At 40.1% G+C, this 72,089-nt stretch overlaps 1 long non-coding RNA gene and 2 other non-coding genes across 3 annotated transcripts; 1 reads left to right on the top strand and 2 right to left on the bottom strand.

The window, feature by feature from the left end:
• The first annotated feature begins 17,703 nt into the window (after nt 1-17,703).
• On the top strand, nt 17,704-48,998 carry LOC147270130 (uncharacterized). The gene is made up of 3 exons (XR_015115668.1): nt 17,704-17,803; nt 48,091-48,153; nt 48,876-48,998. It is a non-coding gene; the product is annotated as an uncharacterized LOC147270130 (long non-coding RNA).
• Nucleotides 48,999-54,650: 5,652 nt separating this feature from the next.
• On the bottom strand, nt 54,651-54,723 carry trnar-acg (transfer RNA arginine (anticodon ACG)). The gene has a single exon. It is a non-coding gene; the product is annotated as a tRNA-Arg (tRNA).
• A 2,074-nt stretch (nt 54,724-56,797) lies between these two features.
• Nucleotides 56,798-56,871, bottom strand: trnan-guu (transfer RNA asparagine (anticodon GUU)). Its single transcript has one exon. It is a non-coding gene; the product is annotated as a tRNA-Asn (tRNA).
• Nucleotides 56,872-72,089: the final 15,218 nt, after the last annotated feature.

Below are 72,089 nucleotides of genomic sequence, written 5' to 3'. Positions count from 1 at the left end.
GTTGCTACAAACCTCAAAATAATGCCACGGTTATGTCAGAAGAATTGCTAAAGATCTCAAAATGATGCGACAGTGATTTAGTAAGAATTGCTAATGAATTCAAAATGATGCTAACAGTAATGGAGTGAACGTTTCGAATAAACTCAAAGTGATGCTGACAGTCATGTAGTAAGAGTTTCTACGAACCTCAAAATAATGCGACAGTGATGTCGGAAGAATTGCGAATGATCTCAAAATGATGCGACAGTGATGTCAGAAGAATTGCTAAAGATCTCAAAATGATGCGACAGTGATTAAGTAAGAATTGCTAATGAACTCAAGATGATGCTAACAGTAATGTAGTGATAGTTGCTAATAAACTCAGTGATGCTTACAGTAATGTAGCAAGAGTTTCGAACAACCTCAAAGTGATGCTGACAGTAATGTAGTAAGAGTTGTTACGAACCTCAAAAAAATGCGACAGTGATGTCAGAAGAATTGCTAATGATCTCAAAATGATGCTACAGTGATTAAGTAAGAATTGCTAATGAACTCAAAATGATGCTAACATTAATGGAGTGAAAGTTTCGAATAACCTCAAATTGATGCTGACAGTCATGTAGTAAGAGTTAATACGAACCTCAAAATATTGCGACAGTGATGTCGGAAGAATTGCTAATGATATCAAAATGATGCGACAGTGATGTCGTAAGAATTGCTAATGAACTCAAAATGATGCTAACATTAATGGAGTGAAAGTTTCGAATAACCTCAAAGCGATGCTGACAGTCATGTAGTAAGAGTTGCTACGAACCTAAAAAATAATGCGACAGTGATGTCAGAAGAATTGCTAATGATCTCAAAATGATGCGACAGTGATGTCAGAAGAATTGCTAAAGATCTCAAAATGATGCGACAGTGATTAAGTAAGAATTGCTAATGAACTCTAGATGATGCTAACAGTAATGTAGTGATAGTTGCGAATAAACTCAGTGATGCTTACAGTAATGTAGCAAGAGTTTCGAACAACCTCTAAGTGATGCTGACAATAATGTAGTAAGAGTTGCTACGAACCTCAAAAAAATGCGACAGTGATGTCAGAAGAATTGCTAATGATCTCAAAATGATGCTACAGTGATTAAGTAAGAATTGCTAATGAACTCAAAATGATGCTAACATTAATGGAGTGAAAGTTTCGAATAACCTCAAATTGATGCTGACAGTCATGTAGTAAGAGTTAATACGAACCTCAAAATATTGCGACAGTCATGTAGTAAGAATTGCTAATGAACTCAAGATGATGCTAACAGTAATGTAGTGATAGTTGCTAATAAACTCATTGATGCTTACAGTAATGTAGTAAGAGTTTCGAACAACCTCAAAGTGATGCTGACAGTCATGTAGTAAAAGTTGCTAATAAACTCAGTGATGCTTACAGTAATGTAGTAAGTGTTTCGAACAACTTCAAAGTGATGCTGACAGTCATGTAGTAAGAGTTGCTAATGAACTCAATTTAATGCTACTGTGATGTCGTAAGAATTGCTAATGAACTCAAAATGATGCTAACAGTTATGGAGTGAAAGTTTTGAATAACCTCAAAGTGATGCTGACAGTAGTGTAGTAAGAGTTGCTACGTACCTCAAAATAATGCGACAGTTATGTCAGAAGAATTGCTAAAGACCTCAAAATGATGCGACAGTGATTTAGTAAGAATTGCGAATGAACTCAAAATGATGCTAACAGTAATGGAGTGAACGTTTCCAATAAACTCAAAGTGATGCTGACAGTCATGTAGTAAGAGTTTCAACGAACCTCAAAATAATGCGACAGTGATGTCGGAAGAATTGCTAATGATCTGAAAATGATGCGACAGTGATGTAGTAAGAATTGCTAATGAACTCAAAATGATACTAAAAGTAATGGAGTGAAAGTTTCGAATAACCTCAAAGTGATGCTGACAGTCATGTGGTTTGAGTTGCGAGTAAATAAAAAATGATGCTGACAGTGATGTCGTAAGAATTGCTATTGAACTCAAAACGATGCTAACAGTAATGTATTGATAGTTGCGAATCAACTCAGTGATGCTTACAGTAATGTAGTAAGAGTTTCGAACAACCTCAAAGTGATGCTGACAGTCATGTAGTAAGAGTTGCTACAAACCTCAAAATAATGCGACAGTGATGTCAGAAGAATTGCTAATGATCTCAAAATGATGCGACAGTGATTTAGTAAGAATTGCTAATGAACTCCAAATAATGCTAACATTAATGGAGTGAAAGTTTCGAATAACCTCAAAGTGATGCTGACAGTCATGTGGTTTGAGTTGCGAATAAACTCAGTGATGCTTACAGTAATGTAGTAAGTGTTTCGAACAACTTCAAAGTGATGCTGACAGTCATGTAGTAAGAGTTGCTAATGAACTCAATTTAATGCTACTGTGATGTCGTAAGAATTGCTAATGAACTCAAAATGATGCGACAGTGATGTAGTAAGAACTGCTAATGAACTCAAAATGATGCTAACAGTAATGGAGTGAACGTTTCGAACAACCTCAATGTGATGCTGACAGTCATGTAGTAAGAGTTGCTACAAACCTCAAAATAATGCGACGGTTATGTCAGAAGAATTGCTAAAGATCTCAAAATGATGCGACAGTGATTTAGTAAGAATTGCTAATGAATTCAAAATGATGCTAACAGTAATGGAGTGAACGTTTCGAATAAACTCAAAGTGATGCTGACAGTCATGTAGTAAGAGTTTCTACGAACCTCAAAATAATGCGACAGTGATGTCGGAAGAATTGCGAATGATCTCAAAATGATGCGACAGTGATGTCAGAAGAATTGCTAAAGATCTCAAAATGATGCGACAGTGATTAAGTAAGAATTGCTAATGAACTCAAGATGATGCTAACAGTAATGTAGTGATAGTTGCTAATAAACTCAGTGATGCTTACAGTAATGTAGCAAGAGTTTCGAACAACCTCAAAGTGATGCTGACAGTAATGTAGTAAGAGTTGTTACGAACCTCAAAAAAATGCGACAGTGATGTCAGAAGAATTGCTAATGATCTCAAAATGATGCTACAGTGATTAAGTAAGAATTGCTAATGAACTCAAAATGATGCTAACATTAATGGAGTGAAAGTTTCGAATAACCTCAAATTGATGCTGACAGTCATGTAGTAAGAGTTAATACGAACCTCAAAATATTGCGAGTCATGTAGTAAGAATTGCTAATGAACTCAAGATGATGCTAACAGTAATGTAGTGATAGTTGCAAATAAACTCAGTGATGCTTACAGTAATGTAGTAAGTGTTTCGATCAACTTCAAAGTGATGCTGACAGTTATGTAGTAAGAGTTGCGAATGAACTCAATTTAATGCGACTGTGATGTCGTAAGAATTACGAATGAACTCAAAATGATGCTAACAGTTATGGAGTGAAAGTTTTGAATAACCTCAAAGTGATGCTGACAGTAGTGTTGTAAGAGTTGCTACGTAACTCAAAATAATGCGACAGTTATGTCAGAAGAATTGCTAAAGATCTCAAAATGATGCGACAGTGATTTAGTACGAATTGCAAATGAACTCAAAATGATGCTAACAGTAATGGAGTGAACGTTTCGAATAAACTCAAAGTGATGCTGACAGTCATGTAGGAAGAGTTTCTACGAACCTCAAAATAATGCGACAGTGATGTCGGAAGAATTGCTAATGATCTGAAAATGATGCGACAGTGATGTAGTAAGAATTGCTAATGAACTCAAAATGATGCTAACAGTAATGGAGTGAAAGTTTCGAATAACCTCAAAGTGATGCTGACAGTCATGTAGTTTGAGTTGCGAGTAAATAAAAAATGATGCTGACAGTGATGTCGGAAGAATTGCTATTAAACTCAAAATGATGCTAACAGTAATGTATTGATAGTTGCTAATCAACTCAGTGATGCTTACAGTAATGTAGTAAGAGTTTCGAACAACCTCAAAGTGATGCTGACAGTCATGTAGTAAGAGTTGCTACAAACCTCAAAATAATGCGACAGTGATGTCAGAAGAATTGCTAATGATCTCAAAATGATGCGACAGTGATTTAGTAAGAATTGCTAATGAACTCAAAATGATGCTAACATTAATGGAGTGAAAGTTTCGAATAACCTCAAAGTGATGCTGACAGTCATGTGGTTTGAGTTGCGAATAAACTCAGTGATGCTTACAGTAATGTAGTAAGTGTTTCGAACAACTTCAAAGTGATGCTGACAGTCATGTAGTAAGAGTTGCGAATGAACTCAATTTAATGCAACTGTGATGTCGTAAGAATTGCTAATGAACTCAAAATGATGCGACAGTGATGTAGTAAGAACTGCTAATGAACTCAAAATGATGCTAACAGTAATGGAGTGAACGTTTCGAACAACCTCAATGTGATGCTGACAGTCATGTAGTAAGAGTTCCTACAAACCTCAAAATAATGCGACGGTTATGTCAGAAGAATTGCTAAAGATCTCAAATTGATGCGACAGTGATTTAGTAAGAATTGCTAATGAATTCAAAATGATGCTAACAGTAATGGAGTGAACGTTTCGAATAAACTCAAAGTGATGCTGACAGTCATGTAGTAAGAGTTTCTACGAACCTCAAAATAATGCGACAGTGATGTCGGAAGAATTGCGAATGATCTCAAAATGATGCGACAGTGATGTCAGAAGAATTGCTAAAGATCTCAAAATGATACGACAGTGATTTAGTAAGAATTGCTAATGAACTCAAAATGATGCTAACATTAATGGAGTAAAAGTTTCGAATAACCTCAAAGTGATGTTGACAGTCATGTTGTAAGAGTTAATACGAACCTCAAAATATTGCGACACTGATGTCGGAAAAATGGCTAATGATCTCAAAATGATGCGACAGTGATGTCGTACGAATTGCTAATGAACTCAAGATGATGCTAACAGTAATGTAGTGATAGTTGCTAATAAACTCAGTGATGCTTACAGTAATGTAGTAAGAGTTTCGAATAACCTCAAAGTGATGCTGACAGTCATGTAGTAAAAGTTGCTAATAAACTCAGTGATGCTTAGAGTAATGTAGTAAGAGTTGGTAATGAACACAATTTAATGCTACTGTGATGTCGTAAGAATTGCTAATGAACTCAAAATGATGCTAACAGTAATGGAGTGAAAGTTTCGAATAACCTCAAAGTGATGCTGACAGTCATTTGGTAAGAGTTGCTACGAACCTCAAAATAATGTGACAGTTATGTCAGAAGAATTTCTAAAGATCTCAAAATGATGCGACAGTGATTTAATAAGAATTGCTAATGAACTCAAAATGATGCAAACAGTAATGGAGTGAACGTTTCGAATAAACTCAAACTGATTCTGACAGTCATGTAGTAAGAGTTTCTACGAACCTCAAAATAATGCGACAGTGATGTCGCAAGAATTGCTAATGATCTCAAAATGATGCGACAGTGATGTAGTCAGAATTGCTAATGAACTCAAAATGATGCTAACAGTAATGGAGTGAAAGTTTCGAATAACCTCAAAGTGATGCTGACAGTCATGTGGTAAGATTTGCTCAAACTCAATGATGCGAACAGTAACGTAGTGATAGTTGCTAATAAACTCAGTGATGCTTACAGTAATGTAGTAAGTGTTTCGAACAACCTCAAAGTGATGCTGACAGTCATGTAGTAAGAGTTGCTACTAACCTCAATTTAATGCAACAGTGATGTCGTTAGAATTGCTAATGAACTCAAAATGATGCTAACAGTAATGTCGTGATAGTTGCTCATAAACTCACAGTGATGCTGACAGTAATTTAGTAAGAGTTGTTATAAACCTTTAAATAATGCAACAGTAATGTAGTAAGAATTGCTACGAACCTGAAAATATTGCAACAGTGATGTCAGAAGAATTGCTAATGAACTCAAAATGATGCTAACAGTAATGTAGTGATAATTTTTAATCAACTCAGTGATGCTTACAGTAATGTAGTAAGTGTTTCGAACAACCTCAAAGTGATGCTGACAGTCATGTAGTAAGAGTTGCTACGAACCTCAAAATAATGCGACAGTGATGTCAGAAGAATTGCTAAAGATCTCAAAATGATACGACAGTGATTTAGTAAGAATTGCTCATAAACTCAAAATGATGCTAACAGTAATGTAGTGATAGTTGCTAAAAAACTCAAAGTGATGCTGACAGTAATGTAGTAAGAGTTGCTACGAACCTCAAAATAATGTGACAGTGATGTCAGAAGAATTGCTAATGATCTCAATATGATGCGACAGTGATGTAGTAAGAATTGCTAATGAACTCAAAATGATGCTAACAGTAATGGAGTGATAGTTGGTAAGTAACTCAGTGATGCTTACAGTAATGTAATAAGTGTTTCGAACAACCTCAAAGTGATGCTGACAGTAATGTAGTAAGAGTTGCTACGAATATCAAAATAATGCGACAGTGATGTCAGAAGAATTGCTAATGATCTCAAAACGATGCGACAGTGATGTCGGAAGAATTGCTAATGAACTCAAAATGATGCTAACTGTAATGTAGTGATAGTTGCTAATAAAGTCAGTGATGCTTACAGTAATGTAGTAAGTGTTTTGAATAACCTCAAAGTGATGGTGACAGTCATGCAGTAAGAGTTGCTACGAACCTCAAAATAATGCGACAGTTATGTTGGAAGAATTGCTAAAGATCTCAAAATGATGCGACAGTGATTAGGAAAGAATTGCTCATGAACTCAAAATGATGCTAACAGTAATGGAGTGAAAGTTGCTAATAACCTCAAAGTGATGCTGACAGTAATATAGTAAGAGTTCCTACGAACCTCAATATAATGCGACAGTGATGTCGGAAGAATTGCTAATGAACTTTAAATGATGCTAACAGTAATGTAGTGATAGTTGCTATTCAACTCAGTGATGCTTACAGTAATGTAGTAAGTGTTTCGAATAACCTCAAAGTGATGGTGACAGTCATGTAATAAGAGTTGGTACGAACCTCAAAATAATGCGACAGTGACGTCGGAAGAATTGCTCATACACTCAAAATGATGCCAACAGTAATGGAGTGAACGTTTCGAACAACCTCAAAGTGATGCTGACAGTCATTTAGTAAGAGTTGCTAATGAACTCAATTCAATGCTACAGTGATGTCGTGAGAATTGCTCATAAACTCAAAATGATGCTAACAGTAATGGAGTGAAAGTTGCTAATAAACTCAAAGTGATGCTGACAGTAATGTAGTAAGAGTTGCTACAAACCTTAAAATAATGCAACAGTAAAGTAGGAAGAGTTGCTTTGAACCTCAAAATAATGCGACAGTGATGTCATAAGAATGGCTAATGAACTCAAAATGATGCGAACAGTAATGTAGTGATAGTTGCTAATAAACTCAGTGATGCTTCCAGTAATGTAGTAAGAGTTTCGAACAATCTCAAAGTGATGCTTACCGTAATGTAGTAAGAGTTTCGAAGAACCTCAAAGTGATGCTGACAGTCATGTAGTAAGTGTTTTGAACAACTTCAAAGTGATCCTGACAGTCATGTAGTAAGTAAGAGTTGCTACAAACCTTAAAATAATGCAACAGTAAAGTAGGAAGAGTTGCTACTAACCTCAATTTAATGCTACAGTGATGTCTTAAGAATTGCTAATTAACTCAAAATGATGCTAACAGTAATGTAGTAAGAGTTGCTATGAACCTTTAAATAATGCACTGGTAATGTAGTAAGTGATGTAGTGAGAGTTGCTACGAACCGCAAAATGATGCTACAGTGATGTAATGAGGGTCTCTATTTACCTAAGAAATGATGCTACAGTGATGTGGTGAGAGTTGCTACTAACCTAAGAAATGATGCGACAGTGATGTAGTGAGAGTTGCTACTAACCTAAGAAATGATGCGACAGTGATGTAGTGAGAGTTGCGACTAATCTCAAAATGATGGTACAGTGATGTAGTGAGAGTTGCTACGATGCTCAAAATGATGCTTACAGTAATGTTGTGAGAGTTGCTTAAAACCTCAAAATAATGCTACAGTCATGTCGTGAGAGTTGCGACTATCCTCAAAATGATGTTAAGTGATGTAATGAGAGTTGCGACAAACCTAAGAAGTGATGCTACAGTGATGTGGTGAGAGTTGATACTAATTTCAAAATAATGCTAAAGTGGTGTAGTGAGAGTTGCTACGAACCGCAAAATGATGTTACAGTGATGAAATGAGAGTTGCTACTTACTTAAGAAATGATGCGACAGTGATGTGGTGAGAGTTGCTACGAACCTCAAAATGATGGTACAGTGATGTAATGACAGTTGCTAGGAGTCTCAAAATGATGCTCCAGTAATGTCGTGAGAGTTGTGACTATCCTCAAAATGATGCGACAGTGATGTAATGAGAGTTGCTACAAATGTCCAAATGATGCTTAAGTGATGTAATGAGAGTGGCTACAAACCTAAGAAATGATGCTACAGTGATGTAATGAGAGTTGCTACAAATGACCAAATGATGCTAGAGTGATGTAATGAGAGTTGCTACTTACCTAAGAAATGATGCTACAGTGATGTGGTGAGAGTTGCTACTAATCTCAAAATGATGCTACAGTTATGTCGTGAGAGTTGCGACTATCCTCAAAATGATGCGACAATGATGTAGTGAGAGTTGCTACAATCCTCAAAATGATTCTACAGTGATGTGATGACAGTTGCTACTAACCTAAGAAATTATGCTGACAGTGTTGTGGTGAGAGTTGATAGTAATTTCAAAATCATGCTAAAGCGATGTCATAAGAGTTGCTTCTAACCAAACAAATGATGCAACAGTGATGTGGTGAAAGTTGCTACGAACCTAAAACTGATACTTCCAGTAATGTCGTGAGAGTTGCTACAAACCTCAAAATGATGCTGCAGTGATGTCATGGGAGTTGCTACTAACCTAAGAAATGATGCTACAGTTATATAACAAGAGTTGCTACAAATGTCAAAATGATGCAACAGTGATGTAGTGAGAGTTGATAGTAATTTCAAAATCACGCTAAAGTGATGTCGTGAGAGTTGCTACGATCCTCAAAATGATGGTACAGTGATGTAATGACAGTTGCTAGGAATCTCAAAATGATGCTCCAGTAATGTCGTGAGAGTTGCGACTATCCTCAAAATGATGCGACAGTGATGTAATGAGAGTTGCTACAAATGTCCAAATGATGCTTAAGTGATGTAATGAGAGTGGCTACAAACCTAAAAAATGATGCTACAGTGATGTGGTGAGAGTTGCTACGATCCTCAAAATGATGCTACAGTGATGTTATGACAGTTGCTACTAACCTAAGAAATTATACTGACAGTGTTGTGGTGAGAGTTGATAGTAATTTCAAAATAAAGCGAAAGTGGTGTAATGACAGTTGATACTTCCCTAAGAAATGATGCTACAATGATGTAGTGAGGTTTGCTACGAACCGCAAAATGATGCTACAGTGATGCAATGAGAGTTGCTACAAATCTCAAAATGATGCTAGAGTGATGTCATGAGATTTGCTACAAACCTAAGAAATGATGCTACAGTAATGTCGTGAGAGTTGCGACTATCCTCAAAATGATGCGACAATGATGTATTGAGAGTTGCTACGATCCTCAAAATGATGCTACAGTGATGTAGTGAGGTTTGCTACGAACCGCAAAATGATGCTACAGTGATGTAATGAGAGTTGCTACGAATCTCAAAATGATGCTAGAGTGATGTAACGAGATTTGCTACAAACCTAAGAAATGATGCTACAGTAATGTCGTGAGAGTTGCGACTATCCTCAAAATGATGCGACAATGATGTGGTGAGAGTTGCTACGATCCTCAAAATGATGCTACAGTGATGTTATGACAGTTGCTACTAACCTAAGAAATTATACTGACAGTGTTGTGGTGAGAGTTGATAGTAATTTCAAAATCATGCTAAAGTGATGTCATGAGAGTTGCTTCTAACCGAAGAAATGATGCTACAGTGATATAGGCAGAGTTGGTACGATGCTCAAACTGATGCTTCCAGTCATGTAGTGAGAGTTGCTACAAACCTCAAAATGATGCTACAGTGATGTCATGGGAGATGCTACTAACCTAAGAAATGATGCTACAGTGATGTAGTGAGAGTTGCTACGAACCGCAAAATGATGCTACAGTGATGTAATGAGGGTTGCTATTTACCTAAGAAATGATGCTACAGTGATGTGGTGAGAGTTGCTACTAATCTCAAAATGATGCTACAGTTATGTCGTGAGAGTTGCGACTATCCTCAAAATGATGCGACAATGATGTAGTGAGAGTTGCTACAATCCTCAAAATGATTCTACAGTGATGTGATGACAGTTGCTACTAACCTAAGAAATTATGCTGACAGTGTTGTGGTGAGAGTTGATAGTAATTTCAAAATCATGCTAAAGCGATGTCATAAGAGTTGCTTCTAACCAAACAAATGATGCAACAGTGATGTGGTGAAAGTTGCTACGAACCTAAAACTGATACTTCCAGTAATGTCGTGAGAGTTGCTACAAACCTCAAAATGATGCTGCAGTGATGTCATGGGAGTTGCTACTAACCTAAGAAATGATGCTACAGTTATATAACAAGAGTTGCTACAAATGTCAAAATGATGCAACAGTGATGTAGTGAGAGTTGATAGTAATTTCAAAATCACGCTAAAGTGATGTCGTGAGAGTTGCTACGATCCTCAAAATGATGGTACAGTGATGTAATGACAGTTGCTAGGAATCTCAAAATGATGCTCCAGTAATGTTGTGAGAGTTGCGACTATCCTCAAAATGATGCTACAGTGATGTAATGAGAGTTGCTACAAATGTCCAAATGATGCTTAAGTGATGTAATGAGAGTGGCTACAAACCTAAGAAATGATGCTACAGTGATGTGGTGAGAGTTGCTACGATCCTCAAAATGATGCTACAGTGATGTTATGACAGTTGCTACTAACCTAAGAAATTATACTGACAGTGTTGTGGTGAGAGTTGATAGTAATTTCAAAATAAAGCGAAAGTGGTGTAATGACAGTTGATACTTCCCTAAGAAATGATGCTACAATGATGTAGTGAGGTTTGCTACGAACCGCAAAATGATGCTACAGTGATGCAATGAGAGTTGCTACGAATCTCAAAATGATGCTAGAGTGATGTCATGAGATTTGCTACAAACCTAAGAAATGATGCTACAGTAATGTCGTGAGAGTTGCGACTATCCTCAAAATGATGCGACAATGATGTATTGAGAGTTGCTACGATCCTCAAAATGATGCTACAGTGATGTAATGACAGTTGCGAGGAATCTCAAAATGATGCTCCAGTAATGTTGTGAGAGTTGCGACTATCCTCAAAATGATGCTACAGTGATGTAATGAGAGTTGCTACAAATGTCCAAATGATGCTTAAGTGATGTAATGAGAGTTGCTACAAACCTAAGAAATGATGCTACAGTGATGTGGTGAGAGTTGCTACGATCCTCAAAATGATGCTACAGTGATGTTATGACAGTTGCTACTAACCTAAGAAATTATACTGACAGTGTTGTGGTGAGAGTTGATAGTAATTTCAAAATAAAGCGAAAGTGGTGTAATGACAGTTGATACTTCCCTAAGAAATGATGCTACAATGATGTAGTGAGGTTTGCTACGAACCGCAAAATGATGCTACAGTGATGCAATGAGAGTTGCTACGAATCTCAAAATGATGCTAGAGTGATGTCATGAGATTTGCTACAAACCTAAGAAATGATGCTACAGTAATGTCGTGAGAGTTGCGACTATCCTCAAAATGATGCGACAATGATGTATTGAGAGTTGCTACGATCCTCAAAATGATGCTACAGTGATGTAGTGAGGTTTGCTACGAACCGCAAAATGATGCTACAGTGATGTAATGAGAGTTGCTACGAATCTCAAAATGATGCTAGAGTGATGTAACGAGATTTGCTACAAACCTAAGAAATGATGCTACAGTAATGTCGTGAGAGTTGCGACTATCCTCAAAATGATGCGACAATGATGTGGTGAGAGTTGCTACGATCCTCAAAATGATGCTACAGTGATGTTATGACAGTTGCTACTAACCTAAGAAATTATACTGACAGTGTTGTGGTGAGAGTTGATAGTAATTTCAAAATAAAGCGAAAGTGGTGTAATGACAGTTGATACTTCCCTAAGAAATGATGCTACAATGATGTAGTGAGGTTTGCTACGAACCGCAAAATGATGCTACAGTGATGCAATGAGAGTTGCTACGAATCTCAAAATGATGCTAGAGTGATGTCATGAGATTTGCTACAAACCTAAGAAATGATGCTACAGTAATGTCGTGAGAGTTGCGACTATCCTCAAAATGATGCGACAATGATGTATTGAGAGTTGCTACGATCCTCAAAATGATGCTACAGTGATGTAGTGAGGTTTGCTACGAACCGCAAAATGATGCTACAGTGATGTAATGAGAGTTGCTACGAATCTCAAAATGATGCTAGAGTGATGTAACGAGATTTGCTACAAACCTAAGAAATGATGCTACAGTAATGTCGTGAGAGTTGCGACTATCCTCAAAATGATGCGACAATGATGTGGTGAGAGTTGCTACGATCCTCAAAATGATGCTACAGTGATGTTATGACAGTTGCTACTAACCTAAGAAATTATACTGACAGTGTTGTGGTGAGAGTTGATAGTAATTTCAAAATCATGCTAAAGTGATGTCATGAGAGTTGCTTCTAACCGAAGAAATGATGCTACAGTGATATAGGCAGAGTTGGTACGATGCTCAAACTGATGCTTCCAGTCATGTAGTGAGAGTTGCTACAAACCTCAAAATGATGCTACAGTGATGTCATGGGAGATGCTACTAACCTAAGAAATGATGCTACAGTGATGTAGTGAGAGTTGCTACGAACCGCAAAATGATGCTACAGTGATGTAATGAGGGTTGCTATTTACCTAAGAAATGATGCTACAGTGATGTGGTGAGAGTTGCTACGAACCTCAAAATGATGGTACAGTGATGTAATGACAGTTGCTAGGAATCTCAAAATGATGCTCCAGTAATGTCGTGAGAGTTGCGACTATCCTCAAAATGATGCGACAGTGATGTAATGGGAGTTGCTACAAATGTCCAAATGATGCTTAAGTGATGTAATGAGAGTGGCTACAAACCTAAGAAATTATGCTACAGTGATGTGGTGAGAGTTGATAGTAATTTCAAAATCATGCTAAAGTGATGTAATGAGAGTTGCTACTTACCGAAGAAATGATGCTACAGTGATGTGGTGAGACTTGCTACGAATCTCAAAATGATGCTACAGTAATGTCGTGAGAGTTGCTACTGTCCTAAAAATGATGCGACAGTGATGCGATAATTGCGATGAAGCTCATAATGAAACTACAGTGATGTATTAAGAGTTGCGACAAACCTCAAAATGATGTTGAAAATGATGTAATGAGAGTTGCTAAAAACCTCAAAATGATGCGACAGTGATGTAATGAGAGTTGCTACTAACCTAAGAAATGATGCTACAGTGATGTGGTGAGAGTTGCTAGGAATCTCAAAATGATGCAGGGTGACTTTGTGGAAAGTCTTGCACTCCCAACACATTCATTCTTACGAATGCAGTGACAGGTCAGAGCCAAGGGAGCCTCCATGTCCACAGATGTCCACATGGCAGCTGGACTTCCTTTTTCACTCCTTCCCGTTCCTCCTGGTACTTTTTGGCCACCGTTTGTTTGATGGTCTGAAAATGACACCCAGAGTAAATCAATACATTGAAATTAGAGATGAAATAAACTGGAGATATCAAGGACTGCTTTAGATCATTTCCACACAAACCTTTCTGGTTGGCAAACATATGAGGCTCAAGGACCTGAACCAGTTCCCTGAACCCTTCCCTCTCAACAGTGCTGAGGGGCTGGCAGTCCTTCAGGATGAAATTCAGCAGAGCCTCATCCAGCATCTGCTTCCTGGAAGCTGGATGGTTAAAGATGAAGGAGAGAAGAAATGAAGAAGAATTAATGATCAATGAAGCAACTGTGAGTCAGTTGGAGAGTGGCTGTATACCTGAGTTCATCCTGGTGGATCTGGGACTTCATTCTCATGCCTGGCCCCATCATGCCTCAGCACTGAAGAGGTGCTTTTGTTGAGATGAGACGCTTCTGTCCAACAAATGCCACATTCAACCTGCAGAAAATAACATGAGTACTCAGCTAAAAGTTCCTTTCTTCATGGTGACTGGTGTTTCTTAGTCTTAGACCACCAGGTTTCCAATGAGGTGTATCGGATACGTTGTTGTGTGCCGCTGAAATCCGTCCAATTCCGGCGTTGTTTCCTCATGAAATGTGTTTGCCTTAAAGCTCATTAAAGTGTTGAACCACAATATCGTTCACCATAACTGAGTCAACTTCAAGATAACCTACTTCTACATTCCAGTCCCGGCTGCTCCTGTTCTGCTGCAGTCCAGAAAACAACAACCCGATACAATTGGCGCTCCTTCCCACAGCTCCGGCCCGGATCCGCATGGTTCCGCTGACTGACTGTGAGACGCGCTCCCTCCAGAGTGGCACAGCCCGATGGGGGTCCTTATCTGGCACGGGGGCGTAAAACAGGTGCGACTGCAAAGCCTGGTTTATTCTGCGTCGAGGGAACGCGTTGCTCTGCAATACACCGCCAAGCCGCTAGGGGGTGTGGCTTTGTCTTTGTATTGTTTACGGGGCTCTTGTCGGATTCCTTGGTTTTCTTCCGGTCACAGACAACAATTGTTGGCCATTTGTCAGTCTTTGTAGTGCCGCGAAGAGGCATTGTAGAGGTGGTCGTACTTGAGCACCTCCTCGATAATCCTTTCTTCAGCTTGGTCCATTTTTTCTTGGAGCCTTCACCACAGAACCTTTGAAAATGGCGGTGTTGCTGTGCCGCGACTGAACCGGAAATAACGTTCTGAGCGGACCAATCACAGGACTCGACGTTGACGTCACCACGCGTCGACGCTATGCGTAGGCAGGATTTTTTGGAGGCGCGTTTCAGGCTACGGCGGAGGTATGAATACTACGCGACTCAGAAGCATAAATCAGGCTTAAATCAGGCTTTATAGTCCAACAGGAAGTTAGCATGTCAGGGATGAGACACCCTTTTCGTCCAACAGGAAGTTAGCATGTCAGGGATGAGACACCCTGATAGTCCAAAAGGAAGTTAGCATGTCAGGGATGAGACACGCTTATCGTCCAACAGGAAGTTAGCATGTCAGGGATGAGACACGCTTATCGTCCAACAGGAAGTTAGCATGTCAGGGATGAGACACGCTTATCGTCCAACAGGAAGTTAGCATGTCAGGGATGAGACACCCTGATAGTCCAACAGGAAGTTAGCATCTCCATGGTTCCCTTGACCAGAAGCCAGTGGGATCGTTCCATTCTGACATCTTGATTGACATTTGTCCTTCTCTGAGCTAAATAGCTGGCAATCATTTGAAAAAAACCTTGATTTACTTTTTGTATTTTGATCTTCAGCTCATTTGCATACTTTTGTTAAAATTCTCCCCTTTTTGTCTTTTTTTTCTGCTGTTTTGAGCACAAAGTCCACCTGGTGCCTAAAGACCAGTTCAGCATGGACTACGTTGAACCTTCAGTCCGCTGCATCAGCACCCATGGATGGTTCCCCCCTGACAGGAGGATTCTGGTGAGGAACATTAGTGGGACAGCACTCTTGTTAGAACGGTTCTGATCCACCTTCCCTCCCCCTGTAGCTCCTCCTGTGTCCCCTCAGCGCTCTTGTTAGAACGGTTCTGATCCACCTTCCCTCCCCCTGTAGCTCCTCCTGTGTCCCCTCAGGTTTCCAAACTCCCTCCCACTGGCTGGTGCTGAAGGAGGGCCAGAGCTCCTCCTACAGGAGCCCATCCTGGCCTCCCCCGCTGCAGCTCCTCCACTGACCTCCCACCAGAAAGATGAGCCCCCTGGTTCAGAGGTGACAGACCACCTCTGGGAGCAGACAACAGAGACCACATCAGGCTGGACTCCGTGCAGGTACGGAGGCTGACGGCTGCTGAGTGAGTGAGTTTACGACGCTCCCACCACTGCTGCTGGATTGATTTAACACATCTGGAATATTTAGATTTATTCTGGGTCAACATCTGCATCTGTTGAAGTCCTCAGTCTCCATGCAGGTGGTGTTGTTCCAGATAAAAGGTCTCAATAACAGCATCACTCCAGGTGAAACCATTCCAAAGAAGGCTAAGTGGAGCTGGCATATCAGCCCCCAATGGAAGCCTGCTGCTGCTGCCAAGCTCTCCATGTCATCATGGAAAAGTTGATTGTTCAACTCAATGTTTTTCCCATTGGGAGGAGATTTGTTGTTCCAACATGAAGTCTTTTCTTGTGATGAGTTTGTGTGTTGTAGTAGCATGAAGATATCTTGTTATCATGATCAACTCATCTGGCCTGGTGGAAGAACGCTGCTGTGTTTGGATTCAGACGAGTCAAATCTGAACCAGGGACTTGTAGTTTTATCCTCGGTCTCCGGACTCATAAAATGGAGACCGGCCCAGTTTGACACTTTTGAACTCCTCCATGATGTTCAAATCTCATGACTGAGATTCGTGATTGGAAACATCGGCGGTTCAGGAAAGAAAACATGTACCATTGAACATCGCTCTCATCCTTCTACTCAGAACGCTGCGGTGGACTCCACCGTGTCCAGGCTTTGGGCAGATACGTCTTCATCCTCCACCACCACCAGCCGCTCCACCCCACCCACCCTGTGCAGGTCTACATTACCAGGGTCGGATCTGGCAGGGTGGAGGATCTTTGATTCATCTTAGCTTTCCTGCTCCGGCTGTTTGAGAAACATTCAAATGGAGATGGTTGTTTGTGTCTTTCAGGCCACGCCAACGCCTCCTTCTGTCCCCACGCTTACGGCTGCCGAAACGTGGCGGTGTCTGAAAACCAGATCATTCTGGATGTGCCGGACCACCAGGTCCTCCTCACCTGCAGGTTCCTGCAGGCAGAGCCCTGTGGTGGTAGGTTTCCTGCTCCTCTGCTGGACTGATACCCTCTCCCTTTCCCCACACGTATCTGCTGTTTCTACTCTGTGCCTCCTTCTCCTCTGTCAGGCCTGGACTTCTTCCTTCTGTCTCTCCAGGATTACGTCCTGGTGGTGCCTGAGAGCAGCTCCAGCTCCAGCTCCCTGAACCAAGAACCACTGGAGAAATCTGACCACTTCATCAGCAACTGTGGCCTCAACAGCTTTCATGTCAAGTCGGTGTCTCCAAGCCTGAGTTGGTCCATGTTCTGTATCCCTGAATGTTCTAAAGGAACTAAACTGGGCCTGACTGGGACGCTTCTGTCTGCTCAGATTTGGGTTGTGAATGCATTCAGATATCATTTACAAGCATTGGAACTAAAGACCTGAGCCTCAAGAATATTTAGTTCTTGATTTACTTTCTCTTGCAGGGTTTCATTTTGTGCTAATTTTCTTTTGAAGATCTTTGTTTTTTGTTGTCCTTCCATTTAGCAAGTTTGGCTAAGAACCTTTTCCCCACTAAACTAATTTTCCTAAAATGTCTCGCTAACATTTCCTTTTTCTCTGTCATCCCTCCTGTCCTTCGTCTCCATTCTGTCTCAGCTCAGCTGTGTCTCTTGGGCTCTCTTCAACAACGGCGCCCTGCCTTGTGCCTGCCATGAGGTTGGAGCTGAGAGTGAAACCTGCGAGTCATTTGGTGGTCGGTGCCGCTGCAGGCCCCACGTGATTGGCCGAGACTGCTCCATGTGGGCCGCGGGTTGCTGGGGATTCCCCACTGCAGACGTGAGTGTCAGATTGGATGAATGATTAGTAATAAGGGCTTTTAATGATGAGTGAGAGGACGGACCAAAGCAACCTGTCCAACCATCAGAGGACAGTTTGTTGTTCTAGTTTCAACTCTTACTACATCACTGTAAGCATCATTTCGAGGTTATTAGCAACTCTTACTACATGACTGTTAGCATCATTTCGAGGTTATTAGCAACTATCACGACATTACTGTGAGCATCATTTTGAGTTCATTAGCAATTCTTCAAACATCACTTTCACGTCATTTTGACATCATTAGCAATTCTTCCTAAATCACTGTCGCATTATTTTGAGGTTATTAGCAATTATTACAACATCACTGTCGCATCATTTTAGATCATTACCAATTCTTCTGACATCACTGTTGCATTATTTTGAGGTTCGTAGCAACTCTTACTACATGACTGTCAGCATCACTTTGAGGTCATTCGAAACTTTCACTACCATACTGTCAGCATCATTTTGAGTTCATAAGCAATTCTTACTACATCAGTGTCGCATCATTTTGAGATCATTAGCAATTCTTCCAAAAATCACTGTCGCATTATTTTGAGGTTCGTAGCAACTCTTGCTACATTACTGTTGCATTATTTAGAGGTTAGTAGCAACTCTTACTACATGACTGTAAGCATCACTTTGAGGTCATTTGAAACTTTCACTCCATTACTGTTAGCATCATTTTGAGTTCATTAGCAATTCTTATTACATCACTGTCGCATCATTTTGAGATCATCAGCAATTCTTTCGACATCACTGTCACATTTTTTTGGGATCATTAGCAATTCTTCTGACATCACTGTTGCATTATTTTGAGGTTCGTAGCAACTCTTACTACATTACTGTTGCATTATTTTAAGGTTCGTAGCAACTCTTACTACATTACTGTCAGCATCACTTTGAGGTTGTTCGAAACTCTTACTACATTACTGTCAGCATCACTTTGAGTTCATTGGCAACTTTCACTACATTACTGTTAGCATCATTTTGAGTTCATTAGCAATTCTTACGACATCACTGTAGCATTATTTTGAGGTTCGTAGCAACTCTTACTACATTACTGTCAGCATCATTTTTAGGTTACTCGCAACTCTGACCACATGACTGTCAGCATCACTTTGAGGTTGTTCAAAACTCTTACTACATTACTGTAAGCATCACTGAGTTGATTAACAACTATCACTACGTTACTGTTAGCATCATTTTGATTTCAATAGCAATTCTTCCAACATCACTGTCGCATCATTTTTTAGCAACTCTTACTACATTAATTAGCAACTCTTACTACATTACAATCAGCATCATTTTTAGGTTACTCGCAACTCTAACCACATGACTGTCAGCATCGCTTTGAGGTTATTCGAAACTTTCACTACATTACAGTTAGCATCATTTTGAGTTCATTACATTTCTTATGACATCACTGTCGCATCATTTTGAGATAATTAGCAATTCTTCTGACATCACTGTCGCATTATTTTTTAGGTTCATAGCAACTCTTACTACATTACTTTTGTATTTTTTTAAGGTTCGTAGCAACTCTTACTACATTACAATCAGCATCATTTTTAGGTTATTCGCAACTCTAACCACATGACTGTCAGCATCACTTTGAGGTTGTTCGAAAAACTTACTACATTACTGTAAGCATCACTGAGTTGATTAGCAATTATCACTACATTACTGTGAGCATCATTTTGAGATCATTAGCAATTCTTCTGACATCACTGTCACATTATTTTGAGATCTTTAGCAATTCTTCTGACATCACTGTCACATTATTTTGAGGTGCGTAGCAACTCTTACTACATGACTGTCAGCATCACTTTGAGGTTATTCGAAACGTTCACTCCATTACTGTTAGCATCATTTTGAGTTCATTAGCAATTCTTACTACATCACTGTCGCATTATTTCGAGATCATTAGCAATTCTTCCGACATCACTGTCGCATTATTTTGAGGTTCGTAGCAACTCTTACTACATTACTGTCAGCATCACTTTGAGTTTATTAGCAACTATCACTACATTACTGTTAGCATCATTTTGAGTTTATTAGCAATTCATAGACATCACTGTAGCATTAAATTGAGGTTAGTAGCAACTCTAACTACATGACTGTCAGCATCACTTTGACATTGTTCGAAACTCTTACTACATTACTGAAAGCATCACTGAGTTGATTAGCAACTATCACTACATTACTGTTAGCATCATTTTTAGGTTAGAAGCAACTCTTACTACATGACTGTCATCATCACTTTGATGTTGTTCGAAACACTGTCTACATTACTGTAAGCATCACTGAGTTGATTAGCAACTATCACTACATTACTGTTAGCATCATTTTGAGTTCATTAGCAATTCTTCCGACATCACTGTCGCAATATTTTGAGGTTCGTAGCAACTTTTACTACATTACTGTTGCATTATTTAAAGGTTCGTAGCAACTCTTACTACATGACCATCAGCATCATTTTGAGGTTATTCGAAACTTTCACTCCATTACTTTTAGCATCATTTTGAGTTCATTAGCAATTCTTACTACATCACTGTCGCATCATTTTGCGATCATTAGCAATTCTTCTGACATCACTGTCGCATTATTTTGAGGTTCGTAGCAACTTTTACTACATTACTGTTGCATTATTTAAAGGTTCGTAGCAACTCTTACTACATGACTGTCAGCATCACTTTGAGTTTATTAGCAACTATCACTACATTACTGTTAGCATCATTTTGAGTTCATTAGAAATTCTCACGACATCACTGTAGCATGAAATTGAGTTCATTAGCAACTCTTACTACATGACTGTCAGCATCACTTTGAGGTTGTTTGAAACTCTTCCTACATGACTGTCAGCATCACTTTGAGGTTGTTGGAAACACTTACTACATTACTTTAAGCATCACTGAGTTAATAGCAACTATCACTACATTACTTTAAGCATCATTTTGAGTTCATTAGCAATTCTTACGACATCACTGTCCCATCAGTTTGAGATCATTAACAATTCTTTTGACATCACTGTCGCATTACTTTGAGGTTCGAAGCAACTCTTACTACATGACTGTCAGCATCACTTTGAGGTTGTTCAAAACACTTACTACATTACTATCAGCATCACTTTGAGTTCATTAGCAACTATCACTACATTACTGTCGGCGTCATTTTGAGTTTATTAGCAATTCATAGACATCACTGTAGCATTAAATTGAGGTTAGTAGCAACTCTTACTACATGACTGTCAGCATCACTTTGAGGTTGTTTGAAACACTTACTACATTACTGTAAGCATCACTGAGTTTATTAGCAACTATCACTACATTACTGTTAGCATCATTTTGAGGTTAGAAGCAACTGTTACTACATGACTGACAGCATCACTTTTAGGTTGTTGGAAACACTTACTACATTACTGTAAGCATCACTGAGTTTATTCGCAACTATCACTACATTACTGTTCGCATAATTTTGAGTTCATTAGCAATTCTTCCGACATCACTGTCGCAATATTTTGAGGTTCGTCGCAACACTTACTACATGACTGTCAGCATCACTTTGAGGTTATTCGAAACTTTCACTCCATTACTGTTAGCATCATTTTGAGTTCATTAGCAATTCTTACTACATCACTGTCGCATCATTTTGAGATCATTTGCAATTCTTCTGACATCACTGTAACATTATTTTGAGGTTCGTAGCAACTCTTACTACATTATTGTTGCATTATTTTAAGGTTCGTAGCAACTCTTACTACATAGCATCACTTTGAGTTTATTAGCAACTATCACTACATTACTGTTAGCATCATTTTGAGTTTATTCGAAATGCTTTCGACATCACTGTCGCAATATTTTGAGGTTCGTAGCAACACTTACTACATGACTGTCAGCATCACTTTGAGGTTATTCGAAACTTTCACTCCATTACTGTTAGCATCATTTTGAGTCCCTTAGCAATTCTTACTACATCACTGTCGCATCAGTTTGAGATCATTAACAATATTTTTGACATCACTGTCGCATTACTTTGAGGTTCGAAGCAACTCTTACTACATTACTGTCAGCATCTCTTTGAGTTCATTCGCAACTATCACTACATTACTGTCAGCATCACTTTGAGTTCATTAGCAACTATCACTACATTACTTTTAGCATCATTTTGAGGTTAGAAGCAACTCTTACTACATTACTGTTTGCATCATTTGAGTTTATAAGCAACTATCACTACATTAGTGTTAGCGTCATTTTGAGTTTATTAGCAATTCATAGACATCACTGTAGCATTAAATTGAGGTTAGTAGCAACTCTTACTACATGACTGTCAGCATCACTTTGAGGTTGTTTGAAACACTTACTACATTACTGGAAGCATCACTGACTTTATTAGCAACTATCACTACATTACTGTCAGCATCATTTTGAGGTTAGAAGCAACTGTTACTACATGACTAAAAGCATCACTTTTAGGTTGTTGGAAACACTTACTACATTACTGTAAGCATCACTGAGTTAATTAGCAACTATCACTCCATTACTGTTAGCATCATTTTGAGTTAATTAGCAATTCTTCCGACATCACTGTCGTATTATTTTGAGGTTCGTAGCAACTCTTACTACATGACTGTCAGCATCACTTTGAGGTTATTCGAAACACTTACTACATTACTGTAAGCATCACTGACTTGATTAGCAACTATCACTACATTACTGTTAGCATCATTTTGAGTTAATTAGCAATTCTTCCGACATCACTGTCGCAATATTTTGAGGTTCGTAGCAACTTTTACTATATTACTGTCACATTATTTTGAGGTTCGTAGCAACTCTTACTACATTATTGTTGCATTATTTTAAGCACCGTAGCAACTCTTACTACATTACTGTCAGCATCACTTTGAGTTTATTAGCAACTATCACTACATTACTTTTAGCATCATTTTGAGTTCATTAGCAATTCTTACTAAATCACTGTCACATCATTTTGAGATCATTAGCAATTCTTCTGACATCACCGTCACATTATTTTGAGGTTCGTAGCAACTCTTACTACATGACTGTCAGCATCACTTTGAGGTTATTAGCAACTATCACTACATTACTGTTCGCATCATTTTGAGTTCATGAGCAATTCTCACGACATCACTGTAGCATTGAATTGAGTTCATTAGCAACTCTTACTACATTATTGTTGCATTATTTTAAGGTTCGTAGCAACTCTTACTACATTACTGTCAGCATCACTTTGAGTTTATTAGCAACTATCACTACATTACTGTTCGCATCATTTTGAGTTTATGAGCAATTCTCACGACATCACTGTAGCATTGAATTGAGTTCATTAGCAAATCTTACTAAATGACTGTCAGCATCACTTTGAGGTTGTTCGAAACTCTTACTACATTACTGTAAGCATCACTGAGTTTCTTAGCAACTTTCACTACATTACTGATAGCATCATCTTGAGTTCATAAGCGATTCTTTTGACATCACTGTCGCAATATTTTGAGGTTCGTAGCAACTTTTACGACATTACTTTCTCATTATTTTGAGGTTTTATAGCAACACTTACTACATGACTGTCAGCATCACTTTGAGGATATTCGAAACGTTCACTCCATTACTGTTAGCATCACTTTCAGGTTATTCGAAACTTTTACTCCATTACTGTTAGCATCATTTTGAGTTCATTAGCAATTCTTACTACATCACTGTCGCATCATTTTGAGATCATTTGCAATTCTTCTGACATCACTGTCGCAATATTTTGAGGTTCGTAGCAACTTTTACTACATTACTATCACATTATTTTGAGGTTCGTAGCAACTCTTACTACATTATTGTCAGCTTCACTTTGAGTTTATTAGCAACTATCACTACATTACTGTTAGCATCATTTTGAGTTAATGAGCAATTCTCACAACATCACTGTAGCACTGAATTGAGTTCATTAGCAACTCTTACTAAATGACTGTCAGCATCACTTTGAGGTTGTTCGAAACTCTTACTACATTACTGTCAGCATCACTGAGTTTCTTAGCAACTTTCACTACATTACTTTTAGCATCATCTTGAGTTCATTAGCGATTCTTCCGACATCACTGTCGCAATATTTTGAGGTTCGTAGCAACTTTTACTACATTACTGTCCCATTTTTTTGAGGTTCGTAGCAACACTTACTACATGACTGTCAGCATCACTCTGAGGTTATTCAAAACTTTCACTCCATTACTTTAAGCATCATTTTGAGATCATTACCAATTCTTCTGACTTTACTGTCGCATCATTTTGAGATCTTTAGCAATTCTTCTGACATCACTGTCGCATTATTTTGAGGTTCGTAGCAACTCTTACTACATGACTGTCAGCATCACTTTGAGGTTATTCGAAACACTTACTACATTACTGTAAGCATCACTGAGTTGATTAGCAACTATCACTACATTACTGTTAGCATCATTTTGAGTTCATTAGCAATTCTTCCGACATGACTGTCGCAATATTTTGAGGTCCGTAGCAACTTTTACTACATTATTGTTGCATTATTTTGAGGTTCGTAGCAACTTTTACTGCATTATTGTCAGCATCACTTTGAGTTTTTTAGCAACTATCACTACATTACTGTTAGCATCATTTTGAGTTGTTGAGCAATTCTCACGACATCACTGTAGCATTAAATTGAGTTCATTAGCAACTCTTACTAAATGACTGTCAGCATCACTTTGAGGTTGTTATTAGAAACTTTTTCTACATTACTTTAAGCATCACTGAGTTTCTTAGCAACTATCACTACATTACTGTTAGCATCATTTTGAGTTCATTAGCAATTCTTCAGACATCACTGTCGCAATATTTTGAGGTTCGTAGCAACTTTTACTACATTACTGTCGCATTATTTTGAGGTTCGTAGCACCACTTACTACATGACTGTCAGCATCACTTTGAGGTTATTCGAAAGTTTCACTCCATTACTGTTAGCATCATCTTGAGTTCATTTGCAATTCTTCCGACATCACTGTCGCAATATTTTGAGGTTCGTTGCAACTTTTTCTACATTAGTGTCGCATTATTTTGAGGTTCGTAGCAACTCTTAGTACATGACTGTCAGCATCACTTTGAGGTTATTCGAAACGTTCACTCCATTACTGTTAGCATCATTTTGAGTTCATTAGCAATTCTTACTAAATCACTGTCGCATCATTTTGAGATCTTTAGGATTTCTTCTGACATCACTGTTGCATTATTTTGAGGTTCGTAGCAACTCTTACTACATGACTGTCAGCATCACTTTGAGGTTTTTCGAAACACTTACTACATCACTGTCAGCATCAATGAGTTGATTAGCAACTGTCACTACATTACTGTTAGTATCATTTTGAGTTCATTAGCAATTCTTCCGACATCACTGTTGCATTATTTTGAGGTTCGTAGCAACACTTACTACATTACTGTCAGCATCACTTTGAGGTTATTCGAAAGTTTCACTCCATTACTGTTAGCATCCTCTTGAGTTCATTTGCAATTCTTCTGACATCACTGTCGCAATATTTTGAGGTTCGTAGCAACTTTTACTACATTACTGTCGCATTATTTTGAGGTTCGTAGCAACTCTTAGTACATGACTGTCAGCATCACTTTGAGGTTATTCGAAACGTTCACTCCATTACTGTTAGCATCATTTTGATTTCATTAGCAATTCTTACTACATCACTGTCGCATTATATTGAGATCATTAGCAATTCTTCTGACATCACCGTCACATTATTTTGAGGTTCGTAGGAACTCTTACTACATGACTGTCAGCATCACATTGAGTTCATTAGCAACTATCACTACATTACTTTTAGCATCATTTTGTGGTTAGAAGCAACTCTTACTACATGACTGTCAGCGTCACTTTGAGGTTGTTCGAAACACTTACAACATTACTGTAAGCATCACTGAGTTAATTAGCAACTATCACTACATTACTGTAAGCATCACTGAGTTTCTTAGCAACTTTCACTACATTACTGTTAGCATCATCTTGAGTTCATTAGCGATTCTTCCGACATCACTGTTGCAATATTTTGAGGTTCGTAGCAACTTTTACTACATTACTGTCGCATTTTTTTGAGGTTCGTAGCAACTCTTCCTACATGACTGTCAGCATCACTTTGAGGTTATTCGAAACGTTCACTCCATTACTTTTAGCATCATTTTGAGATCATTACCAATTCTTCTGACATCACTGTCGCATCATTTTGAGATCATCAGCAATTCTTCTGACATCACCATCACATTATTTTGAGGTCCGTAGCAACTCTTACTACATGACTGTCAGCATCACTTTGAGTTTATTAGCAACTATCACTACATTACTGTTCCCATCATTTTGAGTTTATGAGCAATTCTCACGACATCACTGTAGCATTGAATTGAGTTCATTAGCAACTCTTACTACATTATTGTTGCATAAGGTTCGTAGCAACTCTTACTACATGACTGTCAGCATCACTTTGAGTTTATTAGCAACTATCACTACATTACTGTTGGCATCATTTTGAGTTTTTGAGCAATTCTTCTGACATTACTGTCGCATTATTTTGAGGTTCGTAGCAACACTTACTACATGACTGTGACAATCACTTTGAGTCTATTAGCAACTATCACTACATTACTGTTGGCATCATTTTGAGTTTTTGAGCAATTCTTCTGACATTACTGTCACATTTTTTTGAGGTTCGTAGCAACTCTTACTACATTATTGTTGCATTATTTTAAGGACCGTAGCAACTCTTACTACATTACTGTCAGCTTCACTTTGAGTTTATTAGCAACTATCACTACATTACTGTTAGCATCATTTTGAGTTAATGAGCAATTCTCACAACATCACTGTAGCATTGAATTGAGTTCATTAGCAACTCTAACTAAATGACTTTCAGCATCACTTTGAGGTTGTTCGAAACTCTTACTACATTACTGTATGCATCACTGAGTTTCTTAGCAACTTTCACTACATTACTTTTAGCATCATCTTGAGTTCATTAGCGATTCTTCCGACATCACTGTCGCAATATTTTGAGGTTCGTAGCAACTTTTACTACATTACTGTCGCATTATTTTGAGGTTCGTAGCAACACTTACTACATGACTGTCAGCATCACTTTGAGGTTATTCGAAAGTTTCACTCCATTACTTTTCGCATCATTTTGAGATCATTAGCAATTCTTCCGACATCACTGTCGCATCATTTTGAGTTCATTAGCAATTCTTCCGACATCACTGTCGCAATATTTTGAGGTTCGTAGCAACTTTTACTACATTACTGTCGCATTATTTTGAGGTTCGTAGCAACACTTACTACAAGACTGTCAGCATCACTTTGAGGTTATTCGAAAGTTTCACTCCATTACTGTTAGCATCATCTTGAGTTTTTTTGCAATTCTTCCGACATCACTGTCGCAATATTTTGAGGTTCGTTGCAGCTTTTACTACATTACTGATGCATTATTTTGAGGTTCGTAGCAACTCTTAGTACATGACTGTCAGCATAACTTTGAGGTTATTCGAACAGTCACTCCATTACTGTTAGCATCATTTTGAATTCATTAGCAATTCTTACTAAATCACTGTCGCATCATTTTGAGATCTTTAGGATTTCTTCTGACATCACTGTCGCATTATTTTGAGGTTCGTAGCAACTCTTACTACATGACTGTCAGCATCACTTTGAGGTTGTTCGAAACACTTACTACATCACTGTCAGCATCAATGAGTTGATTAGCAACTATCACTACATTACTTTTAGCATCATTTTGAGTTCATTAGCAATTCTTCCGACATCACTGTCGCAATATTTTGAGGTTCGTAACAACTTTTACTACATTACTGTCGCATTATTTTGAGGTTCGTAGCAACTGTTACTACATGACTGTCAGCATCTCTTTGAGGTTATTCGAAACTTTCAGTCCATTACTGTTAGCATCATTTTGACTTCACTAGCAATTCTTACTACATCACTGTCGCATCATTTTGAGATCATTAGCAATTCTTCTGACATCACTGTCGCATTATTTTGAGGTTCGTAGCAACTCTTAGTACATGACTGTCACCATCACTTTGAGGTTGTTCGAAACACTTACTACATTACTGTAAGCATCACTGACTTGATTAGCAACTATCACTACATTACTGTTAGCATCATTTTGAGTTCATCAGCAATTCTTCCGACAACACTGTCGCAATATTTTGAGGTTCGTAGCAACTTTTACTGCATTACTATCACATTATTTTGAGGTTCGTAGCAACTCTTACTACATTATTGTCAGCTTCACTTTGAGTTTATTAGCAACTATCTCTATATTACTGTTAACATCATTTTGAGTTAATGAGCAATTCTCACAACATCACTGTAGCACTGAATTGAGTTCATTAGCAACTCTTACTAAATGACTGTCAGCATCACTTTGAGGTTGTTCGAAACTCTTACTACATTACTGTAAGCATCACTGAGTTTCTTAGCAACTTTCACTACATTACTTTTAGCATCATCTTGAGTTCATTAGCGATTCTTCCGACATCACTGTCGCAATATTTTGAGGTTCGTAGCAACTTTTACTACATTACTGTCCCATTTTTTTGAGGTTCGTAGCAACACTTACTACATGACTGTCAGCATCACTCTGAGGTTATTCGTAACTTTCACTCCATTACTTTTAGCATCATTTTGAGATCTTTAGCAATTCTTCTGACATCACTGTCGCATTATTTTGAGGTTCGTAGCAACTCTTACTACATGACTGTCAGCATCACTTTGAGGTTATTCGAAACACTTACTACATTACTGTAAGCATCACTGAGTTGATTAGCAACTATCACTACATTACTGTTAGCATCATTTTGAGTTCATTAGCAATTCTTCCGACATGACTGTCGCAATATTTTGAGGTTCGTAGCAACTTTTACTACATTATTGTTGCATTATTTTGAGGTTCGTAGCAACTTTTACTGCATTATTGTCAGCATCACTTTGAGTTTTTTAGCAACTATCACTACATTAATGTTAGCATCATTTTGAGTTGTTGAGCAATTCTCACGACATCACTGTCGCATTAAATTGAGTTCATTAGCAACTCTTACTAAATGACTGTCAGCATCACTTTGAGGTTGTTAGAAACTCTTTCTACATTACTTTAAGCATCACTGAGTTTCTTAGCAACTATCACTACATTACTGTTAGCATCATTTTGAGTTCATTAGCAATTCTTCCGACATCACTGTCGCAATATTTTGAGGTACGTTGCATCTTTTACTACATTACTGTCGCATTATTTTGAGGTTCGTAGCAACTCTTAGTACATGACTGTCAGCATCACTTTGAGGTTATTCGAAACGTTCACTCCATTACTGTTAGCATCATTTTGAGTTCATTAGCAATTCTTACTAAATCACTGTCGCATCATTTTGAGATCTTTAGGATTTCTTCTGACATCACTGTTGCATTATTTTGAGGTTCGTAGCAACTCTTACTACATGACTGTCAGCATCACTTTGAGGTTTTTCGAAACACTTACTACATCACTGTCAGCATCAATGAGTTGATTAGCAACTATCACTACATTACTGTTAGCATCATTTTGAGTTCATTAGCAATTCTTCCGACATCACTGTCGCATTATTTTGAGGTTCGTAGCAACACTTACTACATGACTGTCAGCATCACTTTGAGGTTATTCGAAAGTTTCACTCCATTACTGTTAGCATCATCTTGAGTTCATTTGCAATTCTTCTGACATCACTGTCGCAATATTTTGAGGTTCGTTGCAACTTTTACTACATTACTGTCGCATTATTTTGAGGTTCGTCGCAACTCTTAGTACATGACTTTCAGCATCACTTTGAGGTTATTCGAAACGTTCACTCCATTACTGTTAGCATCATTTTGAGTTCATTAGCAATTCTTACTAAATCACTGTCGCATCATTTTGAGATCTTTAGGATTTCTTCTGACATCACTGTCGCATTATTTTGAGGTTCGTAGCAACTCTTACTACATGACTGTCAGCATCACTTTGAGGTTGTTCGAAACACTTACGACATCACTGTCAGCATCAATGAGTTGATTAGCAACTATCACTACATTACTTTTAGCATCATTTTGAGTTCATTAGCAGTTCTTCCGACATCACTGTCGCAATATTTTGAGGTTCCAATTAACTTTTAGTACATTACTGTCGCATTATTTTGAGGTTCGTAGCAACACTTACTACATGACTGTCAGCATCACTTTGAGGTTATTCGAAACTTTCACTCCATTACTGTTAGCATCGTTTTGAGTTCATTAGCAATTCTTACTACGTCACTGTCGCATCATTTTGAGATCATTAGCAATTCTTCCGACATCACTGTCGCATTATTTTGAGGTTCGTAGCAACTCTTACTACATGACTGTCACCATCACTTTGAGGTTATTCGAAACACTTATTACATTACTGTAAGCATCACTGAGTTGATTAGCAATTCTCACTACATTACTGTTAGCATCATTTTGAGTTCATTAGCAATTCTTCTGACATCACTGTCGCAATATTTTGTTGGTTCGTAGCAACTTTTACTACATTACTGTCGCATTATATTGAGGTTCGTAGCAACTCTTACTACATTATTGTTGCATTATTTTAAGGTTCGGAGCAACACTTACTACATGACTGTAAGCATCACTTTGAGGTTATTCGAAACACTTACTACATTGCTGTAAGCATCACTGAGTTGATGAGCAACTTTCACTACATTACTGTTAGCATCATTTTGAGTTCATTAGCATTTCTTCCGACATCACTGTCGCAATATTTTGAGGTTCGTAGCAACTTTTACTACATTACTGTCACATTATTTTGAGGTTCGTAGCAACTTTTACTACATTACTGTCACATTATTTTGAGGTTCGTAGCAACTTTTAGTACATGACTGTCAGCATCACTTTGAGGTTATTGGAAAAGTTCACTCATTTACTGTTAGCATCATTTTGATTTCATTAGCAATTCTTACGAAATCAATGTCGCATCATTTTGAGATCATTAGCAATTCTTCTGACATCACCGTCACATTATTTTGAGGTTCGTAGCAACTCTTACTACATGACTGTCAGCATCACTTTGAGTTTATTAGCAACTATCACTACATTACTGTTCGCATCTTTTTGAGTTGATGAGCAATTCTCACGACATCACTGTAGCATTGAATTGAGTTCATTAGCAACTCTTACTACATTATTGTTGCATTATTTTAAGGTTCGTAGCAACTCTTACTACATTACTGTCAATATCACTTTGAGTTTATTAGCAACTATCACTACATTACTGTTCGCATCATTTTGAGTTCATTAGCAACTCTTACTAAATGACGGTCAGCATCACTTTCAGGTTGTTCGAAACTCTTACTACATTACTTTCAGCATCACTGAGTTTCTTAGCAACTTTCACTACATTACTGTTAGCATCATCTTGAGTTCATTAGCGATTCTTCCGACATCACTGTCGCAATATTTTGAGGTTCGTAGCAACTTTTACTACATTACTTTCACATTTTTTTTAGGTTTGTAGCAACACTTATTACATGACTGTCAGCATCACTTTGAGGTTATTCGAAAGTTTCACTCCATTACTGTTAGCATCATTTTGAGTTCATGAGCAATTCTTTCTAAATCACTGTCGCATCATTTTGAGATCTTTTGCAATTCTTCCGACATCACTGTCGCATTATTTTGAGGTTCGTAGCAACTGTTACTACATGACTGTCACCATCACTTTGAGGTTCTTCGAAACGTTCACTCCATTACTGTTAGCATCATTTTGAATTCATTAGCAATTCTTACGACATCATTGTCCCATCAGTTTGAGATCATTACCAATTCTTCTGACATCACTGTCGCATTATTTTGAGGTTCGAAGCAACTCTTACTACTTTACTTTTGCATTTTTTAAGGTTCGTAGCAACCACTACTACATGACTGTCATCATCACTTTGAGGTTGTTCGAAACTATCACTACATTACTGTTCGCATTATTTTCAGTTCATTAGCAATTCTTCCGACATCACTGTCGCAATATTTTGAGGTTCGTAGCAACTTTTACTACATTACTGTTGCATTATATTGAGGTTCGTAGCAACTCTTACTACATGACTGTCAGCATCACTTTAAGGTTATTCGATACTTTCACTCCATTACTGTGAGCATCATTTTGAGTTCATTAGCAATTCTTACTACATCACTGTCGCATCATTTTGAGATCATTTGCAATTCTTCTGACATCACTTTCACATTATTTTGAGGTTCGAAGCATCTCTTACTACATGACTGTCAGCATCACTTTGAGGTTGTTCGAAACACTTACTACATTCCTGTAAGCATCACTGAGTTGATTAGCAACTATCACTACATTACTTTCAGCATCATTTTGAGTATATTAGCAACTATCACTACATTACTGTTAGCGTCATTTTGAGTTTATTAGCAATTCATAGACATCACTGTAGCATTAAATTTAGGTTAGTAGCTACTCTTACTACATGACTGTCAGCATCACTTTGAGGTTATTCTAAACTTTCACACCATTACTGTTAGCATCATTTTGAGTTCATTAGCAATTCTTACTACATCACTGTCGCATCAGTTTGAGATCATTTACAATTCTTTTGACCTCACTTTCGCATTACTTTGAGGATCGAAGCAACTCTTACTACATTACTGTCAGCATCACTTTGAGTTTATTAGCAACTATCACTACATTACTGTTGGCATCATTTTGAGTTTTTGAGCAATTCTCACGAAATCACTGTAGCATTAAATTGAGTTCATTAGCAACTCTTACTAAATGACTGTCAGCATCACTTTGAGGTTGTTCGAAACTCTTACTACATTACTGTAAGCATCACTGAGTTTCTTAGCAACTATCACTACATTACTGTTAGCATCATCTTGAGTTCGTTAACAATTCTTCCGACATCACTGTCGCAATATTTTGAGGTTCGTAGCAACTTTTACTACATTACGTTCGCATTATTTTTAGGTTTGTAGCAACACTTACTACATGACTGTAAGCATCACTTTGAGGTTATTCGAAAGTTTCACTCCATTACTTTTAGCATCATTTTGAGTTCATTAGCAATTCTTACTACATCACTGTCGTATCATTTTGAGATCATTAGCAATTCTTCCGACATCACTGTCGCATTATTTTGAGGTTCGTAGCAACTCTTAGTGCAAGACTGTCAGCATCACTTTGGGGTTATTCGAAACGTTCACTCCATTACTTTTAGCATCATTTTGAGTTTTTGAGCAATTGTTTCTAAATCACTGTCGCATCATTTTGAGATCTTTAGCAATTCTTCTGACATCACTGTCGCATTATTTTGAGGTTCGTAACAACTTTTACGACATTACTGTCGCATTATTTTGAGGTTCGTAGTAACTCTTACTACATGACTGTCAGCATCACTTTGAGGTTATTCAAAACTTTCACTCCATTACTGCTAGCATCATTTTGAGTTCATTAGCAATTCTTACTACATCACTTTCGCATCATTTTGAGATCATTAGCAATTCTTTCTAAATCACTGTCGCATCATTTTGAGATCTTTAGCAATTCTTCTGACATCACTGTCGCATTATTTTGAGGTTCGTAGCAACTCTTACTACATTATTGTTGCATTATTTTAAGGTTCGTAGCAACTCTGACTACATTACTGTCAGCATCACTTTGAGTTTATTAGCAACTATCACTACATTACTTTTAGCATCATTTTGAGTTGTTGAGCAATTCTCACGAAATCACTGTAGCACTGAACTGAGTTCATTAGCAACTCTTACTAAATGACTGTCAGCATCACTTTGAGGTTGTTCGAAAGTCTTACTACATTACTTTAAGCATCACTGAGTTTCTTAGCAACTATCACTACATTACTGTTAGCATCATCTTGAGTTCATTAGAAATTCTTCCGACATCACTGTCACAATATTTTGAGGTTCGTAGCAACTTTTACTACATCACTGTCGCATCATTTTCACATCATTAGCAATTCTTCCGACATCACTGTCGCAATATTTTGAGGTCCGTAGCAACTCTTACTACATTATTGTTGCATTATTTTAAGGTTCGAAACTCTTACTACATTACTGTCAGCATCACTTTGAGTTTATTAGCAACTATCACTACATTACTGTTAGCATCATTTTGAGTTCATGAGCAATTCTCACGACATCACTGTAGCATTAAATTGAGTTCATTAGCAACTCTTACTAAATGACTGTCAGCATCACTTTGAGGTTGTTCGAAACTCTTACTACATTACTGTAAGCATCACTGAGTTTCTTAGCAACTATCACTACATTACTGTTAGCATCATCTTGAGTTCATTAGCAATTCTTCCGACATCACTGTCGCATTATTTTGAGGTTCGTAGCAACTCTTAGTACAAGACTGTCAGCATCACTTTGAGGTTATTCGAAACGTTCACTCCATCACTGTCGCATCATTTTAAGATCTTGAGCAATTCTTCTGACATCACTGTCGCATTGTTTTGAGGTTCGTAGCAACTCTTTCTACATGACTGTCACCATCACTTTGAGGTTGTTCGAAACACTAACTACATTACTGTAAGCATCACTGACTTGATTAGCAACTATCACTACATTACTGGTATCATCATTTTGACTTCATTAGCAATTCTTACTACAACTGCAATGTTTTGAGGTTCGTAGCAACTTTTACTACATTACTATCGCATTATTTTGAGGTTCGTAGCAACTTTTACTACATTACTGTCGCATTATTTTGAGGTTCGTAGCAACTCTTACTACATTACCGTCGCATTATTTTGAGGTTCGTAGCAACTTTTACTACATGACTGTCACATTATTTTGAGGTTCGTAGCAACTTTTACTACATGACTGTCGCATTATTTTGAGGTTCGTAGCAACTTTTACTACATGACTGTCGCATTATTTTGAGGTTCGTAGCAACTCTTACTACATGACTGTCAGCATCACTTTGAGGTTATTCGAAAGTTTCACTCCATTACTGTTAGCATCATTTTGAGTTCATCAGCAATTCTTACTACATCACTGTCGCATCATTTTGAGATCATTAGAAATTCCTCCGACATCACTGTCGCAATATTTTGAGGTTCGTAGCAACTCTTACTACATTATTGTTGCATTATTTTAAGGTTCCTAGCAACTCTTACTACATTACTGTCAGCATCACTTTGAGTTTATTAGCAACTATCACTACATTACTGTTAGCATCATTTTGAGTTGTTGAGCAATTCTCACGAAATCACTGTAGCACTAAACTGAGTTCATTAGCAACTCTTACTAAATGACTGTCAGCATCACTTTGAGGTTGTTCGAAACTCTTACTACATTACTTTAAGCATCACTGAGTTTCTTAGCAACTATCACTACATTACTGTTAGCATCATCTTGAGTTCATTAGAAATTCTTCCGACATCACTGTCACAATATTTTGAGGTTCGTAGCAACTTTTACTACATCACTGTCGCATCATTTTCACATCTTTAGCAATTTTTCCGACATCACTGTCGATTTATTTTGAGGTTCAAAGCAACTCTTACTACATTACTGTAAGCATCACTTTGAGGTTATTCGAAATTTTCACTCCATTACTGTTAGCATCATTTTGAGTTGTTGAGCAATTCTCACGACATCACTGTAGCATTAAATTGAGTTCATTAGCAACTCTTACTAAATTACATTCAGCATCACTTTGAGGTTGTTCGAAACTCTTACTACATTACTTTAAGCATCACTGAGTTTCTTAGCAACTATCACTACATTACTGTTAGCATCATCTTGAGTTCATTAGCAATTCTTCCGACATCACTGTCACAATATTTTGAGGTTCGTAGCAACTTTTACTACATCACTGTCGCATCATTTTGACATCATTAGATATTCTTCCGACATCACTGTCACATTATTTTGAGGTTCGTAGCAACTTTTCCTACATTACTGTCGCATTTTTTTGAGGTAGTAGCAACTTTTACTTCATTACTGTCACATTATTTTGAGGTTCGTAGCAACTCTTACTACATGACTGTCAGCATCACTTTGAGGACATTCGAAAGTTTCACTCCATTACTGTTAGCATCATTTTGAGTTCATTAGCAATTCTTACTACATCACTGTCGCAATATTTTGAGGTTCGGAGCAACTTTTACTACATTACTGTCAGCATCACTTTGAGTTTATTAGCAACTATCACTACATTACTGTTAGCATCATTTTGAGTTCATGAGCAATTCTCACGACATCACTGTAGCATTAAATTGAGTTCATTAGCAACTCTTACTAAATGACTGTCGGCATCACTTTGAGGTTGTTCGAAACTCTTACTACATTCCTGTAAGCATCACTGAGTTTCTTAGCAACTATCACTACATTACTGTTAGCATCATCTTGAGTTCATTAGCAATTCTTCCGACATCACTGTCGCATTATTTTGAGGTTCGTAGCAACTCTTAGTCCAAGACTGTCAGCATCACTTTGAGGTTATTCGAAACGTTCACTCCATCACTGTCGCATCATTTTAAGATCTTTAGCAATTCTTCTGACATCACTGTCGCATTGTTTTGAGGTTCGTAGCAACTCTTACTACATGACTGTCACCATCACTTTGAGGTTGTTCGAAACACTAACTACATTACTGTAAGCATCACTGACTTGATTAGCAACTATCACTACATTACTGTTTTCATCATTTTGACTTCATTAGCAATTCTTACTACAACCACAATATTTTGAGGTTCGTAGCAACTTTTACTACATTACTATCGCATTATTTTGAGGTTCGTAGCAACTCTTACTACATTACTGTCGCATTATTTTGAGGTTCGTAGCAACTTTTACTACATTACTGTCGCATTATTTTGAGGTTCGTAGCAACTTTTACTACATTACTGTCGCATTATTTTGAGGTTCGTAGCAACTCTTACTACATGACTGTCAGCATCACTTTGAGGTTATTCGAAAGTTTCACTCCATTTTTGTAAGCATCATTTTGAGTTCATTAGCAATTCTTACTACATCACTGTCGCATCATTTTGAGATCATTTGCAATTCTTCCGACATCACTGTCGCAATATTTTGAGGTTCGTAGCAACTCTTACTACATTATTGTTGCATTATTTTAAGGTTCGTAGCAACTCTTACTACATTACTTTAAGCATCACTGAGTTTCTTAGCAACTATCACTACATTACTGTTAGCATCATATTGAGTTCATTAGAAATTCTTCCGACATCACTGTCACAATATTTTGAGGTTCGTAGCAACTTTTACTACATCACTGTCGCATCATTTTCACATCATTAGCAATTCTTCCGACATCACTGTCGCAATATTTTGAGGTCCGTAGCAACTCTTACTACATTATTGTTGCATTATTTTAAGGTTCGTAGCAACTCTTACTACATTACTGTCAGCATCACTTTGAGTTTATTAGCAACTATCACTACATTGCTGTTAGCATCATTTTGAGTTGTTGAGCAATTCTCATGACATCACTGTAGCATTAAATTGAGTTCATTAGCAACTCTTACTAAATTACTGTCAGCATCACTTTGAGGTTGTTCGAAACTCTTACTACATTACTTTAAGCATCACTGAGTTTCTTTGCAACTATCACTACATTACTGTTAGCATCATCTTGAGTTCATTAGCAATTCTTCCGACATCACTGTCGCAATATTTTGAGGTTCGTAGCAACTTTTACTACATTACTTTCGCATTATTTTGAGGTTTGTAGCAACACTTACTACATGACTGTAAGCTTCACTTTGAGGTTATTCGAAACACATACTACATTACTGTAAGCATCACTGAGTTGATTAGCAACTATCACTACATTACTGTTAGCATCATTTTGAGTTCATTAGCATTTCTTCCGACATCACTGTCGCAATATTTTAAGGTTCGTAGCAACTTTTCCTACATTACTGTCGCATTTTTTTGAGGTTCGTAGCAACATTTACTACATTACTGTCACATTATTTTAAGGTTCATAGCAACTCTTACTACATGACTGTCAGCATCACTTTGAGGTTATTGGAAACTTTCACTCCATTCCTGATAGCATCATTTTGAGTTCATTAGCAATTCTTACTACATCACTGTCGCATCATTTTGAGATCATTAGCAATTCTTACGACATCACTGTCGCATCATTTTGAGATCATTACCAATTCTTCTGACATCACTGTCGCATCATTTTGAGGTTCGTAGCAACTCTTACTACATGACTGTCAGCATCACTTTGAGGCTATTCGAAACACTTACGACATTACTGTAAGCATCACTGACTTGATGAGCAACTATCACTACATTACTGTTAGCATCATTTTGAGTTCATTAGCAATTCTTCCGACATCACTGTTGCAATATTTTGAGGTTCTTTGCAACTTTTACTACATTACTGTCGCATTGTTTTGAGGTTCGTAGCAACTCTTACTTCATGACTGTCAGCATCACTTTGAGGTTATTGGAAACTTTCACTCCATTCCTGTTAGCATCATTTTGAGTTCATTAGCAATTCTTACTACATCACTGTCGCATCATTTTTAGATCATTAGCAATTCTTCTGACATCACTGTCACATTATTTTGAGGTTCGTAGCATCTCTTAGTACATGACTGTCAGCATCACATTGAGTCTTTTAGCAACTATCACTACATTACTGTTAGCATCATTTTGAGTTGTTGAGCAATTGTCACGACATCACTGTAGCATTAAATTGAGTTCATTAGCAAATCTTACCAAATGACTGTCAGCATCACTTTGAGGTTGTTCGAAACTCTTACTACATTACTGTAAGCATCACTGAGTTGAAAAGCAACTATCACTACATTACTGTTAGCATCATTTTGAGTTCATCAGCAATTCTTCCGACATCACTGTCGCAATATTTTGAGGTTCGTCGCAACTTTTACTACATTACTGTCGCATTATTTTGAGGTTCGTAGCAACTCTTAGTACAAGACTGTCAGCATCACTTTGAGGTTTTTCGAAACGTTCACTCCATTACTGTTAGCATCATTTTGAGTTCATGAGCAATTCTTCCGACATTACTGTCGCAATATTTTGAGGTTCGTGGCAACTTTTACTACATTACTGTCGCATTGTTTTGAGGTTCGTAGCAACTCTTACTACATGACTGTCAGCATCACTTTGAGGTTATTGGAATCTTTCACTCCATTACTGTTAGCATCATTTTTAGATCATTAGCAATTCTTACGACATCACTGTCGCATCATTTTGAGATCATTACCAATTCTTCTGACATCACTGTCGCATCATTTTGTGGTTCGTAGCAACTCTTACTACATGACTGTCAGCATCACTTTGAGGCTATTCGAAACACTTACTACATTACTGTAAGCATCACTGACTTGATTAGCAACTATCACTACATTACTGTTAGCATCATTTTGAGTTCATTGGCAATTCTTCCGACATGACTGTCGCAATATTTTGAGGTTCGTAGCAACTCTTACTACATGACTGTCAGCATCACTTTGAGGTTATTCGAAAGTTTCACTCCATTACTGTTAGCATAATTTTGAGTTCATTAGCAATTCTTACTACATCACTGTCGCATCATTTTGAGATCATTAGCAATTCTTCCGACATCACTGACGCAATATTTTGAGGTTCGTAGCAACTCTTACTACATTATTGTTGCATTATTTTAAGGTTCGTAGCAACTCTTACTACATTACTGTCAGCATCACTTTGAGTTTTTTAGCAACTATCACTACATTACTGTTAGCATCATTTTGAGTTGTTGAGCAATTCTCACGACATCACTGTAGCTTTAAATTGAGTTCATTAGCAACTCTTACTAAATGACTGTCAGCATCACTTTGAGGTTGTTCGAAACTCTTCCTACATTACTGTAAGCATCACCTAGTTTCTTAGTAACTATCACTACATTACTGTGAGCATCATCTTGAGTTCATTAGCAATTCTTCCGACATCACTGTCGCATTATTTTGAGGTTCGTAGCAACTCTTAGTACATGACTGTCAGCATCACTTTGAGGTTATTCGAAACGTTCACTCCATTACTGTTATCATCATTTTGAGATCATTACCAATTCTTCTGACATCACTGTCACATCATTTTGAGATCTTGAGCAATTCTTCTGACATCACTGTCGCATTATTTTGAGGTTCGTAGCAACTCTTACTACATGACTGTCAGCATCACTTTGAGGTTATTCGAAACACTTACTACAATACTGTAAGTATCAATGAGTTGATTAGCAACTATCACTACATTACTGTTAGCATCATTTTGAGATCTTTAGCAATTCTTCCGTCATCACTGTCGCATTATTTTGAGGTTCGTAGCAACACTTACAACATGACTGTCAGCATCACTTTGAGGTTATTCGAAACGTTCACTCCATTACTGTTCGCATCATTTTGAGTTCATTAGCAATTCTTACTACATCACTGTCGCATCATTTTGAGATCATTAGCAATTCTTCCGATATCACTGTCGCATTATTTTGAGGTTCGTAGCAACTCTTGCTACATGACTGTCAGCATCACTTTGAGGTTATTTGAAAGTTTCACTGCATTACTTTTAGCATCATTTTGAGTTCATTAGCAATTCTTACTACATCACTGTCGCAACATTTTGAGATCATTAGCAATTCTTCTGACATCACTGTCGCATTATTTTGAGGTTCGTAGCAACTCTTGCTACATGACTGTCAGCATCACTTTGAGGTTATTTGAAAGTTTCACTGCATTACTTTTAGCATCATTTTGAGTTCATTAGCAATTCTTACTACATCACTGTCGCAACATTTTGAGATCATTAGCAATTCTTCTGACATCACTGTCACATTATTTTGAGGTTCGTAGCAACTCTTAGTACATGACTGTCAGCATCACTTTGAGGTTATTCGAAACACTTACTACATTACTGTAAGCATCACTGAGTTGATTAGCAACTATCACTACATTACTCTTAGCATCATTTTGAGTTCATTAGCAATTCTTCCGACATCACTGTCGCAATATTTTGAGGTTCGTAGCAATTTTTACTACATTACTGTCGCATTATTTTGAGGTTCGTAGCAACACTTATTACATGACTGTAAGCATCACTTTGAGGTTATTCGAAAGTTTCACTCTATTACTGTCAGCATCATTTTGAGGTCATTAGCAATTCTTACTACATCACTGTCGCATCATTTTAAGATCATTAGCAATTCTTCTGACATCACTGTCACATTATTTTGAGGTTCGTAGCAACTCTTAGTACATGACTGTCAGCATCACTTTGAGGTTATTCGAAACGTTCACTCCATTACTGTTAGCATCATTTTGAGTTCATTAGAAATTCTTACTAAATCACTGTCACATCATTTTGAGATCATTAGCAATTCTTCTGACATCACTGTCACATTATTTTGAGGTTTGTAGCAACTCTTACTACATTATTGTTGCATTATTTTAAGGTTCGTAGCAACTCTTACTACATTACTGTCAGCATCACTTTGAGTTTATTAGCCACTATCACTACATTACTGTTAGCATCATTTTGAGTTTATCAGCAATTCTCACGACATCACTGTAGCATTAAATTGAGTTCATTAGCAACTCTTACTAAATGACTGTCAGCATCACTTTGAGGTTGTTCGAAACTCTTACTACATTACTGTCAGCATCACTTTGAGTTCATTAGCAATTCTCACGACATCACTGTAGCATTGAATTGAGTTCATTAGCATCTCTTACTAAATGACAGTCAGCATCACTTTGAGGTTGTTCGAAACTCTTACTACATTACTGTAAGCATCACTGAGTTTCTTAGCAACTATCACTACATTACTGTTAGCATCATCTTGAGTTCATTAGCAATTCTTCCGACATCACTATCGCAATATTTTGAAGTTCGTAGCAACTTTTACTACATTACTGTCGCATTATTTTGAGGTTCGTAGCAACTCTTAGTACATGACTGTCTGCATCACTTTGAGGTTATTCGAAACGTTCACTCCATTACTGTTAGCATCATTTTGAGTTCATTAGCAATTCTGACTAAATCACTGTTGCATCATTTTGAGATCATTAGCAATTCTTCTGACATCACTGTCACATTATTTTGAGGTTCGTAGCAACTCTTAGTACATGACTGTCAGCATGACTTTGAGGTTATTCGAAACGTTCACTCCATTACTGTAAGCATCATTTTTAGTTCATGACAATTCTTACTAATTCACTGTCGCATCATTTTGAGATCATGGGCAATTCTTCTGACATCACTGTCACATTATTTTGAGGTTCGAAGCAACTCTTACTACATTATTGTTGCATTATTTTAAGGTTCGTAGCAACTCTTACTACATTATTGTTGCATTATTTTAAGGTTCGTAGCAACTCTTACTACATTATTGTTGCATTATTTTAAGGTTCGTAGCAACTCTTACTACATTACTGTCAGCATCACTTTGAGTTTATTAGCAACTATCACTACATTACTGTTAGCATCATTTTGAGTTTATGAGCAATTCTCACGACATCACTGTAGCATTGAATTGAGTTCATTGGCAACTCTTACTAAATGACTGTCAGCATCACTTTGAGGTTGTTCGAAACTCTTACTACATTACTGTAAGCATCACTGAGTTTCTTAGCAACTATCACTACATTACTGTTAGCATCATCTTGAGTTCATTAGCAATTCTTCCGACATCACTGTCGCAATATTTTGAGGTTCGTAGCAACTCTTAGTACATGACTGTCAGCATCACTTTGAGGTTATTCGAAATGTTCACTCCATTACTGTTAGCATCATTTTGAGTTCATTAGCAATTCTTACTAAATCACTGTCGCATCATTTTGAGATCATTAGCAATTCTTCTGACATCACTGTCACATTATTTTGAGGTTCGTAGCAACTCTTACGACATTATTGTCGCATTATTTTGAGGTTCGTAGCAACTCTTAGTACATGACTGTCAGCATCACTTTGAGGTTATTCGAAATGTTCACTCCATTACTGTTAGCATCATTTTGAGTTCATTAGCAATTCTTACTAAATCACTGTCGCATCATTTTGAGATCATTAGCAATTCTTCTGACATCACTGTCACATTATTTTGAGGTTCGTAGCAACTCTTACGACATTATTGTCGCATTATTTTGAGGTTCGTAGCAACTCTTACTACATTACTGTAAGCATCACTGAATTGATTAGCAAGTATCACTACATTACTGTTAGCATCATTTTGAGATCATTACCAATTCTTCTGAACTCACTGTCGCATCATTTTGAGATCTTTAGCAATTCTTCTGACATCACTGTCGCATTATTTTGAGGTTCGTAGCAACTCTTGCTACATGACTGTCAGCATCACTTTGAGGTTATTTGAAAGTTTCACTGCATTACTTTTAGCATCATTTTGAGTTCATTAGCAATTCTTACTACATCACTGTCGCAACATTTTGAGATCATTAGCAATTCTTCTGACATCACTGTCACATTATTTTGAGGTTCGTAGCAACTCTTAGTACATGACTGTCAGCATCACTTTGAGGTTATTCGAAACACTTACTACATTACTGTAAGCATCACTGAGTTGATTAGCAACTATCACTACATTACTCTTAGCATCATTTTGAGTTCATTAGCAATTCTTCCGACATCACTGTCGCAATATTTTGAGGTTCGTAGCAATTTTTACTACATTACTGTCGCATTATTTTGAGGTTCGTAGCAACACTTATTACATGACTGTAAGCATCACTTTGAGGTTATTCGAAAGTTTCACTCTATTACTGTCAGCATCATTTTGAGGTCATTAGCAATTCTTACTACATCACTGTCGCATCATTTTAAGATCATTAGCAATTCTTCTGACATCACTGTCACATTATTTTGAGGTTCGTAGCAACTCTTAGTACATGACTGTCAGCATCACTTTGAGGTTATTCGAAACGTTCACTCCATTACTGTTAGCATCATTTTGAGTTCATTAGAAATTCTTACTAAATCACTGTCACATCATTTTGAGATCATTAGCAATTCTTCTGACATCACTGTCACATTATTTTGAGGTTTGTAGCAACTCTTACTACATTATTGTTGCATTATTTTAAGGTTCGTAGCAACTCTTACTACATTACTGTCAGCATCACTTTGAGTTTATTAGCCACTATCACTACATTACTGTTAGCATCATTTTGAGTTTATCAGCAATTCTCACGACATCACTGTAGCATTAAATTGAGTTCATTAGCAACTCTTACTAAATGACTGTCAGCATCACTTTGAGGTTGTTCGAAACTCTTACTACATTACTGTCAGCATCACTTTGAGTTCATTAGCAATTCTCACGACATCACTGTAGCATTGAATTGAGTTCATTAGCATCTCTTACTAAATGACAGTCAGCATCACTTTGAGGTTGTTCGAAACTCTTACTACATTACTGTAAGCATCACTGAGTTTCTTAGCAACTATCACTACATTACTGTTAGCATCATCTTGAGTTCATTAGCAATTCTTCCGACATCACTATCGCAATATTTTGAAGTTCGTAGCAACTTTTACTACATTACTGTCGCATTATTTTGAGGTTCGTAGCAACTCTTAGTACATGACTGTCTGCATCACTTTGAGGTTATTCGAAACGTTCACTCCATTACTGTTAGCATCATTTTGAGTTCATTAGCAATTCTGACTAAATCACTGTTGCATCATTTTGAGATCATTAGCAATTCTTCTGACATCACTGTCACATTATTTTGAGGTTCGTAGCAACTCTTAGTACATGACTGTCAGCATGACTTTGAGGTTATTCGAAACGTTCACTCCATTACTGTAAGCATCATTTTTAGTTCATGACAATTCTTACTAATTCACTGTCGCATCATTTTGAGATCATGGGCAATTCTTCTGACATCACTGTCACATTATTTTGAGGTTCGAAGCAACTCTTACTACATTATTGTTGCATTATTTTAAGGTTCGTAGCAACTCTTACTACATTATTGTTGCATTATTTTAAGGTTCGTAGCAACTCTTACTACATTATTGTTGCATTATTTTAAGGTTCGTAGCAACTCTTACTACATTACTGTCAGCATCACTTTGAGTTTATTAGCAACTATCACTACATTACTGTTAGCATCATTTTGAGTTTATGAGCAATTCTCACGACATCACTGTAGCATTGAATTGAGTTCATTGGCAACTCTTACTAAATGACTGTCAGCATCACTTTGAGGTTGTTCGAAACTCTTACTACATTACTGTAAGCATCACTGAGTTTCTTAGCAACTATCACTACATTACTGTTAGCATCATCTTGAGTTCATTAGCAATTCTTCCGACATCACTGTCGCAATATTTTGAGGTTCGTAGCAACTCTTAGTACATGACTGTCAGCATCACTTTGAGGTTATTCGAAATGTTCACTCCATTACTGTTAGCATCATTTTGAGTTCATTAGCAATTCTTACTAAATCACTGTCGCATCATTTTGAGATCATTAGCAATTCTTCTGACATCACTGTCACATTATTTTGAGGTTCGTAGCAACTCTTACGACATTATTGTCGCATTATTTTGAGGTTCGTAGCAACTCTTAGTACATGACTGTCAGCATCACTTTGAGGTTATTCGAAATGTTCACTCCATTACTGTTAGCATCATTTTGAGTTCATTAGCAATTCTTACTAAATCACTGTCGCATCATTTTGAGATCATTAGCAATTCTTCTGACATCACTGTCACATTATTTTGAGGTTCGTAGCAACTCTTACGACATTATTGTCGCATTATTTTGAGGTTCGTAGCAACTCTTACTACATTACTGTAAGCATCACTGAATTGATTAGCAAGTATCACTACATTACTGTTAGCATCATTTTGAGATCATTACCAATTCTTCTGAACTCACTGTCGCATCATTTTGAGATCTTTAGCAATTCTTCCGACATCACTGTCGCAATATTTTGAGGTTCGTAGCAACTCTTAGTACATGACTGTCAGCATCACTTTGAGGTTATTCGAAACACTTACTACATTACTGTCAGCATCACTGAGTTAATTAGCAACTGTCACTATATTACTTTTAGCATCATTTTGAGTTCATTAGCAATTCTTCCGACATCACTGTCGAATTATTTTGAGGTTCGTAGCAACTTTTACTACATGACTCTCAGCATCACTTTGAGGTTGTTCGAACCACGTACTGCATTACTGTATGCATCACTGAGTTGATTAGCAACTTTAAGTACATCACTGTTAGCGTCATTTTGACTTCAATCGCAATTCTTACTACATCACTGTCGCATCATTTTGAGATCATTAGCAATTCTTCCGACATCACGGTCGCATTATTTAGAGGTTCGTAGCAACTCTTACTACATTACTGTTGCATTATTTAAAGGTTCGTAGCAACTCTTACTACATTACTGTAAGCATCACTGAGTTTAATAGCAACTCTCACTACATTACTGTTAGCATCATTTTGAGTTCATTAGCAATTCTTAGGACATCACTGTCCCATCAGTTTGAGATCATTAGCAATTCTTCTGACATCACTGTCGCATTATTTTGAGGTTCGAAGATACTCTTACTACATGATTGTCAGCATCACTTTGAGGTTATTCGAAACGTTCACTCCATTACTGTTAGCATCATTTTGAGTTCATTAGCAATTCTTACTAAATCACTGTCGCATCATTTTGAGATCTTTAGCAATTCTTCTGACATCACTGTCGCATTGTTTTGAGGTTCGTAGCAACTCTTACTACATGACTGTCACCATCACTTTGAGGTTGTTCGAAACACTTACTACATTACTGTCAGCATCATTTTTAATTTACTCACAACTCAAACCACATTACTGTCAGCATCACTGAGTTTTTTTAGCAACTATCACTACATTACTGTTAGCATCACTTTGAGGTTGTTCGAAACACTTTCTACATTACTGTAAGCATCACTGAGTTGATTAGCAACTATCACTACATTACTGTTAGCATCATTTTGAGTTCATTAGAAATTCTTCCGACATCACTGTCGCAATATTTTGAGGTTCGTAGCAACTTTTACTACATTACTGTCGCATTATTTTGAGGTTCGTAGCAACACTTACTACATGACTGTCAGCATCATTTTTAATTTACTCACAACTCAAACCACATTACTGTCAGCATCACTGAGTTTTTTTAGCAACTATCACTACATTACTGTCGCATCATTTTGAGTTTAGAAGCAACTGTTACTACATGACTGTCAGCATCGCTTTGAGGTTATTCGAAAGTTTCACTCCATTTCTGTCCGCACCATTTCGAGTTCATTAGCAATTCTTACTAAATCACTGTCGCATCATTTTGAGATCTTTAGCAATTCTTCTGACATCACTGTGGCATTATTTTGAGGTTCGTAGCAACTTTTACTACATTACTGTCGCATTATTTCTAAGTTCATAGCAACACTTCCTACTTGACTGTCAGCATCACTTTGAGGTTGTTCGAAACTCTTACTACATTACTGTAAGCATCACTGAGTTGATTAGCAACTATCACTACATTACTGTAAGCATCATTTTGAGTTCATTAGCAATTCTTACTCCATCACTGTCGCATCATTTTGAGATCATTAGCAATGCTTCCAACATCACTGTCGCATTATTTTGAGGTTAGTAGCAACTCTTACGACATGACTGTCAGCATTACTTTGAGGTTGTTCGAAACACTTACTACATTACTGTAAGCATCACTGAGTTGATTAGCAACTATCACTACATTACTGTCAGCATCACTTTGAGGTTATTCGAAACTTTCACTACATTACTGTTAGCATCATTTTGAGTTTATTAGCAACTCTTACGACATTACTGTCAGCATCACTGAGTTCATTAGCAATTCTTACTCCATCACTGTCGCATCATTTTGAGATCATTAGCAATGCTACCAACATCACTGTCGCAATATTTTGAGGTTCGTAGAAACTTTTACTACATGACTGTTGCATTATTTAAAGGTTCGTAGCAACTCTTACTACATTACTGTAAGCATTACTGTTGCACTTTAATTAAAATGGACTTGACTTGAGAATGTTTTGTTTCAAAATATAGAAGAATTCCCAGATTTATAGGTAGCATGAGTATGAAGTTGCACTTGCACCCGGTGGGAAAATGTCCTCTGCATTTGACTCTCACTATGTAGGAGCAGTGGTAGCAGTGTCAGCCTGGGGGCTTGGTCAAGATCAATGACAGGAGTAGCAGACAGGTAATATCCATAGCATGCATGTTGTTTTAGAGGAGTAAGGGTACACTGTTGGTCTCTCACCTGATGCGCTGTCATCAGCACAAATGATCTGTTCCTAAACATCAAAATCTACCATCCCCCCTGATTGTTTTTTACAACTGGAGTACTGGTTAACACTTTAGAAAGCCTTCATTCAGAGCTGTGAAGAACCTTGAACCTGATATCCCAGACATCAAAGTGGGCCACTAACTGGCCAGATGAAGCTATGCTAGGCTGCTGTACTCTGAAGAGCTAAAGTAGCAGCTTCTGAGAGGGATGCTAACCTGGATGTGTTCATCTCCTACTTTAATATCAGCCCCCAACTTGGAGCTCTGACAGCCTCCAGCTTGTTGTTCCTGTTTCTGCTTCAGTCAACAGGGAACTCCAACCTGCAGTAGAATCTTCAACAACAATGGAATAGAAAAGAGAGGAAGAAAAACTAGAATAAACTTACAAAGCTGAGAAATGTTCATGAAGAAGAAAGGCACACGTTATGATTGAGGCCAGAAACTAAAACTCCACACCAAATGTACTTTGACTTGTAGGATAATGAACTTGAATGTGTTGAAACAGCAGATCAGTGAATCCACTACCACACAACAAGATGATGACCCCCTACCACAAGATGGCGTCACAGATCCTGACGCTCTGAGCAGGAAACACAGAGCAAAACATTACAACAAAGCTCCTGTTGTTCCCTCCAGGAAAAACTGTGGCTCCGATGAGAAGAAGGATCCCAGCCTCCTCTGAGGATCCATGGCCGCACCATTGGGTAGAAGGACGATGGGGTCGGCACCAGGAGGAACCCTGGTGTCTCCGATGCAGGGAAGATGGAGCAGTGAAGAGGCCACATTGTGGCGTCCTAAAGAGGACATTTGGTGGAGCCTGAGACAGCAAACATCACGCCCCCTTCATCAGAAGAACCACAGCACCAGAAGAAAGAATCCTGGCAGTGACGACAGGGAGGATCAGGGTGACCTCCTCACCTCCACCTTTGAACCTTCAAATGAACTTTAAAAAGCTTTAGAGTGGAGAAGGATTTTAAAACTTTTTTTTTTTTTCCTTTCATTCTCATTTGTGCGATTGTCTGATTTATTAGAAATAAACACTGTCTGCTGGGTTTCCATTGACTGTGATTCTCTTTTTGCATGCAAGTTGAAAGTTCTGCCAATAAAAACCACGAGTATTTGAAGACCAAAGGAAGAACCCCCAAAGTCAGGACCCTGAGATCAAAGTGAGCGCTCTGATCTCAGAGGTCTGGGATATTTCCCATCCCATGGCCCTTCAAATAAGAGCCCTGTGTCTCTGTCTCAAAGTTTTCAACCGTATTTGTTTGTTAAATTAAAACCAGACGACCACTGTGGTCCTTTTTACACGGTAAGTAAAGCACAGATGCCCTGGTGGACCTGTTGGCACCCTGGACTTTGAATCCAGTGACCTGAGTCCAAGTCTCCGTTCCAGCAGGTTTCCTGCAGCCTTCAGCAGAGCTGCCATGTTTCTCTGTAGAGAACTAAGTGATGCTCTCAGCAGGTTGAGGGCACCACCAACAAGTGAGGGATGAACCTCTGACTTCCTTCTTGTCAAACAGGAAACTCCTAATACCTCATTTGAGTAAAGTACCTCATATTCCTGACATCCAAGTAGTAGTGAAGTGGAGGAAGAAGGTAGGAGATCTCCAACAGGATCCTTCTTCCCTCTGTCCTCCTTGATCTCATGGATCACCACAGTCAAGGGGAGACCCAAGCTCCCGGATGGATCTGGCACTCAGGAACTGCTGAGTTTTCCAGTGGACTTTGTTCCATCCATGGTTCAGGAACAGGACTCCTCCTGGTTAACCTGGTATCTTTCCACCCAACTGTGGGTTCTTGGAGAATTTTTCATGTCATGTCAAGAAATCAGGCTGGAGGGTTTTTCAATGAGAGAAATTCTGGTAACTTAATTAAGTGGCATGTTTGTTGAAGCAGTAATTAACTGATAAATTAAGGAAGGCCTGGCCAGTCTTTGCTCCCAGGTCATACAATGGAGTTAGAAAGTCCTGAATAAATCTGGAGTTCCATGATTTCCTTGTGGTTCTTGTTCCTTTTGCCAATGTAGTCTGGAACAAGAGCAAGATGAACCTCCAAATATCAACAGGTTGATTGCAGGTGATGTCAAGTGGTATTTTGAGGAACCACCTCCTTGTGTTTGGTTCCATGGTGGAAGGGTGAGAACTCTGGATCCAGTGATCCCAGTTCAAGTCTTGGTGGGACCTTCCTGTCTGGAATGTGTCCCATGTAACAAACTGATCAAGAGATGCAATGTGGTTCTAATGTTCTGGTTCATTTCTTGTCCTTTAGAAAAATGAAAATCATTTCTTACTGCCATGAACTCAGACTGTGTGTTTAATGTTAACAATAAATGCAACAACTAAGGAGCCAGTAGCTCCTGTGGAAAAAATTCTACTTTGTCAGTGAATTAATTCAGTCTGCAACTGTCAGTTTCTTTCAGGATGGCCGAGCGGTCTAAGGCGCTGCGTTCAGGTCGCAGTCTCTCCTGGAGGCGTGGGTTCGAATCCCACTTCTGACAAAGGACATTTTCTCCACATTCCTATGCATCCACAATGGTACATTCCAAACCCAGTTGAAGCTGCTCTCCACTGATGGGAGTGAGTGGTTGAACTGGCAGCAGAGGAGGCAAAGGAGCTTCCCTGTGATGGTCCAACATCGCCTGGTTTCCTCCAACATGGAGCAGCCACCAAACTCTAACTTCAATGTTGGATCAAAGTCTACTGAAGGAATGTGTTTTCTTTCAAGTCACATTTTGTCCATTAACTTCATAATCAGAGTCACCATCTCATCACATGACTAAAGTCTGGGTTCTGTATTGGTGGTAAACATCCTTCCATGCCCCTCACTAGTTTGCACACAGAAAAGCATATTTTACTGGTTTCAGATCTCTTAGCTTGTTCTCTCTCTTAAAGCAGCTGAGGCAGCTTTCATTGTGTGATTCATTTTAAAATATAAATATGGAACAGAACCATTGGAATCAGATGTCAGGACATTTGAAGGAATGTCAATCTCCTGTTGAAATGTTGCAGTGTGCAGCTGAGGCTCTCTTGCAGTGGCACCAGGAGCCACAATGGCAGAACCTGGACCCTCCTGGAGGAGAACCACAGGTGAGGGCCTTCTTGGCTCCAGATTGATGGAAATCAAGTGTCTGAGGCTGTTAGCAGCCATGAAGTTGATCTGGTTGGCACTGGTATTTGTTCTTGCTGCAGCTCAGGAGTGATTCAGGAGAAGAGTTTCAGAACAGCCAAGGTTGGGGACTGGAATTTTAAAATTTCCCCTGGAACCAGACAACCTTGGAGGGTAAAAGCTCCAATCCTAGCCACTCAGATGCAGCAGCAGAAGAAGCTGTCATCCACCCTGACAGTCAGAGCATCAAGTCAAGAAAACATCAACCATCTTGTAGTTCCAAACCTCCACCTGTCAGATTCAGCTACTTCTTATTGTGGGACTTTAAACTTGAACACAATGGAATTTGGACAAGGAGTTTTCCTTCCAGTCCAAACATCATCGTCCGGCCTCCAACCAGAGGTCCATCAGTTATCATGGAGCCACAGGTGGAGTCTGGATTCTTTTCTAGAATGAGACGGCAATGACAGTCCTGCCAAGTGACATCACTGACATGACTGGATGACTTCAGTCACGTGACTGGATGACTTCAGTCACGTGACTGGATGACTTCAGTCACGTGACTGGATGACTTCAGTCACGTGACTGGATGACTTCAGTCACATGACTAGATGACAGTGTAGATGCCAATGTAGAGGTTGGGGAAATAGTCTCTGAGAATCCAGCTTGAACCAACAGCCTCCTTGTTTTCCAAAAACCCAAACAGCGACCATCAGTCTCCCTCCAATCCTGTACTTGGGTAAACAACAAAAACAGAGTAAAAGTCTCTGGCAACATATTTGTTTCCTGTAGGGTTTCTTCATGTATGTGTGGTGTACCTGCTTTCCCAGAGGACTGCCATCTTTGTTCTGTGGGCTGACATGTTTTAGTGTCAGCACAGGTCATCGCGCTGAGACTGAACTCTCATTCTCCTCCAAGTATTATTTCCACCTCACACTCCTGCAGATATTCAAGTGAACAGGGAACACAAATTTATGCACAACTTCTCCTGTGTATTCATCCACAGTCACTAAACAACAACCAAACCAAACAAAAGGGGTTTGCTAGCATGGCGATCAGCTGTAGTTCACCATCTTATCCAGGTCACATGACTCAGGAGTAGTGTGGCCGTCTGGCAACCAAAGGGTGGCTGGTTTGATCCTCACTTTCTCCAGTGACCATGTCAAAGTGTCCTTGAGTGAGATACTGAACCCCTAAATACTTCTGATGAGTAGGTTGGCTCCTTGCATGGCAGCCTTCAGCATCAGTGTGTGAGTGTGTGTGAATGAGAGGACATTGTTCAGCTCCTTGAGTGCTGCTGAGGTAGAAAGGCTCTGTACAAACTGAGTCCTTTTACCATTTCTTTCCTGCCTCTAGCAGCGCTGTCGTCACTTCCTGTGACCGTGGGAGGAAAGGGGTCCCCCTTCAGAATACGTTTGATATCATTGTTACTTCCTCTTCAACATGCCTTTAGCAGACCAACTCACAGAACAGCTCAGTGAGGTAGTGTGGCCGAGCGGTCTAAGGTGCTGGATTAAGGCTCTCGTCTCTGAGGAGGCGTGGGTTCAAATCCCACCACTGCCATCATGTCCCATGTCACTGGAGAGGTGTGGCAGGTCTCTCACAGCCTCTCCTCTGACTTCCAGTGGTATCTTCAAACCTGTGACCAAAAGAAGAACCCTCCTCTGAGTCCACAGACCTGAGCATCGCTGCTCTGACTACCAAGTTACCTCCTGGTGATCAGGGTGAAGTCATGGTGAGGTAGTCAGTTGTTCCTTTGTTTTTTGACAGAGGCCTCATTGTGAATTAAATAATGTTAATTCTTTACTTGAAGTTTCACGCTGTTTCGACTAAAAAAGGCGAGTTCCTGGAGGAGATCTTCTAGGGGACCAGGTTAAAGTGGTGCCCCAGCTGGCACCAGGCGCTGACCCAGGTCCTGCATGGGAGATACTGTCAGTTCTGTTCTGCACTGCTCACAACCACAGGCTGGTGTTGAGGCCTGCAGCAACCAGGGCCCCAGTCACCAAGAGTATAAAGGCTGGTCATTGTGGCAGTGGGAGGAGTCAAAATGAAGACAGACCAATGTGAGCAGGACGTTCCTGGAGAAGTCAGAAGAACTTGACCATGTTTCCTACAGTACCCAGGAGGCCTGGTAGTTGTTGAAGGAAGCTCCAAAAGCAAAGAGCAGACAGCAGGACATCAAAAGAAAAGATCCAGACACTAAAACTACAAGTAGAAACAAGAAGAAATACTAAAAGCTTTGGAAAGATACTACAAGGTTGGATATACATTATTATATACACTACTATTCTCACTGACTCCTAAAGAGGGACAGGAAACATTAGAATGTGGATTAGATCAGCTGATTTCAGTGCTGAGTCCATCCCTCCATCCACTTTCTGTTCTTATCCTTGAAGGGTCATGGGGGGGGGGGGGCGATCCCAGGTGACATTGGGCAAGAGGCAGGGTTCACCCTGGACAGGTCAGAATTCCTGATGATGTCATCAGGGCTTTGACAGTAGCTAGAATTCTGTCTTTGATCTCAGGAGGACATGAAAGAAACCCAATTGAGGAAAGTAGAGGAGAACATTCAGCTTCATTAGAAACACTTGAACTGTTGAACAGTAGAATTTGTTTGAAACAGTTTACAACACTGAGGGACAGGATTGAAGAGGGAAGGTTTTTCTACTTAAAATTTAATTCTAACTTTAAAGTGGGGATGAACATTTTTAGTAGTTCATATTCTAACATACAGAGGAAGTCATGTCATTCCCTTTTTAAAAAAAGAAAAAACATGTGAAGCTCCTCCCCCCAGCTCCAGATGGACAGACAGACATGAGAGTGGCCAGGAAGCAAAGAAGTGTTGTGCTCCTCTCCAGTGCTCTGGTGTTGTTGTGTTCTTCTCAGCTCCATCATGAAGACCTGCTGGCACTGGGCGCTGGTGGAAGTTTGCAGCTCTCACTGGAAAGTCCTGAGGCTCCTCCCACTCTGAAGCAGGCAGTTGGTCCCAGCCAGCCCACACTTTCACTCTCTGGTGTAGGAGTGAAGAACAAAATCAGAATCAAGAACCATCACTCTTTCATTGGGGCTCCTTTCTCCTTGTTCTGATCCAGAAACTCAACAGCTTCTATCATTGATTGACAGGAAATGTTGATGACACACTGGGATTTTTGTTCTCCTGCTGTCACTGTCAAGTGCAGCTTAACATGAGAGGTAGCAGGATCATTCATGTGTTCATGTTTCCAGCAGACAAGGAGGAAACCTGGGAGGACTTCAGTGACTTTGATCAGTGGTTCTCACTTCATCTTCTCAGTATAAAGTTCAAAGCGAGCTGGCCAGGAGTTGAACCTAGAATCTTCTGAGCCGTAGTCAGACGCGTTGTCCATTGCGCCACCAGCCCTGTGAAGAAGCGGCTGTGTTCATGTGTCCTTGCTGTTACAGAAAATCCCAACAAGGTGGTGGCATTTTCAGGGGACACAATGGTGCAGTGGTCAGCACTGTGGCCTCCCAGCAAGAAGGTTCAGCTCTCCTCCTATGTGGTTGCTAGGAACCTGAATCAGGCCTCAGTGGAGCGGTGCTGCTGAGGCTGAGTGAGGCTGAGTGAGGGACTGAGCAGGAGCCAGCAGGTCCAAGCAGGTTCAGGCAAACTCCCCTCGGTCCACCAACATCAAAGCAGAGGAACTGAGTTCATCTAACAAAATGATTCATATCATCTCCTCTTGGAATGTTCTGGAACTACAAGTACACTTAAAATGGCTGACTTATGACAACAGAAGGAACTTTGAAGTAGATTTGATTTATTTAAGTCAGTGACAGTCATTTTTTCAAGAATTTAGTAACTTGATTGTTTTACTAAGATGAGCTTTTATGTTATACCATTGAAAAAAGACCTTCATGTATTTATGATGACATCACCAATAGGAGCCTTCCCAGTCTGTCAGGGGGTAGAGTTCAGTCACCACCAATGACATCAGAGTCAGAGTTAGAGATCAAAGACAGACATTAAAGTCTCACATTAAAGTCTCTTATTAAAAAAATTAAAGTGTTATATCTTTGAAAATATACTGCAATACATGAAATATTATATTTACATGAATGGTAACCTCGTTCTTATATTCTTTAATATACTGCAATAGTAATGGACCCTCTATGACACTGCAGTGATGAATCTATCAAGGAGTACAAATGATTATAATCAGAGAATTTTGAAGTCAAGTTTGAGATCAGTTTGATCCTCTCTCTCCCTCCCCCCTCTCTCCCTCTGTCTCCCCCCCTCTCTCCCTCTGTCTCCCCCCTCTCTCCCCCTCTCTCTCCCTCTGTCTCCCCCCTCTCTCCCCCTCTCTCTGTCTACCCCCCCTCTCCCTCTCTCTCTCTGTCTCCCCCCCCCTCTCTCTCTCTCTCAGGAGCTTTTAAATGAATATTTTAATAAAACAGAACAGGAGACTGAAGAGTGATCACTCAAACCCACAGGCTGAATGGGACATCTCTTAAAAACATTGAACCACTGAGTAAAACCATAGAAGCGCTCCTGTCTAGTCGGTGCTAACAAGTTAGCTGTTGAGTGAGTCCAGCTGTGCTGTCTAGGAATCCTGGTCAAAAGCCTCCACACATCAGACAGCTGGTGTGTTGGTGGATCTGTGGATCCTGCTGGAAGAAGCAGGGTGGAGCTCTGAATGGTTCCTGTCTCAAAGAGCTTCTCTGTGCAGCTCCCATCAGCTCCTAAAAACAGGAAACCAGCAGATTCACTGTTGAACGGTGGCATTAAAATGTCTCAAAAGCTGTCCTGTCCACCATTTGTTGGTGCAAAGACATTTAAAAACACCAGTTGAACATTTTCCAAAGTTGCTCTCACCTTCTTTCAAACACCTGGAATGATTTCCTCCAAATCAAAAGAAACTGGTGAAAAACAACAACAAAAACCTCCTGGAGAATCAAACTCCACCCTCTGCTCCAACTGGACTTGGGACTTCAAATGACCCCCATTAAAAGTCTGCCTGCATCCCCATTCACTGACGGTTGTACTGTGGGTCTCCTGGACAAACATGGCAGGATCCTCTTGATCTCCAGGAGAATAAAAGAGGGAACCCTAGAAAACAAGTCAGCGTGAAAGAGGAGCAGATTTTAAAACTCCTCAACATTTCCACCTCCAGGAGTGAAGCCTCCCGGGACCCAAGAGGCTCCAGCTGGCAGAGCTCTCACTGGTTTCTCCACCACCTCGCTAACCTGAGCTGGAGCATCTGAGAACCAAACAGTGACCCCCTTCACTCCAGAGCCGACTCCACAAACTCTGAGCCCCCACTTTACCCACAGCCAGCAGGCCTCCTCAACACTGCATGACACACGATGACTAAATTGAAGACTGAAGCGTCTCATCCAGAGATCTGTCACATGAGTCTGCTGTGGAGGGTCAGTCTGTCCGTCCACATTCAGATCATTAACGCAGCGACTCCTAAGCACCAGTAGAGCCTCTTCATCGTCCCTGGGTGGGCTCGAACCACCAGCCTCTCGATTAACAGCCGAGCGCGCTGACCGATTGCGCCACAGAGACTCTGAGTCACTGCTTTTCATGAAGAGTTTTCAGGCTAAATTCAGTGTGTGAGGTCCACACTGCACATTTGAGGGACCATGAAGGACAGAGGAGAGTCTGACTGTCATAATGAAAGCCTTCAGCACTAGAACTGAAACAGCCCCACCATCTTAACCCCCCCAGACCAAACAGGCTTCATCAGAAACAGACACACCTCCTAGAACATCCAGAGAACATCAGTCTGATTCATAGAACATGACAAACAATCAAGATCTTGTTATTGTTTGATCAGAAGCTGAAACAATGTTTCTATGTTTGTCTGTTCTGGTCTGAATGAAAGAGGAGGTTTTCTTGGTCATGTGACGTGGATGAGAGTTCAACTAGAACTTCCTGATTCAACAGGATTTTAGTTTGTTGGGATTTTTTCAAAACCACCAACCAAACCTCTGAGTGGTGCAGATGTCTGCTGCCTCCTCAGAGCAGACTGGAGCTCAGAGTGGTGCAGAGGAAGCGTGCTGGGCCCAGAACCCAGAGGTCGATGGATTGAAACTATCCTCTGCTAAAAGAACAAAATAAAATGAACCTGCATCTTTAGAAATGTGTGTCTGTTAAAAAGAGGTTCACAAGGATTTTGTCTTCCTCCACAATCACCAACCATTGTGAGAGTTAACAACAGTCCACTTTCTGACTGAAGCAAAAGTAGACTTCAAAAGGTTTTTCTGATTCAACATAGCAGCTAAATTTCCATTTCCATTTCCTGAACAGGACAGGTTAAAAAAAAGGGAATGCCATGACTTCCTCTGTATGTTAGAATATGAACGACTAAAAATGTTCATGCCCAGTTTTAAGTTAGAATTAAACTGAAAACACAAAAACCTTCCCTCTTCAATCCTGTCACTCAGTGTTGTAAACTGTTTCTAACAAATTCTACTGTTCAACAGTTCAAGTGTTTCGAATGAAGCTGAATGTTCGCCTCTACTTTCCTCAATTGTGTTTCTTTCATGTCCTCCTGACATCAAAGACAGAATTCTAGGTACAAATAAAGACACCATCAAAGCCTCCTGATGACATCATCATCAATTCTGACTTTGATCTGTGTCTGTCCAGTTTGTCCTGAGTGGATCCAACAGTTTCCCATGGGTGACTCTGTCGTGGTCTCTCTCCTGCTGTCTCCAACTCTCAGAGCGCTTCTACTGGTTTCTCTCCATCGTCCCTGTTGCTAGGCAGAGCACTGGTGAGGACTGAGGCCAGTGATGTCATCACCTCCAGCTGAGACCTGCCAAGTGATCCTGCTTCATTCGACTCTGCTGCCTCTGCCACTGCCCTGACTGGTGAGGCTGACAGCAGGTTCTCTCTCATCTAAACTCTCTGTTTACAATGGAGGCTGAAATCCTTGTGATTGGTGGTTCAATCATCAGGTCTGTTGAACTCCCAGGTGCCATCACCTGCTGTCTTCTTGGTGCCAAAGTTGTGGACATTATTGAACGTCTCCAGGACTCATCGACCTCCACCCCTCCTGCAGGTTCTCCCTGTCTCTGTGGTGGTTCTCTCTGGTACTCCAGCTTCCTCCCACGGTCCAGACATCAAGAGGGTAGTGGTTACCTGGACACTCTAAATGACTGTGAGTGTGAATGGTTGTCTGTCTGTGTGTGTGTGTTGGTCCTGGGATGGACTGGTGACCCATCAAGGGTGAACCCAGGGCTGGACTGGCCACCTGGCCGATGCACATCTTTGGGCCGGCCCATAACTGTCATAATTTTTTTTTCAAAAGTGTATAGATTTTAATCGACCGTAACGGTATCGGAGACGCAAAACGCGGCCCATTGGTTGATTTTCTTGAAGGACATTGGGCTCGTCCAATGAAATCTCTCAGCTCTCTCTCTTTCTCTTAGTCAAGCCATGCTGTTGCAATGGAAGTGGAGGAGTCAGATCAGACAGTTGGAGACTATTTTAGTCGCCCTTCTTCCACACAGAGGACTGATTTTTTAAAGTTTCATCCTCAACAAGATTCCATAAACCCTGTCGTCCAGAGGCTCTTCGTTAGAACGGACGGCACGACGTGGAAATGGCTGACTTATTGTGGTCAACGTCATGCTTTGTTTTGTTTTGTTTGCCCTGCTTTTAGCAAGCCCAGTGATCCAAGTGTCTTCATTAGAGGCCTGACAGACTGGAGGCATGTGCACCAAAGAGTAGAGGAGCATGAGAGAGGCATGGCACAGAGGCAGTGTGCTGAGGCCTATTTTTGAAACTGCTCCAGAGCAAGACTGGCCACCTCCTTGAGGGAAGACAGCTGACAGGACACCGTGAGCAGGTTAAGAAGCAGGGCTGGACTGGGACCAAAAAATGGCCCTGGCATTTTTCATCCCTGGCAGCCCTCCATGGTTATTTACACGATATGTGTAAGCACACGCCATACCAGAGGATGTATGCGCACATTTTGAAGTTTCAAAAATTAAAATAAAGTGCAGTATTCTACATGGAAGACAGTAACCATGTTAAAAGAGTGATACTCTTTCACTACTCACAGAGACCTTCTTCTTCCACTACACGTTCCAACACCTGACGTCTCTTCTTCCCAGTCCAGCCCTGGAAGAACGCTTCGAGTTTTGGAAATTCGTCTGCTTTTCTTCTCGTGAGTGTCTCTTTTTCGGCTCCTCCTTTCTCCTTCCTCTTACTGGGCAACATTCTTCATGGCTTCTGACTGCAAGGCGGCTGCTGAGTGGTGGCACTACAACTGGATGGGTCTGTTTCTCATTTTAACACAAAAACACCGCTGTTTCTGCGTTTTTACCAGAAATATATATTTTGAAATGCCTGCTCACACCGGCCCATCCGGCTACATCCACCAAACTTTACACACATAATATAATATAATAATATAATATAATAACCCTAAACACAAGCCCCAAAGCAGTAGTTGTTTTGTTTTTCTTCATAAAGGAGGTGCACTGTCATGACTACGATATCTCTGGCAACAAACATGGAAGGGGCTTTGGGGTCTTGTGTTTCAGCTCTGTAACTTCTGGATGGCTGAAAATGTCAGAATCAGTCCTCTCACTGACATCAACCATTGGTGTGACTTTTGGTGGCTTCAGCTCAAATGAAACCAGGGAAGAGGGGCCAGACTTTGAGGAGCCCCTGAGGGTTAGTGGATGCCCCCGGACCGTGCTTGGGCCCCTTAGCACCTAGATGGCTGAAATTCCCAGCACATGCTACTCTGGGGCATCACACTATGTGTGTAAAGTTTGGTGGATGTAGCCCAAGCAGAAACACCAGAACCCAGATTTGATCCTCAATTCTGCTCCAAAAGGCTCTCGGAGTGCAGAAGTCCCAGACCCTGATTTTTCCCAGTTTCACAAGGGGATAGTTTTTTCTCTTTGAACCTAGGAAGTTTAAATTTGAGTGTGTTGTTCTGTTCTTGAAGGATCACATGTGTGCTGGTTTGACCCCCCTAAGTCCTTTCTGCTGTCCATAAAGGGCGTGGCAAAGTCCAGTAAAGTCTTTAACTTAAGCATCATAACTGGTCAAAGTTGCTCCAAATGAGATGAGCTTTCTGGGAGGAGTTCACACCTCTGCCAGAAACCAATATTTAAAACTTTGAAGCCCCACCTCCTTCCTGAAGCCACTTCCTGTTTGGGAGGGGGTTCTAGAATTATTCCACCAGATTAGGATTTCATAAAGTTTCAGGTCTGTATCCACTGGAGAGGCCAATGAGAGCAAAAGAGCAACAGGGTCAAAGGTCAACAGGCCTCGTGTCTCAGCCAGGCCTCAAAGGGTTAAGTGAGCCTTTTGGAGCTCCTTTGAAAAAAGGCCTGACACCAATCTTGTTCAGGACCAACATGAAGAAGGATCTTTGGAACATTTTCACATCTTTAAGACGGCCTTGACTCCTTTTTATAGCAGGAGTCACTGAACAGCACAAAGCTGCTATTGCAGCCATCAGGCCTCATTTCTGATCAGTTATTATTGTTGAAACAAAGCTGAATATCAATTATTGATTTTTATTGTCATCATTGTGAACACCTGATGAGAGAAACACAATAAAAACATTTGAAAAGGAAGGATCAGAGTGTTGTTGTACTGCAATACTACAGTACAGCATCAGAGACACTCAGTTATTGATTGCCTGAATGATTGATTTCCCCAGAAGAGGAACAGCTTTGTTGGAGCAGTAAAAATACACACATCATAACAACAAAGTTACATTTGAAAAGAAACTACATGACATTACCAGCACAACATCTGAAGAACAGTTAGGATCAATTTAACTGGCCAGATAGTTAGGATTTCTTTAATGATATCCTTGATGAACCCAGACATCAGAGTGGTTTGTTCCCCTCAATCATAAATCTGTAAATACAGCGTGAAGTGATGGAACTAAAAGGCCACCTCTGAGTGCAGGAGTGAGCCTCTGTGACGGATGTGACGTCAGCAGACCGCCATTAGTTTGAGTCATTGTTTATATTCTTAATGCTGATTGGTCGATCTATAATGGTGACAAATGGACTTCGTAGGTAGAATAAACATCCAGAAATTAAATGAATTTGTAGATTGTCTTATTAATCAAAAGATGAAGTATTAAAAATATTTGTTTTTTTTCCTCGGAGTGAGCGACAACTACCGGATTTTCTCACAGAAGAACGGGGGCCGACTTCCACGGAAGCAGATGTTTGTAATTCCTGGGGCACTAAAATCCATTTCATATTATTCTTTATTGAACAGCGAATATTATGGAAATAAAATTGATATTTCTCGCCAGAAATGTCCTTAAAATGCTTTTTAAAAATCAAACCTATCTTGAAATGACGCTCGTCCGTAATGGCGTCCTTAGCAACCAACATAGCAACAGTAGAAATGTGACACTGTAACGACTCTCTTCCGAGAGGTGAAAGATTCATCGTAATAACGAACAAACCAAAGATTAAACACAAGAACTGAGCGAAGATTATGAAAACAAAATGCATATTTCTCTCTAGAAATGTCATCAGAATGCTTTATTAAATCAAAACTATCTTGGAAGAAGGCACTTTCCTCCGAAAATGACAGGAGCGGCGGCCATGTTTTTGTTTTGAGAGGCCCGCATGAAAGAGTCACATGAGGGAAGGGGGTATGGGGTCATGGGGGGGGGGGGGGGGGCGATCCCAGGTGACGTTGTTCAAGAGGCAGGGTTCACCCTGGACAGGTCACCAGTCCATCAGGAGAAATGAGGTGGTCGGTATCATGCAACCTAAACTAATACATTAGTCGGATCAAATTCAGATTAAAGCAAGAGTCTCCAGATCAAAGTCAGAATTCCTGATGATGTCATCAGGGCTTTGACAGTAGCTAGAATTCTGTCTTTGATCTCAGGAGGACATGAAAGAAACACAATTGAGGAAAGTAGAAGAGAGCTTGGCAGCATGATGGTGCAGTGGTGAGCACTGTGGCCTCACAGCAAGAAGGTTCTGGTTTGAGTCCAGGCTCGGGTGGGGAATCTTTCTGTGTAGAGCCTGTATGTTCTCCCCATGAATGCGTGGGTTCTCTCTGGTACTCCGGCTCCTTCCCACTGTCCAAAGACATGTAATTGGGGACGAGGCTGATTGGACACTCTAAATTGACCGTAGGTATGAATGTGAGTGTGAATGGTTGTTCGTCTCTGTATGCTGACCCTGTGATGGACTTGTGACCTGTCCAGGGTGAACCCCGCCTCTGGCCTGTAGATGCTGGGATAGGCTCCAGCCCCCCCCTCGACCATCAATGTAGGTCTTTTGTTAATTGCATGCCACATGAAATTATTGTTGGTCAGTTTTCTAGCAACTGTCTCACAGTGGCAAGACAAGAACACTTCTACTTTTAATGTTGACAGTTTGTTCAACACTAAACTTCATCCAGTACCATGTTGTCAAACACTGGAACCTCCACAGCACCTGAACAGGGACTTGAACCCTGGACCCTCAGATTAAAAGTCTGATGCTCTACCGTCTGAGCTCCTCAGGCTCTTTCTACAGCATTGAGACAGGAACAGAAACACCTGTGAAGGTCAAACTGATGCTTTCTTGACTTGTTCAGTCCTCCATGTTAAAGTCCACCATGCTTTTGATTGGCTCTGATTCTCTGTGGCAAAATCCAACAAGAGGCTCCAAAAATGTCCTGAATGTCACAAGAATGCACAGGACAAGATGTTCGTTTCCTTCATGTCTGCAGTTCCTCCACTGGAAAGTAAAGTCAATGCTGCTCCTCTGCTGAAACCTGGGATCAGACCAGGGACCTTTAGATCTTCAGTCTAAGGCTCTCCCAACTGAGCTGGTTCAGTTCTGAGTGAGGGCCCTGCTTCTCTCATTTATAATCTCTTCCACTCTCACTGGACCTTAGAGAGGATTGGAGCTTCTGAAGTCCTGACACATTGAACAGTTCTCCAGGACCATTTTTGATGGATGTCTGGATCACACCCGCCTTTTTTGTTTGTCTTCTTGCACCACCGTGCCGCCCCTACTAGTCGTCTACATATCAGTGTTCTCAGTATTGCACGAACATTCACATCAGTATTGTGCTAATATTTTATTTCCTGGCTCTTCAATCCTCCTATTATGAAGTTGATTGCTTCAGCGACCAGGAGACGTTATCATTGGCAGCTAGTTTACTATTATTGCTGCTGCTGTTGTTGGTTGTGTGTCTGTCTTCCATCCCCCTGTCCCTCTGTCTTTCTCTCTGCTTGTCTTTCACTCTCATCTTGTTCCCATCTTTTTGTCATTCTCTCCCTCCTTTCTCTCTGTCTTTTGTCTTTCCTTCTCTATATTTGTCTTCTGCTGTCTGTCCTGTCCTGCTCTCTTTCAACAACCAACCAGTCAAAGCAGACGTCCGGTTAAAAAAAATATGATAAAAGAACTCTTGGTTTGATTTGGCTTGAGGCATGAAGAAGATAGGATTGTTTTCCTTTCATTTTAGAAGCTTTTCCAGATTCATGAAAAGATCATCAATCAGTGCAGTATTTCAGACAGACTTCTGGTCCGTGAGGACGAGGAATCCAGCACAGATCCACAGAACTCCAACTGCCATCTTTGATGGTTCCTTTACAGTCTGTAGGGTGGAGAGATCCTCCTGAGTCTGGCTTGGAATGTTTGTCTGTGGATATGTTGGCCCTGTGATGGACTGGTGACCTGTCCAGGGTGAACACGGCCTGTCGCCCAAAAGCTGCTGGGATAGGCTCCACCCCCTCATGACCCTGAACAGGATAAGCAGAAGACAATGGACAGAAGTCCTGACACATTGAACAGTTCTCCAGGACCATTTTTGATGAAGGTCTGGATCACACCAGCCTTTTTTGTTTGTCTTCTTCCAGTGTCCTCAACATTGTGTGAGCCAATAATTCCACATCTGTACCAGACACACCTCTGGTTGGTGGGTTGATGGATCTTTCTGTTCTAACAGTGTCTTTTATCTTGCTTTTATCTTTTCTATCTTTTCTTTGTATCTGCATTCTGTGGTGCACGGTGGCTCTGGAAGAGCGCTCTAACTATTGTCAGTGTACCCCCCCCCCAACAACGAAAATAAAAGATTCTGATTCCGATTCTGACACACACACACACACACACACACACACACACACACACACACACACACACACACACACAGTGTATCAACATGATGTTCCGAATGTTTCACTGTCTGTGGTTGTCCAGCTCTCCTTGCCTCTTCACTGTCATTGTCAGAACTCGGAGCAGTCTTCCTCTCCAGGTGATGTCTCTGAGTGATGATGATTGCTGTCTGTTCAACCAGCTTCATTTGTTGATATCTGAGAAGGACTGAAGACAGCAAAGTGTGCTGATTGGCCAACAACCCCTCACAGGTCAAAGGTCACTGCTCTGAGGCGGACCAGTTTACTGTAACAGTGGTGGCACCATCCACTGCTGGCGCTCTCTTCAGTGCTTCTTGTTTCTGCCCTTTGTGTGTGAGCTCCTAGAGCAGCTGGTCCGCCCCCCCCCCCCTTTTCTTTTGTATTCCTCTAATTTATTTTTTGATTTTCTATTTTTGTAATTCATCATCGATCTCGGCTCACGGTCGCTACACTCTTGACCTCCTGTGAGCCTTGAAGAGAGAGAAGCCACCTTTGTGTCGGAGAAGAGCAGCTTAGTCCAGGCAGCCAGCAGCCTGAGACCAGAGGGTAGCCAATCAACGCGCTTCCCTTCTTCATCGAGCGAATCTCAGCGGGAGCCACGGTCGACGAGGTGGAGGCTTTGGAGGCCGTCCTCCCACCAGTTCGTTGGAGAGGCGTCGTACATCGATGGGAGAATCCAGCTGAGAACGTGAGCCGGTTACGTTGGTTTTCACCGATTCAGGCCTGGACTCCTGTCTCGCTGCCAAACTCCGCCTGACTCCGTAGAGCTGGTCAGCCTCCACTCAGTCCTCTTCATTTGGTTGGAGGTCACCATCGTTCATCCTACACACCTTTCCACCTGCCTCTTAGCCGTCTACTTGAAGCTCAGAAAAATCCAGGCTAATTCATACCTGCTACTCAATATGGGCCTTAATTACTCTGCTGGAATTATCTCTCTGTCTTAAGGGTTTTCTTAATTGTATTAAATCCTCTTTAATTTCCAAGAAGTCTTCCAACTCATTTATTCATGCAAGCCACTGATCCACAAGACCTCATTGATGAGCTTCAACCTGAGACTGATTGTTTCTCGTTGGACGAGACACCCATTCAATGAGACTCATTGTCAGTCCATTGAAATCTACTGGTGTTCCTGGTGAGTTGATTTAACAACATGAGCTGACAGAATCTACGTTCAGGTAGGAACCACCACATCCAGGGGTCTGGACCTTAGAGCAGGCAGAGCCATCAAAGTAGCAGACTAAGCTAGCAGACATTAGCATTGAGAAGAAACTGATACCTGAGCCTACTTTTGGGTCTGGTCAGGTGATGACACAATAATATGACATCATTGTCAGACTGACACCTGCTCAACACTGACCAAACGCCGCCCTATTGCATTGTGGGGAATTTCTGCTTGGCTCGCGTCCATCAATACACACAAAGAAATTTCTCCAGAATCAGTATTGACATACAATTGAGTCCACACTGGTTTTTCATTCTGAGTCGGGTGCAGGTGTGGAACTTCAGACACAGTCTGTGTTTGTGTTGTTCATTCAGTGATTTTTCTTTCAATTCCCAATCACAGCTGCAGAAAGTGAGAGGACAAGCAGGGATGTTCAAGATGAACACCCAACGTGGGGCTTGAACCCTCGGCCCTGAGATTAAGAGTCTCATGCTCTACCGACTGAGCTAGTCAGGCTACACCTGAGTACCTTCAATAGCCTGAAGTGATCACAGTGAGAGACGCTACAAGCGCTTCATCAGACTCACAGTCACATGAGCCATCACATGATTGATGAATGACCACAAACACCTTCATCTTTGACAAAGAAGTCAAATAAAAGGTGAACCACAGATGAGACACCAGTGGTAAAAACACTAAAGTGCTGTCAAGGAGAAACAGGATACGAGCAAACACACACACAAGTTACAGAGAGAGAACTCTCCCAGAGGGAACCACTCAAAGGAGAACCTAGAGATCATCAGGCTGGATGACCTCATCAACATGAGACACCAGTGGTAAAAACACTAAAGTGCTGTCAAGGAGAAACAGGATACGAGCAAACACACACAAGTTACAGAGAGAGAACTCTCCCAGAGGGAACCACTCAAAGGAGAACCTAGAGATCATCAGGCTGGATGACCTCATCAACATGAGACAGGTGGATAGGAAACAAGCTCTGAGATGTCAGGAACATGAGATCCAAGTGGTGAGAGAGCAAGAACTGGTGAGGTTCCAGAACCAGGAGTGAGGTGGAGCCTGCATCACCTACTGGGAGCTTTTAGTCTAAGGTTCAACTTGGACTTGAATGATTTCTGCAGAGACAACGTGCAGGGAGGGAATTTGGAGATGAAGAACAAGTTCCTCTCAGCTTTAATGGAGTTTTCAGGAGTCAAACAGACCCTCCTCTGATTGGTTGTCAGATGTGTTCTCATTGCACCACAGCCTCCAGGTTGAGGGTTCTGATCCTAGTCAGACACATTGACTCTGATGCTGCTGAGCCTGAAGGGAGGATGAAGAAAGGAGTGTCTGAGAGAGCTTCACCAGACAAACTGTCCAGTTGAACAACAAACACTAGTCAGTAGGAATGTTGCTGCTGGGACCCTGATTCAAACCAGGGTTGCTGCAGCCACAACACAGAGGACTGACCACTAGAGGATCAAAGCCTCCTGGAGGCTGAGGTTGGAGCTGCTATGTCTTTGTCTCACTGAGAGATCAAAGACAATTGGAGTCCACAAAGAAATCATTGAGAAATCAAGGAGAGATCAAAGAAAGAATTCTAAGATCAAAAACAGAACTCTGAGATCAAAGGTTGAAGTTCCCCAAGGTTCAGTTTTAGCTCAGACCCTCTTTAATATCTCTGTACTGCCACTTGTCGTCAGGAGACTCAGTATAAACCTCCACAGTCCTGCTGATGTCACTCAGCTGGACATGTCTGTGTCTCCTGGTGACTCAGGACCAGTTGATGTCCATTAACCTGTCATGGAGGCAGAGAACAAAACTGAGGTCTTAATTAAAGCTGGAGGCAGTGTTGTTAGGGCCTGAGCCTCCTTCTGTCCACTGCAGCCCAGTAGCAGGAGTCGTCCTGAATCCAAGGATGTATTTTATGAGAGCGGTGGGACTTGTAGTTTAGGAGGTAGAAGCCTCAGTGTGACACCAAGTGAGAATCAGAGCTGAGCCTCTTAAGAGCCCCTCCCCCGCTGCTCTCTGTCAGAGTGGAGAGGAGAGAGGATTTTTGGAGAGTTTGTTGTTTGAAAAATGCTCATCAATCCCCAGATTGTGGTCAAAAGTTGAATGTAACATATTTTAGTAGGCATTTTTGTCAGGAATGTAGTGAAGTTATTTGTGAAGTGGAGAGAGTTACAGTGTAGACGAGAGAAGCGTCAGTTTGAGGCTATGTGTGTCTGAGGAGACAGCCTCCCATTGGTTTACATTGTAGGGTGAAAAGTGGGTCCTGGACTTTGTCATGACTCAAACAATTTGTAGTTGGTTTCTGTTGGTTTGGTTTGCTTGACTGGTTGTTGTTTGTTGACCTTGCAAATCCATATTTTGGGTTCTGGCTTGTTCTGCTTTTCATTTTGTGTTTGTATTAAAGTTCTGTTGCTGAAAAAATAAATCCAGGGTTTAGTGACTAAAAAAAGGTCCAGAGGCCCACAACTAAATCTTCAAACCAATATTTCCATGGATAAGGAGGCCTAACAAGGTCACCAAGAGATGGAAACAACTTGGAGGATAGAAAATTGTTATAGTTTATTTGACAGCTGATTGAAGACGTGGGTCAAAACTGACCGTTACCATAGAGATGGGAACAGAAAGCTGACACAAGAGGAAGGTTCCAGCTCTGAAAAAGGAGTTTGATCAAAATCTTGAACTGCCAGTAGAAATATCCTTTTGTATGTTGACCTTTGTTGACAGAAGTCACTTTAGCTTGGCAGTGACAAGAATGGCTGCTAGCTTGACAAAGAACTGCACAAACCAGGTTCAAGCTGGACTTTGGACCCTGGTATCTGCAACGACTCCATCAACTCCTAATCTAGCAGCTCTGCTGGGTCCAACTATTTTACAGAACATTTGACAGACCTGTGGAGCAGTGAGGACACACATGAGTGGACCTTTGCTATCTGGGTGTCCTCCAGTCACATGACTGAAGTCATCCATTCATGTCAGTGATGTCACTTGGCAGGACTCTCATTGCCGTCTCATTCCTGAAAAGAATCCAGACTCCACCTGTGGCTCCATGATAACTGATGGACCTCTGGTTGGAGGCTGGACGATGATGTTTGGACTGGAAGGAAAACTCCTTGTCCAAATTCCATGGTGTTCAAGTTTAAAGTCCCACAATAAGAAGTAGCTGAATCTGACAGGTGGAGGTTTGGAACTACAAGATGGTGATGTTTTCTTGACTTGATGCTCTGACTGTCAGGGTGGATGACAGCTTCTTCTGCTGCTGCATCTGAGTGGCTATGATTGGAGGTTTTACCTCCCCAGGTTGTTTGGTTCCAGGGGACATTTTAAAACATTTTAAAATTCCAGTCCCCAACCTTGGCTGTTCTGAAACTCTTCTCCTGAATCACTCCTGAGCTGCAGCAAGAACAAATACCAGTGCCAACCAGATCAACTTAATGGCTGCTAACAGCCTCAGACACTTGATTTCCATCAATCTGGAGCCAAGAAGGCCCTCACCTGTGGTTCTCCTCCAGGAGGGTCCAGGTTCTGCCATTGGGGCTCCTGGTGCCACTGCCAGAGAGCCTCAGCTGCACACTGCAACATTTCAACAGGAGATTGACATTCCTTCAAATGTCCTGACATCTGATTCCAATGGTTCTGTTCCATATTTATATTTTAAAATCAATCACACAATGAAAGCTGCCTCAGCTGGTTTAAGAGAGAGAACAAGCTAAGAGATCTGAAACCAGTAAAATATGCTTTTCTGTGTGCAAACTAGTGAGGGGCATGGAAGGATATTTTACCACCAATACAGAACCCAGACTTTAGTCATGTGATGAGATAGAGACTCTGATTATGAAGTTAATGGACAAAATGTGAATTGAAAGAAAATACATTAAAAAATACTAACTAAACTAAATAAATGAATAAAGAAGCAGCACAAATAACGTTTTCTTCTGCACAAATTTACTGGTATTAGACTGCATTTTTGGTCAATGAGTAGATGAAAGAGTGTCACATATATATTATATACATGTGATACATGAACATGGCTTTGGACAAAAGCTCAGTGAAACTGTAGGATTGTAGAATGATTTAAACGTTCCAAGTGGACTGTTTCAGGTTTCTAGAAGACGCTTCAGCTCTCATCCAAGAGGTGTCTTCAGTTTTCTTCACTGATGGGAGGATTTATGGCTCTAAGGGGGCGGGACCTTCTCCAGAGGTGATTGACACATGTGAGTTCTGGGTGTCAGAGTTGTTTTGGTCAGGATGTGAAAGGGAAGTTGACTCAACTGGTATCTGTGTCAGTTAAAAGCCTCACAGTTCAGAGTCTTTCCATAATCTAGGAGCAGAAACTAGAGACACTTGCGACGAGGATGGGATTGGAACCCACGCATGCAGAGCTGTTGACAATTTAAAATTGACTCATTTTTCCTCCACACTGTCCTTCATCACAGCATTTAACATCAGGACTGCTCCCAGATCAGCTCCATGACCTCATCCCTGCACCAGAGTACCGCCCAAGTTCATCAAAAACGGTCAAGCATAAATATATAATATGTATATAATGTGAACACACCTGTACAGGTGCGTTAATGTCCTTAATGATAGAGAATGAGTGAAGGGTTTGTTCAGAGTGGAGTGCAGTACCACAGTCAGGCCAGCAGGTGGGGCTTTCGTTGGTGCTGTCTACCTAATTGCGGTGTCTGTGCTCTGCCAGCAGAGGTCGTGCTTCACCACCAATCTTCTAGGGTGTCTGAGTGGTGCCGCCATGTTCAGGTCGTAGCAGGAGGACGTAGGTTGGTACTTGGCAGTTCGGATGTAGCGAAAGTCACGTTATGAATGGAGGGCTGAGTTGGAGCAGAGGGGGGCAGGATCCTGGGGGTGGACTGTCTTTAGGGGGCTGAGGTGTGTGGTGGTCTTGGTGGACCCTCTGCATCTCAAGCTGAGACCACAGAGTCCTGTGTTCTTGAGTCATTGTCTATAGTCTCTGTTGTTGGAGAGCTCAGTGTGGTCCCTGATGGTCTAGTGGCTAGGATTCGGTGCTTTCACTGCTGCGGACCGGGTTCGATTCCCGGTCAGGGAATGAGTTATTTAGAGGTTGAGGGAGAGGTGATCAGGTGGTCCACATGATGGTGGAGGTGATGAACTGTGAGTCCATCATGGCTCCACTCTCACCCCCATTGTAGTGTTCTTGGTTCACTCTGCCATGGCCCCATGTTGAAGGGTGACTGTCTCATTCAGGTTCAACCCTTTGTTTGACTCTATTAAGTCACTGACTCCCAAACTCTGTAATCCTCCTTAGTAGCTTTGGTCATTGATGATCTGCAATGGTTCCTAGGGGGTGGAGCCTATCCCAGCAGCCCTCAGGTGAGGGGCGGGGTTTATCCTGGACAGGTCACCAGTCCATGGCAGGGCCAACACATAGAGACAGATTGATTATAAAAATGTTCATCCCCAGTTTGAAGTTAGAGACAGGATTTAAGTGTGGAAGGTTTTTGTATCTTCAATTTAATTCTGAGTGTTGTAAACTGTTTCTAACAAATTCTCCTGTTGAACAGTCAAAATGTTTTCTAACCAAGCTGAATGCTCTCATATACTTTTTAAAGTTGAGTTTCTCTCACGTCCTCCTGAGATCAAAGACAGAATTCTAGGTACAAATAAATACACTATCAAAGCCCTGATGACATCATCATCAATTCTGACTTTGATCTGGAGGCTCTTGCTTTCTTGCTTCAAATAAAAAACGTTGTTCCAGGGAAAAGTCTGCACATAAACACACACACACACACACACACACACACACACACACACACACACACACACACACACACACACACACACACAGCCTGTCTTCAGTATAAAATGGTCTGTCACGTTCTCTCACGTTGGAAGATTTCTCTGACTCCATTGTGAATACAGAGACTCTTCATCTGCCACCTGAGTCTTGATCCACTGATTCCTCTGATCCACCTCTTTCTGCTCCAACAAGGCTGACATGGATCAGGTGGGTCCATGTCATCCAATCAGGAGGTTTCTCCTCTCAGTTAATTTTCTTCATCCCAGTTTAGATTGATTCTTCTCAGCCTGATGAAGGAGCATCTGATCAGGTGTTTGGCTGCTTGTTGGTTGTAATTCCATAGATTTTAATCTCAGATGTTATAGAATTAATAAGAACATCTTAAAGACCTTTGTCCAACACTTGAAACTCTCCTGTCTGTCCAGGCCCAACTGGCCTTTGGTAGTGAGGTGGTGGATGCATGTGTATGAAATGAGGCTGGTGTTGCTGTGAGGAGCCACTAGAGGGAGACACCTGTCGTTCCTCCCAGCTGACAAAGAGGCTTCACAGCTGCATTTGAAGCTGTCCTTTATTGGTCCCAACTGTCTTGAGCTCAGGGGCCAAACTCACCAACAACACTTCCTCCTGGTCATGTGGTCTGTTTGTCAGGAGATTCCCAATCCAAAGTTGTTGACACACAAGAGAAGAAAACATGTCAA

This window comes from Aulostomus chinensis, chromosome 1 (genome assembly GCF_037954235.1).
Source record: "Aulostomus chinensis isolate RoL2024-O1b breed Wild chromosome 1, RoL_Achi_v1.0, whole genome shotgun sequence".
Taxonomy (NCBI): Eukaryota; Metazoa; Chordata; class Actinopteri; order Syngnathiformes; family Aulostomidae; genus Aulostomus; species Aulostomus chinensis.
Note: the sequence above shows the minus strand (reverse complement) of the source record. Positions and strands in the feature narration are given on the sequence as shown.